This window comes from Salmo trutta, chromosome 15, assembly GCF_901001165.1.
Source record: "Salmo trutta chromosome 15, fSalTru1.1, whole genome shotgun sequence".
In the NCBI taxonomy this organism is placed as follows: domain Eukaryota; kingdom Metazoa; phylum Chordata; class Actinopteri; order Salmoniformes; family Salmonidae; genus Salmo; species Salmo trutta.
The window spans coordinates 12,284,481-12,356,341 of NC_042971.1; the positions used below are offsets into that span (position 1 = coordinate 12,284,481).

Here is a 71,861-nt window from a genome sequence, read left to right on the forward strand (position 1 = left end):
AGATCAGCTCTGAAAAAGATTTTGTGTAAAAATCTGATGTGACTGGTCAAAAGACCAATTTGTGGGAAAATATCAAAATTGGGCTGCCTGTGTAGGCTACCACAATGCAGCCTTTAAGGCTACCACAAGAGACAAAATCTACACAAAACTACCAAGTAGAACAATAAACATCTGCATATAAAAAGAACCAGAGCCAGCTAGGCGGCCAAACAGCAAAAAGTCTGACCTAATCAATTCAGTTAAAATAGCTCAATCAAATATCATACCAGTGTATTTTACTGGAGAAAATCTCACGCCTGTGTATTTTACCGGAGAAAATCTCACGCCTGTGTATTTTACCGGAGAAAATCTCACGCCTGTGTATTTTACCGGAGAAAATCTCACGCCTGTGTATTTTACTGGAGAAGAGACGGCAGAGAGGGTTCTGATTCTGAATCGTCTATGATTATTCTTTACATAGGCCTAGACATCAAGCTTGAGGGGAGGTATAATGACCAAGGTTAAATTGGACATTTCTTTACCCTTTAGGCCAATATTTAGTATCATTTTTTCCTGACACTCGACCCATGCTAGCACAACCTGGCCGGGTGGGCACCACAGAGAAAAAAAAGACATCTTGGCAAAAAACTGACGGGTCAGATTTGTTTTTTTTAAGGAACCCGACATGCGGTAATGGCAGCGAGTAGTGAGGATGCTGCGATGGAGGATATGGAGAGAAGGTTGGAGAAGCAACAGCTGTGCTGGAATGCAAACAATATGGATGATAGTTGTGATGATATGGAGCAGGAGTATGAGAGTCAAGGACCTGAACGGTCTGTAGTGGAAAGTAATAGGAAAAAGAGAGACCATGCTACAGAAAGCAGTGGCGCTTCTAGTACAGAGAGTGTGAAGAGGGCGAAGGTAGGGAACAAGAGTAAAAATGTGTTGGAGAGGGAAGTTATGATAGTATTTAATGTGACCACAGGGCCGCATCTACATACTATCCAATTAACCAATGACGTAAAGAAAGAGATAGGTGAGGAAAAACTAGCCCTGTTCATTGGAATGGTAGACTGCTTATATTCTGTACTAGCCATGCTCAGCAGGGGAAGGTTCTTCAAATGTAAACCCTCAATTTGAATACGATCAAAAGCCATGTTCCTGGTGCTAAGTTGAGGGGAGTCATTTCTGGGATCCCCCTATCTATGTCCATAGATGATATTAAAGAAAATGTGAAGGGAGGCAGTGATTGAGGGAAAAGGTTGATCAGTAGGAAAGAGGGTGAAATAAATGAGGTTTTTAGAAATGTTTGCAAATGTATTCAAAATAAAAAAACTGAAATATTAAATTTACATAAGTATTCAGACCCTTTACTCAGTAATTTGTTGAAGTACCTTTGGCAGCGATGAGTGCCTCGAGTCTTCTTGGGTATGACACTACAAGCTTGGAAAACCTGTATTTGGGGAGTTTCTCAATTTCTTCTCTGTAGATCCTCTCAAGCTCTGTCAGCTTGGATGGGGAGCGACGCTGCACAGCTATTTTCAGGTCTCTCCAGAGATGTTCGATTGGGTTCAAGTCCGGGCTCTGGCTGGGCCACTCAACGACATTCAGAGACATACCTCCAAAGCCACTCCTGTGTTGTCTCGGCTGTGTGCTTAGGGTCGTTGTCCTGTTGGAAGGTGAACCTTCACCCCAGCCTGAGGTCCTGAGTGCTCTGGAGCAGGTTTTCATCAAGGATCTCTCTGTACTTTGCTCCGTTCATCTTTACCTTGATCCTGACTAGTCTCCCAGTCCCTGCCGCTGAAAAACATCCCCACAGCATGATGCTGCCACCACCATGCTTCACCGTAGGGATGGTGCCAGGTTTCCTCCAGATGTGCCGCTCGGCATTCAGGCCAAAGAGTTCAATCTTGGTTTCATCAGAACAGAGAATCTTGTTTCTCATGGTCTGAGTCAACTCCAAGCGAGCTGCCACGCGCCTTTTACTGAGGAGTGGCTTCCCTCTGACCACTCTACCATAAAGGCCTGATTGATGGAGTGTTGCAGAGATGGTTGTCTTTCTGGAAGGTTCTCCCATCTCCACAGTGGAACTCTGGAGCTCTGTCAGAGTGACCATCGGGTTCTTGGTCACCTCCCTGACCAAGGCCCTTCTCCCCCAATTGCTCAGTTTGGCCGGACGGACAGCTCTAGGAAGAGTCTTGGTGGTTCTAAACTTATTCCATTTAAGAATGAAAGAGGCCACTGTGTTCTTGGGGACTTTCAATGCTGCAGACGTTTTTGGCACCTTTCCACAGATCTGTGCCTGGACACAATCCTGTCTCGGAGCTCTACGGACAATTCCTTCGACCTCATGGCTTGGTTTTGCTCTGACATGCACTGTCAACTGTGGGACCTTATATAGACAGGTGTGTGCCTTTCCAAATCAAGTCCATTAAATTGAATCTACCGTCTCAAGGATGATCAATGGAAACAGGATGCACCTGAGTTCAATTTTCTAGCTGCTCAGTGTAAAGAAAGAAAAGATGTGCCAATTGTGGAGGGGAACATGGTTACGATGACTGTAGGCACAATTTGAAGGCTAAGTGTTCTAATTGTGGGGAAAACACAGTGCAGCATTTGGTGGATGCCAGGTGCAGAGAGAGGCAAGAGAGGCCCAGAGATACATAATCAAATCAAATCGAATTCTATTTGTCACATGCTTTGCAAACAACAGGTGTAGACTAACAGTGAAATTTACGGGCCCTTCTCAACAATGCAGAGAAGAAAAAAAAGAAAAAAAAGAAAAATAATAAATAAATGCACAATGAGTAACGATAATTTGGCTATATACACGGGGTACCAGTACCGAGTCGATGTGCAGGGGTACGAGGTAATTGAGGTCGATACTGTATGTACATATAGGTAGGGATAAAGTGACTAGGTAACAGGATAGGTAATAAACAGTAATAGCAGCATATGTGATGAGTCAAAAAAGAATCAATGCAGATTGTCCGGGTAGCTATTAGTTAACTATTTAACTAACTATTTAGCCGTCTTATCAATTAGATGTAGAAGCTGTTCAGGGTCCTGTTGGTTCCAGACTTTGTGCATTGGTACCACTTGCCATGCGGTAGCAGAGAGAACAGTCTATGACTTGGGTGGCTGGAGTCTTTGACAATTTTTAGGCCCTTCCTCTGACACCGCCTGGTATAGAGGCCCTGGATGGCAGGGAGCTCGGGCACCTGTGATGTACTGGGTCGTACACACTACCCTCTGTAGTGTCTTGCGGTCGGATGCCAAGCAGTTGCCATACCAAGCGGTGATGCAGCCAGTCAAGATGCTCTCAATGGTGCTGCTGTATAACTTTTTGAGGATCTGAGGGCCCATGATGAATATTTTCAGCCTCCTGAGGGGTAAGAGGCGTTGTCGTGCCCTCTTCACGACTGTGTTGGTGTGTGTGGACCATGATAATTCTTTAGTGATGTGGACACCAAGGAACTTGAAGCTCTTCACCTGTTCCACAACAGCCCCGTCTATGTGAATGGGAACGTGCTCGGCCCTACGTTTCCACAATCAACTCCTTTGTCTTGCTGACGTTGAGGGAGAGGTTGTTGTCCTGGCACCACACTGCCAGGTCTCTGACCTCCTCCCTGTAGGCTGTCTCATAATTGTCAGTGATCAGGCCTATCACCATTGTGTCATCTGCAAACTTAATAATGGGGGGCAGTGCAGCATTTGGTGGATGCCAGGTGCAGAAAGAGGTTAGAGAGGCCCAAAGATATAAAATCACTCATAATGTATCTTATTAGTCAGAATGATGGAGATAATAGGGTCAGTCCTGGAATAAGTGGACCTACTGTAGGAAATGTTGCTTACTGTATGTTGGTCCAGACAAGGATACCAGATAGTTATAGACCAATAGCACTGACCTCGAACTTGTGTAAACTAATGGAAAAGATGATAATCAACAGATTGTCATATTCCCTGGAACATAGAGGTTTATTGAGTCAATGTCAAAGTGGATTCCGTAGAGGTAGATCTACTTTGGATGCATTAGGTAAGGTGAGTAATGAAGTTGAAAAAACTCTTCATGAAAAAAGTAATGGCTACTGTCTTTTTTGACATTGAAAAGGCTTATGACACTATGTGGAGAGAATGCCTACTGATTAAGATGGAAAGACGTGGTATTGGTGGGAGATTATATAACTGGGGTTTGGCCTTCTTATTTAATCACTCTTTCGAGTTAACATAGGATCCATTTTATCTGATGCCTATGGAGTTGACAATGGTATTCCTCAAGGCAGTGTTATCAGTCCTATTTTGTTCAACATTAGGATTAACGATGTGTTTTTCAAATGTAGGTAGGGGTATTGGGACTACCCTATATGCCGATCATTGAGCTATTTTGAAGAGGGGAAGGAATGTCTCTTGTGATCAAATTTATTCAAAAAGCTATAGTGGATGTTCAAAGATGGTGGTGATGTCTTGTATGTTCTTGATAATAATTGCTGATAATATACAGTTGTTTCTGTATGGACAGCCTATGGGGAGACTTTCTAAGTACAAATATTTGGGTCTATGGCTCAATGAGCGATATACATGGAAAGATCATGTCAGAAATGTTGAAACAAAGTGTAAGAAGGTGGTGCATCTTATGCGCTCGGTCTCTGGTTATGAATCTAGTGCTGACTGACAATCGTTGATGGATATTTATAGAGCTCTGATCAGGACGACAATTGATTACGGGTGTATAGTTTATGGAACAGCGGCGAAGACTTGGCTTCAGAAGTTGGACAGAATCCAGTATATAGCTTTAAGGATATGTATTGGTGAATTTAAATCAACATCTATATGTGCCTTACTAGTGGAAGCAGGTGAGATGCCTTTGGATATACGGTGTAAAAAAATGTCATTAGCTTATTGGGTTAGGTTGAAAGGCTGTGAGGTTGAGCATTCCACTGCTACTGTTCTAGATAACTGTTGGGAATATACTGGTAATATAGTGGTTTTGGTTGGACAGTAGGAAAGCTTCCTGATGAGGGTGGTTTGAGGGAGTTGGAGGTTGGCCCTTCTGTGGTGATAGGGGATGTTCCTCCATGGTTACTCCCAGATCCTGTTGTTGATCTAACCTTGGTAGAGAAAAGGAAAGATTGGTCAGAAGTCAGTGATATAGGGAAACTGGTTGACAATTATATTGGTAGAAGTTTTTCTGTTTTGTTTTTAACCGCTTTTCACAGATGGATCCAAAGACGCAGATAGTGGGTGCACAGGAGCAGGCTTTTATGTTCCTGAATTTGATGTACAGATATGTAGAAGACTAACAGCTGAACTGTCAGTATACTCAGTTGAACTGTTGGCGATAGTAGTTACCCTCCAGTGGGTGGAGGACGTACAACCTGTTAGAATTATAATATGCTCAGATTCTCTGTCTGTATTGAATAACTTTTCATCTGGTAAATCTAATAGCAGTGACTTAATATTGGAGGTATTAATGTTATTATAGAGGTTTCAGAGACTGGGTGTAGTAGTGAGATTCTTCTGGGTCCCAGCACATTCGGGTGTGGAAGGGAATGAAATCGTTAGACCAGTTAGCTAAAAGAGCTTTTAAACAAGATATCGTTTATATTGGGTAGAGGTGAGGCCAAATGTAAGATTAGAGCCCTTTTGACAGATGTGTGGCATTAGAGATGGGACTCTGAGCCGAAGGGCCGGCATTTATATGCCCTCCAAAGAAATTCAAAGGTCACATTAGGAAGGAAGAGGTGGTGTTTGCTCGATTGCGCTTAGGACATTGTACATTGAACTCGTTATTGCATCTGGTTGGCAAGCATGTGAATAGCTTGTGTCTGTAGTGTATGGTCAATGAAACTGTGGAGCATGTGTTGTTATATTGTTGTAAGTATGTTGAAGAGAGGGAAAGATTGAAGTGTAGGGTGATTGAGGTTGAACAGGGTTGGGGGGGGGATTTTGGGGATGGGGGAGGGTCTGTTCGAAGTTAGTATGGCTCTTTTTTATTTTCTCAGAAGTACTGAGTTAGGTTGGATGATTTAGAAATGTTGTAAAACGTGATTGACCATACACTCCAACACAGGAGGTGGCGGCATGCACCTTTAACGTTTGTTTGCGGACCGCCATTTTATCATAGAAGAAGAACAAGCTCGCCGCGCTCCCGAGAGTGGTAACTTGCGCGGCCCGTTTGCCGCTAACGGAGCAGGCTAGCTGAAGGGACTCGGAATTCTGTTGTCGGTGACACAAATCCAAGTCCATCTGTGGTTGTAAACAGACTGGACGACGCATTATTGAGGCGGCGAGCCCTTGGTCGAGAGTCTACATGCTAAATATGTGGAAGGTCCGAGAACTGGTGGATAAAGCGTGAGTATTCTTGCAGTTATCGTGTTGACGTTTTGTTACAAGGCCCGTTTATGTTAAGGACAAGGGAATCACTGATCCCGTGACGTCACGCTGTTTTCTCAGGTGACGGCTCACGTTACTGTTTCAGCCGTGTGTACAACATGAAATGAACATTAAATCATGTATTCTCCCCTGATCTTTTTGCTAATGTCCATTCTAAACATACATGCAAAGTAACATCCCCACCCCCCTCTTTCAGGCTGCTAACTCAGGAAAGTAACGTTAGCATTAACCATACAGCATCACCTAACGCGTTAGTCTCATTCCATGTCTCTGAAGCGGATCACTTTGATGTCCACTATCATCCATTTCCTGTTAGCAATATTTGCTTAACATGGCTAGATGATTTCTTACTAAATTATAATGCGAGGCCCTCGTTCACTGCCACCTAACATTAGCCAGTTCGAAATCTTACAAAACGGGCAAATTTAGCGTAACATGAGCTAATTAGCTAGCATAGCTAAGCTAGCCCCAATGACTGTCAAGACCGTTTCATTGTGTCCATAACATTACCCACTATGGAAGTTGAACTTCGTGACCATTCTATTGTTTTATAGTTAAAACGTTTTTATACGACCACAATTGCTAGTTAGTTAACTAACTAGCTAACTATCTAAGCCAGCAGCAGCTAACATGTATTTGTCTGTGCACTAACCTACTGTTAGTTAGCTGCCGGTTAGCTTCAGGAGGACTTTGCAGCAGAGCCATAAAGCTGTGTGTCGACTAGGGTAAACAGGCTCTTCATGCCTCTCATCAAACACTTTGAATGACAGTGACTGAAAGTGCTTAGCTAACGTCTCACTGGGGGGCATTTTCTTCATAGCTAGTTAACATGAGCTAAATTAGACTAGTATTCTACCAGCAGCACAAACGATGTCACGTTTATATGGTAATGTGGAAACCATAAACAAAAGCCAGCATTGCAAAAGGTATTGCATTTTAATCAATGGTTACTTTTATTGTGCCAACAAGAAAATACAGGAAGTAATTTATGAAAACAAATATAAAAAGTATGGTTTTAAAAACATTTTTTCAGACCAATAATGGAAAAGTTGTGTTGACACTGGTATGTTGAGAATATTGGGCTGTAGAGAGAAACTAACTATTCTACCTGTTTTAGCTAAAGTGGGGCATGAAATACTCAGTAGGGTCTCCACACACCAAACATGGTTCATTTTTGTGTTGCATGGCCTGCTAGTGGCTTTTCACTCCGCTCCTTCCATAGCCCCCAATGCAATACACTGTAATAGGCTGTACATGGGATACATAGTGGCTTGTAGAGAGAACTTTTCTACCTGTGTTGAATATCAGTTGGAGATGCAAGACACCTTACCAGGTTTTTGGGGGGTGCTGAGGAGTATTTCTGTCTGTAATAAAGCTCTTTTCTGCTGGAAAAACTCGTTCTGATTGGCTGGGCCAGGCTCCCCAGTGGGTGGGCCTATGCCCACCCATGGTTTGCCCAGTAATGTGAATTCCCTAGATTAGGGCCTAATGAATTTCTTTCAATTGACTGATTTCTTTATATGAACTGTAACTCAGTGAAATCTTTGAAATTGTTGCATTTATAGTTTTGTTCAATATATATTAGATTTTCGTTTTGATAAAAAAAAAAGTTTGACTTTCATGCTATTTTTTTATTTTGTCTGTGTTGATTTCAGGACCATGGATAGTACCAGGTCATTTAAAGCTGTGTTACTGGATATGTACGACACACAGTCCCCCTCCAAAATTACAGATATTTTGTTAGTAGAGACCTAGCTCCGTTGCAAACCAGGTTTCCCTAAAACAGGAAGCCTGGGAAAGTTCCATAGCAGAAATCAGCTAAAGATGGGTCGGAACCTGGTGAAATCACTGACGCCTCGCAACACGTCAAACCAATCAAATTCCCTGCTTGGGCAGAGTTTCAAAGGTGCTCACCAGATTAGTGTCATAGGAGCTACAGTGCATGAGGACAACAACAGTTCAACAAAAGAAGCACTGGTGACGAAACATTTTACCAGCATGCTGGTTTTCACAACATTTCTCTGTTATTTGGAGATTAGCTAAAGCTGCAGCAAGATGGGAGAAATGGTCTACAATTTTGTCCATATTAATAATTGTAATGTTGTTTCTGAAGTGATATTTGGTTGTAAAGGCTTGCATGAGGGACAATAAGTAGCAAGACACAACGAGGCTAGTTATGAGAAAAGTTAGCTAACCTTGTAAGCTACCTAGGTTTAACTAACTTGCTAGTAGTGCTGAGCGATTAGTGCTTTTTGAGGTTCGCTATGTTTTGGTTTGATTATAAAAATACATGGATTTCGGTTTTCGATTATTTGTGGTGAATGCTGTAACACAGAATAAAACCGTTAAGAGGTCACGTGATGGTAGTGACTGTACATTACTGCTTATCACGTAATTTATTCACATTACTTTAATCAAATATTTCAGTTGTTGTGTATATTACATTTTGTCACTTGATGACTTTATTATTTCATTCCAAGTCATCATCTCATCTCTATAGAGCTGCTGCCTATGCTCTCTGACAAATCACAATTTTGTTGTTTTTCAAGGTAAATAAGGCATACTTTTATGACTACTGAATATCAACTATAAGTCACTTAGATCATGTGCTTTCAGGTAGAGAAAGCCCCGCAATGCAATTGCTTTCAATCCCTCTCGCGAGTTCTCTCTTCGTCTCCGTCAACAAGGACTCTGCGTCTGCTCCACACAGACTAAGACCGGACAAGTAAGCGGGCGCTCAATAGATTATGATCATTGTAGTTAATTACCACATTTTCTGTGCTAAACTGTATAGAATATTAGCCTGTTGGAAACTACAACTCCCAACTACATCACACAATTCGGGCTTGATCTCGATAGAAACTGAGCATCGATCTCACAGAAATAAACAAACTAAATGGAATTCAAATAATTGAACCGACGTTGGTCAATTAGTTGTTTAAAAAACAAAAAATAATATAATTTGCAGTTAATCACTCAGAACAAGTTATTTTTCAAGGCACTGTATCCCATGTACAGTGTATTGCATTGGGGGCTATAGAGTGGAGAACGAAGTGCTGCTGGATATGTACGGCAGTCCCCTTCCAAATCTAACCATATTTGGTTAGTAAAGACCCTATTGAGTATTTTCCACCCGACAACTTCTCTACAACCAGTAAGTATCCCCCATACAGTGTATTGTATCGCAGTGAATAGTGTGGGTAGAGTAAGGAGTCATCAGCACTCTGTATTAAACCTGTTGCCCATCACAAGTTAATAAAAACAAGAGACCATTTCAATTTTGCAGACTATTGAGTAATTCCAATAACATAACTGTATTTTATAAAAAAAAATGTATTTCTTTAAATATAACCTACACAATAGCTTTCAACATACCAGTATCTGTGTAAACTTTCAAAAGAAATGCTGCTATAAATAATACAATGTAAAAAATAAAATGCATCAGATTCTTTTTATTTTTTTAGGTAGTTGCAATTAGGGTTGGGTGGTATATAGATTTCATATTGGCATACTGTCCTTCTCATCAGGGGATTTACAGTATTACCATCTTAGTACACAAGGGGGTGCTAAAATGCAACAAAAAAGCTAATTGGGTGTCTTATCAGAAAGAATTTGCACAAACTATTCGTGAATTTCAATAGAGGCTGCTAGCTAAATATGCTAATGAGCGCAAATGAAAATAAACTAATTGCAAAGAGAGGGAGGAGCAGACGGGCGAGAATGGAGAGGAGAAAAAATAAACGCACTTAAATCAAGAACTCATCCAAAACGCTTTGACTTCTCAAACACGACAGAAAGCCCGGTCTTTTTATTAATTCAGCCACTTGCATAGATAACTAGCAAGTTAAGCCAAATACACAGCTGGACTCACCAGCTCCCGCTTTCTCCTGTTGTGCTATTTACAAACAAACATGTAACTCGCTCAACTTTTCTGGGAACTTAGCTTGATATTGTGACAGGTAAAATGAAGAACGCAATCTGCTTTTATCTCCTAACTTATTGCACAAGTTGACTGCAGGTATTTAACTTAAATTCGCTACATTTATTGAAAAACTTCAAATAAATAGTTTTGATGTTATTGAAAACCATCCCCTTGCTTTTTCCAAGTACCTCGGTATACGGTATACCGCCCAAGCCTAGTTGCAATGCTGTGAAAAAAAAATAATCCCAACGTTTAGCTTGTCTTTGCAGGGGCGCTATTATTCTGAAATGTGCTGCCAGCATAATATCCTGATGCTTGGAGAACAGGAATCTAAATTAATGTGTTGCACATGATCTCATATGTGTTGGCTATGGACATTTGTACTGCATGGTGTTTACCAGACATTATTTCAATTAATCGCTAGAGGGGTTTGAAGTTTGTATACCCTGGCAACACTTATTTAATCATTCATGCGTCAGTATTGGAGAAGTTCAATTTTCTTAGTGCAACCCTTTATGTCAACACAGCTAGCTATGATCATGAGAAAAGCCTCTGTGGCACCAATATCTTGCATTGCAAGCCCTGCAGCTTAGTGCTTCAAGGTTGTGCACGATTTCATAAGTGTAGCTAAGTAACCACAAAGTATAAAATAGAAAGACATTTTGTCCTGAGGCATAGCCTACTTCTCATAGGAAAGAGTGTGTTTGACCTCTGGGTTGAAATGTGCAGTCACTGTGGTCATTTGACTAATACAGTTTTGAAACCAAGTGGTGTGTTTCTAGCACTTCTTCCTATGCCAGCATAAAGTCATGAATCATGGCAGTTCTTGTATCAACCCTGCATGCAACCACTTTCTGCAGGATTACCTTTCTCATGCTTTTAAGTTAGGCTTAATATAGGGAGGGACTTGTAAATACCATCGCTGGTCTAGCCATTCAGGACATATTGAAAATAGCCTATTTATAATCTGCTGTGTTTTGATTTGAATCAAAAAGTTTATTTGCATGCAGAGTAGTTTCAAATAATGCATACACTTGAGTCATAAAGAATGCATGAAATGAGAATGCTGATGAGCAGTAGAAAGAGGTGAAGGATATGAATGACTTATTCTGATGCAAAAGTTCGCAAGCCTCCCCAATGAATGACGCTCTGATGTCACTGTGACCTCTGATCTTCAATTGCGTGCTTGTTGAGATGAAGGTTTGTAAGGTGCAAAGCCAGGCTAGACTCCATGTAGGTAGACAAGATACTGCCTCCATTGTCTGACTGAATGCACTCATCCTTGATTCCAAACTGAAGGTTTGTAAAGGAAGAGGTTTCTTTCATTGTGCAAACAGACAAACGAGCCCAGTAATTGAAAAGGGTCCTTTCTTTGCTTCTTGTCTCCTCATTTTGAAAGGAACTCCATGGTTTTATGAAGGACTGTAAACATCAATTTACCAGAAATGATTCCCTATAGACTTCAATGGTTTTAAACAAGCATTGGGCCAGTAACCGAAAGGCGGCTAGGTGAAAAATCTGTCTGTGCCCTTGAGCAAGGCGCTGAACCATAATTGCTCCTATAAGTCGCTCTGGACAGGAGCGTCTGCTAAATGACTAAAATGTAACATTTAATGGAGGAAATGCTAGGTAGCTACATACATTTCAGCTGTCCTGGTAAAGGCTAGGCAGAGCCCCTATTTTTATTTTTAAATTTGTTCTAAATGTATAGCCAGCAAGCTAGCTCCTAATTGCAGTGTTGGATAGATAGCTAACATGTTCCATCTATGAAAATAGCAACAATTATCTCACTTTATTTCAACTTATCCAATCTTTACCTGGCACTGTGCATCTGTAGCTAGCCCATCTGTAGCCCCCCCCCTAGCTAGCTCAGTTCTGTTTATTGTTTCATTATTTTACATATTTTTTGAACACCAAATGGTCACAAGCTGCCTGACAGTGGGTGGAAGCTAGCTAACTAGATAGCCAATGCTATTGCTGAGGCAGGGATATCTTGCCAGCACGCATTGGGTGAATGCAGCAGTCCTATAACGTTAGCAAGCAAGACAAGCCGTGTTTTCAATGAATAAGCCGGCTTGGTAGCACACATTTCCTTAATTGATTCCGAAGATGGCTCCATAGCCTGCAATAAGCTAGCTGACTCAACTCAATGATGAAGGAAGTTCATCAGAAACTTTCTTCACCATAGAGTTGTGTTTTAGCGAGTTGCTGAGCTGGGGCTATAGGGTTATCATAAATTGTACTAGCTAGCTAGCTTCTTCTCTGTTCTGGCATAAACCATAGCCTACATGTCGACACGTAATCACTGCAATTTCAGAGTTGTTTTCAACTGCTAGCCAGGTTTGGACTAGTTGCCTGCTTGCTAGCTAGTAGCTAATGTTATACACAGAAAATAACAAACTCTCTTTAAAGGATGATATTATTACTTGGCTGTGATCTGATATCGTTCTGCACTGAGTGTACAGAACATGCTCTTTCCATGACATAGACTGACAAGGTGAATCCAAGTAAATGCTATGATCCCTTATTGATGTCACTTGTTAAATCCACTTCAATCAGTGTAGATGAAGGGGAGGAGATGGGTTAAAGAATGCTTTTTAAACCTTGAGACAATTGAGACATGGACTGTGTATGTGTGCCATTCAGAGGGTAAATGGGCAAGGAAAAAAGTACCCTGTTCAAAAAGTGCCTTTGAACAGGGTATGGTAGTAGGTACCAGGCGCACCGGTTTGTGTAGAACTGCAACGCTGCTGGGTTTTTCACTCTCAACAGTTTCCCATATGTATCAAGTAGAGGTCGACCAATTATGATTTTTCAACGCCGATACCGATTATTGGAGGACCAAAAAAAGCTGATACCGATTAATCGGCCACATTTTTTATTTATTTTCATATATGTGTGTGTGTGTGTGTGTGTGTGTGTGTGTGTGTGTGTGTGTGTGTGTGTGTGTGTGTGTGTAATAATGACAATTACAACAATACTGAATAAACACTTATTTTAACTTAATATAATACAAACACAGTGTTGATAAAGAACGTAAAAGTGCAATATGTGCCATGTAAAAAAAGCTAACGTTTAAGTTCCTTGCTCAAAACATGAGAACATATGGCTGGTGGTTCCTTTTAACATGAGTCTTCAATATTCCCAGTTAAGAAGTTTTAGGTTGTAGTTATTCTAATCAAATTTTATTGGTCACATAGTCATGGCCAAAAGTTTTGAGAATGACACAAATATACATTTTCACAAAGTCTGCTGCCTCAGTTTGTATGATGGCAATTTGCATATATTCCAGAATGTTTTGAAGAGTGAATTGAATTGAAGAGTGAATTGCAAAGTCCCTCTTTGCCATGCAAATGAACTGAATCCCCAAAAAACATTTCCACTGCATTTCAGCCCTGCACAAAAGGACCAGCTGACATCATGTCAGTGATTCTCTCGTTGACACAGGTGTGAGTGTTGACGTGGACAAGGCTGGAGATCACTCTGTCATGCTGATTTGAGTTTGAGTAACAGACTGGAAGCTTCAAAAGGAGGGTGGTGCTTGGAATCATTGTTCTTCCTCTGTCAAATATGGTTACCTACAAGAAAACACGTGCAGTCATCATTGCTTTGCACAAAAAGGGCTTCACAGGCAAGGATATTGCTGCCAGTAAGATTGCACCTAAATCAACCATTTATCGGATCATCAAGAACTTCAAGGAGAGCGGTTCAATTGTTCTGAAGAAGGCTTCAGGGTGCCCAATAAAGTCCAGGAAGCGCTAGGACCATCTCCTAAAGATGATTCAGCTGCGGGATCGGGGCACCACCAGTACAGAGTTTGCTCAGGAATGGCAGCAGGCAGGTGTGAGTGCATCTGCACGCAGAGTGAGGCGAAAACGTTTGGAGGATGGCCTGGTGTCAAGAAGGTTAGCAAAGAAGCCAGCCACTTATTTCCAGGAAAAACATCAGGGATAGATTGATATTCTGCAAAAGGTACAGGGGTTGGACTGCTGAGGACTGGGGTAAAGTCATTTTCTCTGATGAATCCCCTTTCCGATTGTTTGGGGCATCCGGAAAAAAGCTTGTCCGGAGAAGACAAGGTGAGCGCTACCATCAGTCCTGTGTCATGCCAACAGTAAAGCATCCTGAGACCATTCATGTGTGGGGTTGCTTCTCAGCCAAGGGAGTGGGCTCACTCACAATTTTGCCTAAGAACACAGCCATGAATAAAGAATGGCACCAACACATCCTCCGAGAGCAACTTCTCCCAACCATCCAGGAACAGTTTGGTGACGAACAATGCATTTTCCAGCATGATGGAGCACCTTGCCATAAGGAAAAAGTGATAACTAAGTGGCACGGGGAACAAAACATCAATATTTTGGGTCCATGGCCAGGAAACTCCCCATTGAGAACTTGTGGTCAATCCTCAAGAGGCGGGTGGACAAACAAAAACCCACAAATTCCAAGCATTGATTATGCAAGGATGGGCTGCCATCAGTCAGGATGTGGCCCAGAAGCTAATTGACAACATGCCAGGGCGGATTGCAGAGGTCTTGAAAAAGAAGGGTCAACACTGCAAATATTGACTTTGCATCAACTTCATGTAATTGTCAATAAAAGCCTTTGACACTTATGAAATGCTTGTAATTATACTTCAGTATTCCATAGTAACATCTGACAAAAATATCTAAAGACACTGAGGCAGCAGACTTTGACACGAATATTAATTTTCACATTCTCTAAACTTTTGGCCACGACTACACATGGTTAGCAGATGTTAATGCGAGTGTAGCAAAATGCTTGTGCTTCTAGTTCCGACCGTGCAGTAATATGTAACAAGTAATGTAACAATTTCACAACTACCTCATACACACAAGTGTGAAGGAATGAATAAGAATATGTACATGCATATGGATGAGCGATGGCCGTGCGGCATAGGCAAGATGCAGTAGATGGTATGGAGTACAGTATATGAGATGAGTAATGTAGGTGTAATGCATCTGTAAAATTTCTTTAGCCTCCTGGCGCCTTCTTCACCACGCTGTCGGTGTGGGTGGACCATTTCAGTTTGTCCGTGACGTGTACACCGAGGAACTTAAAACTTTCCACCTTCTACACTACTGTCCCGTCAATGTGGATAGGGGGGTGTCCCTCTGCTGTTTCCTGAAGTCGACGATCATCTCCTTTTTTTTGTTTACATTGAGTGTGAGGTTATTTTCCTAACACCACACTCCGGGGGCCCTCACCTCCTCCCTGTAGGCTGTCTCGTCATTGTTGGTAATCAAGCCTACCACTGTAGTGTCGTCTGCAAACTTGATGATTGAATTGGAGGCATGCATGGCCACGCAGTCATGGGTGTACAGGAGAGGGCTGAGAACGCACCCTTGTGGGGCCCCAAAGTTGAGGATCAGCGGGGTGGAGATGTTATTTCCTACCCTCACCACCTGGGGTGGCCTGTCAGAAAGTCCAGGACCCAGTTGCAGAGGGCGGGGTTGAGACCCGGGGTCTCGAGCTTAATGACGAGTTTGGAGGGTATTATGGTGTTAAATGCTGAGCTGTAATCAATGAACAGTGTTCTTACATAGGTATTCCTCTTGTCCAGATGGGTTCGGGCAGTGTGATTGCGATTGCGTCGTCTGTGGACCTATTGGGGCGGTAAGCAAATTTGGAATGGGTCTAGGGTGTCAGGTAGGGTGGAGGTGATATGATCCTTGACTAGTCTCTCAAAGCACTTCATGATGACGGACATGAGTGCTACGGGGCTATAGTCATTTAGCTCAGTTACCTTAGCTTTCTTGGGAACAGGAACAATGGTGGCCCTCTTGAAGCATGTTGGAACAGCAGACTGGAATAGGGATTGATTTGAATATGTCCGTAAACACACCAGCCAGCTGGTCTGCACATGCTCTGAGGACGCGGCTAGGGATGCCGTCTGGGCCGGCAGCCTTGCGAGGGTTAACACTTTTGAATGTTTTACTCACGTTGGCTGCGGTGAAGGAGAGCCCGCGGGTTTTGGTAGCGGGCCGTGTCAGTGGCACTATTGTCCTCAAAGCGAGCAAAGAAGTTGTTTAGTTTGTCTGGGAGCAAGACGTCGGTGTCCGCGACGGAGCTGGTTTTCTTTTTGTAATCCGTGATTGACTGTAGACTCTGCCACATACGTCTCATGTCTGAGCCGTTGAATTGCGAGTCTACTTTGTCTCTATACTGACGCTTAGCTTGTTTGATTGCTTTGCGGAGGGAATAGCTACACTCTTTGTATTCATGTTTCCGGTCGCCTTGCCATGATTAAAAGCAGTGGTTTGTGCTTTCAGTTTTGCACAAATGCTGCCATCAATGCACGGTTTCTGGTTGGGGATGGTTTTAATGGTCACAATGGGTACAACATCACCGATGCACTTGCTAATAAACTCGCTCACCGAATCAGCATATAGATCAATGTTGTTGTCTGAGGCTATCCGGAACATATCCCAGTCCACGTGATCGAAGCAATCTTGAAGCGTGGAATCAGATTGGTCGGACCAGCGTTGAACAGACCAGAGAATGGGTGTTTCCTGTTTTAGTTTCTGTCTATATGCTGGGAGCAACAAAATGTAGTTGTGGTCAGATTTGCCGAAAGGAGGGTGAGGGAGGGCTTTGTATGCGTCGCGGAAGTTAGAGTAGCAATGATCCAGAATGCTGCCAGCCCGGGTCGCGCATTCGATATGCTGATAAAATTTAGGGAGCATTGTTTTCAGATTAGCTTTGTTAAAATTCCCAGCAACAATAAATGCAGCCTCAGGATATGTGGTTTCCAGTTTACATAGAGTCCAATGAAGCTCTTTCAGGGCCATCGAGGTGTCTGCTTGGGGGGGATATACACGGCTGTGATTATAATCGAAGTGAATTCTCTTGGTAAATAATGCGGTCGGCATTTGATTGTAAGGAATTCTAGGTCAGGTGAACAAAAGGACTTGAGTTCCTGTATGTTGTTATGATCACACCATAACTCGTTAATCATAAGGTATACACCCCCGTCCTTCTTCTTACCAGAGCGATGTTTGTTTCTGCTGGCGCGCGATGCGTGAGGAAACCGGGTGGCTGTACCAACTCTGATAACGTATCCCAAGTGAGCCATGTTTCCATGAAACAGAGAATGTTACAATCTCTGATGTCTCTCTGGAGGGCAACCCTTGCTCGAATTTTGTCTACCTTGTTCTCAAGAGACTGGACATTGGTGTGTAGTATATTCGGGAGCGGTGAGCGATGTGCCCGTCTACGGAGCCTGACCAGAAGACCGCCCCTTCTGCCGCGCCGTTGTTTTGGGTCACCAACAGGGATCTGATCCATTGTCCTGGTTAGAGGTCCAAACAGAGGATCCGCTTCGGGAAAGTCGTATTCCTGGTCGTAATGTTGGTAAGTTGACGTTGCTCTTATATCCAATAGTTCTTCCCGGCTGTATGTAATAAGACTTAAGATTTCCCGGGGTAACAGTGTAAGAAATAATACATAAAAAAAACAAAATACTGCATAGTTTCCTATGAACGCGAAGCGACCATCTCTGTCGACGCCATGTTGCAACTGGGGCTCGTAAGTATAAGGAATTATAGGACTATTTCACTGTGTACCATTTTGTATTTCATATACCTTTGACTATTGGATGTTCTTATTTGCACTATAGCCTAATCTCGGGAGTTGATATGCTTGAAGTCATAAACAGCGCTGTGCTTCAAGCATTACGAAGAGCTGCTGGCAAACACAGGAAAGTGCTGTTTGAATGAATGCTTACGAGCCTGCTGCTGCCTACCACCGCTCAGTCAGACTGCTCTATCAAATACCAAATCATAGACTTAATTATAATATAATAAATACACAGAAATACGAGACTTGGTTTCCGGATTTTACCATACTAATGACCTATCATTTCGAAAACAAAACGCTTATTCTTTTAGTGAAATACGGAACCGTTCCGTATTTTATCGAACGGGTGGCATCCATAAGTCTAAATATTGCTGTTACATTGAACAACCATCAATGTTATGTCATAATTATGTAAAATTCTGGCATATTAATTACGATCTTTGTAAGGAAGAAACACAGTTCGCAACGAGCCAGGCGACCAAAACTGTTGCATATCCAGTACATTGACTCTGCTTGCACTGAACACAAGAGAAGTGACAATTTCCTTAGTTAATATTGCTTGCTAACATGCATTTATTTTAACTAAATATGCGAGGTGAGATCTTGCATGGAGCCCCAGGCCGAGGGATATTGACAGTTCTTCTGTGTTTCTTCCATTTGCGAATAATCGCACCAAATGTTGTCACCTTCTCACCAAGCTGCTTGGCGATGGTCTTGTAGCCCATTCCAGCCTTGTGTAGGTCTACAATCTTGTCCCTGACATCCTTGGAGAGCTCTTTGGTCTTGGCCATGGTGGAGAGTATGGAATCTGATTGATTGCTTTTGTGGACAGGTGTCTTTTTTACAGGTAACAAGCTGCGGTTAGGATCACTCCCTTTAAGAGTGTGCTCCTAATCTCAGCTCGTTACCTGTATAAAAGACACCTGGGAGCCAGAAATCTTTCTGATTGGGGGGGGGGGGGGGGGGGTCAAATACGTATTTCCCTCATTAAAATGCAAATCAATTAATAACATTTTTGGCATGCGTTTTTCTGGATATTTTTGTTGTTATTCTGTCTCTCACTGTTCAAATAAACCTACCATTAAAATTATAGACTGATCCTTTCTTTATCAGTGGGCAAAAACGTACAAAATCAGCAGGGGATCAAATACTTTTTTCCCCCACTGTATATGAAAGCTGGTGGTTCAATATTCCCAGTTCTTCAATATTCCCAGTTCAGAAGTTGTAGTTATTATAGGAATTATGATGTGTAGACTATTTCTCCCTATACCATTTTGTATGTCATATCCAGTTGAAGTCGGAAGTTTACATACACCTTAGCCAAATACATTTAAACTCAGTTTTTCACAATTCCTGACATTTAATCCTAGTAAAAATTCCCTGTCTTAGGTCAGTTAGGATCACCACTTTATTTTAAGAATGTGAAATGTCAGAATAATAGTAGAGAATACTTTTTTTCAGGTTTTATTTCTTTCATCACATTCCCAGTGGGTCAGAAGTTTACATACACTCAATTAGTATTTTGGTAGCATTGCCTTTCAATTGTCTAACTTGGGTCAAACGTTTCGGGTAGCCTTCCACAAGCTTCCCACAATAAGTTGGGTGAATTTTGTCCCGTTCCTCCTGAGAGAGCTGGTGTAACTGAGTCAGGTTTGTATGCCTCCTTGCTTGCACACGCTTTTTCAGTTCTGCCCACAAATGTTCTATAGGTTTGAGGTCAGGGCTTTGTTATGGCCACTCCAATACCCTGACTTTGTTGTCCTTAAGCCATTTTGCAACAATTTTGGAAGTATGCTTGGGGTCATTGTCCATTTGTAAGACCCATTTGTGACCAAGCTTTAACTTCCTGACTGATGTCTTGAGATGTTACTTCAATATATCCCCATAATTTTCCTCCCTCATGATGCCATCTATTTTGTGAAGTGCACCAGACCCTCCTGCAGCAAAGCACCCCCACAACTTTTCTGCTGTTCTAGGATTGATTTGCACTTTACGCACCAAAGTACGTTCATCTCTAGGAGACAGAATGCGTCTCCTTCCTGAGCGGTATGACGGCTGCGTGGTTTCATGGTGTTTATACTTGCGTACGATTGTTTGTACTGATGAACATGGTACCTTCAGGCGTTAGGAAATTGCTCCCAAGGATGAAACAGACTTTGCTGATTTCTTTAGATTTTCCCATGATGTCAAGCAGAGAGGCACTGAGTTTGAAGGTAGGCCTTGAAATACATCCACAGGTACACCTCCTATTGACTCAAATTATGTAAATTAGCCTATCGGAAGCTTCTAAAGCCATGACATCATTTTCTGGAATTTTCCAAGCTGTTTAAAGGCACAGTCAACTTGGTGTATGTAAACTTCTGACCCACTGGAGTTGTGATACAGTGAATTATAAGTGAAATAATCTGTCTGTAAACAATTGTTGGAAAAACAACGTGTGTCATGCACAAAGTAGATGTCCTAACCGACTTGCCAAAACTATAGTTTGTTAACAAGAAATTTGTGGAGTGGTTGAAAAAACAGTTTTAATGACTCCAACCTAAGTGTATGTAAACTTCTGACTTCAACTGTAACTTTTACTATTGGATGTTCTTATAGGCACTTTACTATTGCCAGCCTAATCTCGGGAGTTGATTAAGCTTGAATTCATAAACAGCGCTGTGCTTCAAGCATTGCTGATCGCAAACACAGTAAAGTGCTGTTTGAATGAATGCTTACGAGCCTGCTGCTGCCTACCACCGCTCAATCAGCCTGTTCTATCAAATGTTAATTATAAAGAACACACAGAAATACGAGCCTTTGGTCATTAATACGGTCAAATCCGGAAACTATCATTTCGAAAACAAAATGTTTATTCTTTCAGTGAAATACGGAACCATTCTGTATTTTGTCGAACGGGTGGCATCCATAAGTCTAAATATTGCTGTTACATTGCACAACCTTCAATATTATGTCATAATTATGTAAAATTCGGGAAAATGAATTACGGTCTTTGTTAGGAAGAAACACAGTTCGCAACGAGCCAGGCGACCAAAACTCTTGCATATCCAGTACCTTGACTCTGCTTGCGCTGAACACAAGAGAAGTGACAATTTCCTTAGTTAATATTGCCTGCTAACATGCATTTATTTTAACTAAATATGCAGGTTTAAAAAACTATATACTTCTGTGTATTGATTTTAAGAAAGGCATTGATGTTTATGGTTTGGTACATTTGTGCATCGAATGTCCTTTTTTGCGAATGCGCTTTTGTTAAATCATCACCCGTTTGGTGAAGTTGAATTAGGCTGTGATTCGATGCTAAATTATCATGCACCGCATTGATTATATGCAACGCAGGACAAGCTAGTTAACCTAGTAATATCATCAACCATGTGTAGTTAACTAGTGATTATGTTAAGATTGATTTTTTATAAGATAAGTTTAATGCTAGCTAGCAACTTACCTTGGCTCATTGCAGCCACAAGGTCCTTTTGACGCTGCACTCGCGTAACAGGTGGTCAGCCTGCCACGCAGTTTCCTCATGGATTGCAATGTCATCGTCCAAAAAGGCCTATTTACCGATTGTTATGAAAACTTGAAATCGGCCATAATTAATCGGCCATGCTGATTAATCGGTCGTACTCTAGTATCAAGAATGGTCCACGTTTCAAAGGACGACCTCTAGACGCAAGTTTTGAGAGAGCGTGCAATTGGCATGCTAACTGCAGGAATGCCCACCAGAGCTGTTGTTAATTTCTCTACCATAAGCCGCCTCCGTCGTTTTAGAGAAGTTGGCAGTACTTCCAACCGGCCTCACAACCGCAGACCACGTGTAACCACGCCAGCCCAGGACCTCCACATCCGGCTTCTTCACTTGCGGGATCGGGAGGGGGGGTGCGGAGGATTATTTCTCTCTGTAATAAAGCCCTTTTGTGTGTCTCAACTCATTCTGATTTGCTGGGCTTGGCTCCCCAGTGGGTTGGCCTGGCTGCCAAGTGGGTGGGTCTATGCCCTCCAGGCCCAACTGTGGCTGAACCCCTGCCCAGTCATGTGAAATCTATAGATTAGGGCCTAATGAATGTATTTCAATTGACTGATTTTCTTACATGAACTGTAATTCAGTAAAATCTTTGAAATTGTTGCATGTTGAGTTTATATTTTTGTTCAGTATACATTATGCGATTACTGATTTGTAAATACTGAACATAACCATGCAGAGAACCATGCACATAACTTTCTCCAACCAGGAAAAAAATGTACTTGCTATTGTTACATAATGGTAATTTGTTCTATAGCAGACAGAGGCTCCAGTCGAGTGCCTGTTTTATGGACAGAGCTTGCAGACAGGCGACAGTAATGGATGCTGCCTGAGATGCCATCATCTGATTTCAGCTGAATAGGGCTTGAAACAATAGGCCTAGAGGGAGAGGGCCTTCTCCTGCTACCCTGGCCCCAGAGAGCTCCCTGCAGATGCTAAGCTGTTTGAGAACAGACTATCCACCGCCACACCTTGTCGGTGCATTTTTTAAATTCTCATACATCTGTTTGGAATGGGATCCCAGCACAGGGGGGCACGTCGCTTCAGTGTGTTGGCCAGTTGAATGGTATTTCTGGTGAGGACTGACATTCTTCACAGATGTCTTGCAGAATATGCATTTTAGGCTAGTCGATGGGTCATTGGGCCATATAGCCTATACCTATAGGTCATTCTGAGTACAAATGATGCTTTTAGGTTACAGTAATGAACAGAACTTCAGTCCATCAGCCAACCTGCAAATCCATTTTTATCAGTAAATGATCTTCCTAGGCATGGCTCCCAGCAGTACAGTATTCTATATCCTCCCAGCACACTGCAGTGTGATCAGCGCCACTTCTGTGTGAGTAGCTTCAGGAATAGACCTACTCCAAATCAACCGAGCTGCAGGCTGCATCCCCCAGGGACTTTTCTCCCTGGCAAATGTCCTTGTCCGTTCAGTGCCTCTTGCTTCTAATGAGCGTCAGTGAGCTGAGCGCTCTCAACCTCCCTCCCTCGCTGCTGTGGTCCCCTGTGTCCCCTTCATTACTATCACCACTATCTCCATTTGAAACCTGACCTCTAGAACCACTGTTCCTCAGAAGCAGCAGGTGATGTTTATCTTCTAGTGTAGGAGGAGGGAGAGAGGAGAGTGAGGACTGGAGCAACTAGATGTTGTTTCATGTGCAGGGCTTTGGCTTTTCAGCAGTGGCCCGCTAGGCTGTGTTCTCCACTGCATGTGTAAATAAGCAGGCACATCCTGAGCAGAACAGACGCGGCAACGGCGGGCCTACTGAACAAAGAGGCCCAGGATGCAGAGGGTTGGAAGGGAAGCCTGGGCTCTGTCTGTTTCCTTTTCCCTTTCAGTCAGAGCCACTGCTCACCTTCTTTTGTCTCATCTTCAGCTGAATATTTTTCACACAGCGGGCCCTTCTGTCTGTGTGTGTGTGTGTGTGTGTGTGTGTGTGTGTGTGTGTGTGTGTGTGTGTGTGTGTGTGTGTATTCTAGGCTGTTTGAAATGTAAGCACATCGCCAGTACGCTTGCCGTTCAGGCCATCTGCTTTTATAAACCGCTGTCATTCATTATTCAGTGGACTAGGATTTCCCTCATCTTGGAGCAGCTTTGCTGTGGAGAAGCTCTCTCGCTCTCTGTCACTCATGCTGCTGCACGGACACTGACTGTATAAATTCTCTCAGCGTTTGTTAATCCATCCACCATGAAACACACATGCTTCATACACCTAAAGAAGTGTATTTCGTTTCATTGAATGTCCAGTTCTACCCAATGTTCGGTTTGGAACAAACCGGTTTGTGCTGTGGCCATTTGTTGATCTGGAGCAGGATGGGCAACTGGCGGCCCCCCTTTTTTTTGTAGGCCTGCGAATCAATCCCCCCCCAAATGATAAATAAATAAACTTCATCAGGGTCTCTACTTGTTGAGAGTTAGAATAGTAGAATACACAAGGTGACATTTCAAAATTTGCTTGTGCATCAGCAGTTTTGTCAGTCACTGACACACACATTTTTTTAGATTGGTAAATTACAGTAGTCTAGCCAGCCATATAAACTTGTAGTGATCATGGTCGAATTACTGACCAGAAGCCCCTATTGATTTTTCACTCAGATATATTAAAAACTGCAAACATTTCTCTCCACCTTATGGCAAAATATGTAGAATTCCAGCAAACTTGCTTTAAAACTGCAACATTTTCTCTATGCCCATGGCAAAGTGTAGAATTGCACTCAAATTGAACTCAAAAGCTAAAATGTTCCGCAACAAAATGCACTTAGAGCCCCCAAAAGGCTAGGGCCAGCTCTAACTGCATGTGTGGGTATGGATGTCGGTACACATACCCGCGAGTCACTGCGGCTCCACATGAGTTCAGATGTTTTGTGGCCCCCACCCCGTCAAAGTTGGACATCCCTGATCTAGAGTCTCTGTGTAGCCTATGGGTGATCAGTTGGCCGTTATCTCAGACTTCAAGTTTGTTTATTCGTCATATACATTTGAGCGCAGTGCAATGAAATGCTTACTTGCAGACTTGATATAATTGGCTTGTTCATTAGTCTCTCGTCTCGTCATTCTTTCCCCAGCTCTATTCCATTGTCCTCCCATCTGTCACTGAGCACTTTACCCTTGACCTCCTAAGGATCTGTGCACCCGTCTTTGGCAAAGCCCTGGCTAAACCCAGCCAGCAGCCAACTTTTGACTAGCCTAATCAGACCCGTGGTCAGCTAGCCGAACCGAAGGAGGGTGCTCGCATACTCCCTTGAAAGACCTTTGCTGAAAATTTAAAAAAAAATCTTCAATAGAGCTGATTGTCCATTTTGAGACACCGTAACCAGTATTCACTTCCTCAAGTCTGAATTTATCTAAGATAATTTAAGAAATCTGTCATTACTTTTGATGTTTTTGCCAAAGAGATCTTAGTCCTGCAATTTTAAATCGATCTAAGATGTTTGGTTCAGTATTTTTCTATTAAAAAATGTGCATGAAAACGGGTAATGTCTTGTTGAATGGCTACAGAATTTATTGAAGAATCCCTACTGTTGACCAATCACTGACGAAGCGTCTTAGACTTTGGCTCCGAACTTTGGCTTGCCTCCAGAAAATATATTGTGTGCCCGAACAGCCCCAAAAAAAACTCCCCGAAGTCCAAAACAAACAGAAACTTCACAAAATGTCATCATAATATATGCACAAACTCATGCAGATTCCTTTACGGCCACCTCCACTACCCTAGACCCCCGTTAGGTTACTGTGTGCAAACAAATGTAGGCAAATAGACTGAGTGTGAAATAGGTTCAATAGGGAGGAGAATTGTAAATATGCTTTTCCATGTAGTGTTGTGGATTGTCCGATCTCTTCGCTAGGCTGATATTAGGGTCAGGAATTAAGTCAATCTCCCTTCCTATCGATAGGGCTCTAGAGCCATAAAATTGGATCATATTTATTTCTTTTTTGCCATCAGCAACATGTGGAAGAGCTTGGCATGTGTCGTAAAACTGAACTAATCTGTGAACCTGCGTTTCTGGATTTAATAAACCCTCTTGGATGTAATTAGTTTATTCTAAACCAGAGTAAATTGATCCATCCCAAGTCCTCTGCCAAATCCAGGGATCCATTCCAAAAGCTGGTTTAATCACAGATTTCCTTCTGCTGCGAGTTGCAGAAAGAAACATGTCGGCTTAGCTTATGCTTAGGGTTTTGCACAGTGCACATGTAGGCTTAGATTGTCCCCAGTAGATGGATGCATAGACTAAGTAGTCGAAGGAGCTGCATTTCCTGCCCTGTGAGAACAGGTGTTCAAACGTCAATCTCTCAGACCTGACCAAGTTTCTGTTCCTCTAACTCTTCCATCATTCATGTCCCAATCTGTGGTAATGGCTTCCGGTGCTGCATGCCTGGCTCTCCACGCAACCTGCTCCCTCCCTGTGCAGGTGTGTCTTTGGAATTTATTGAGAGTGGAAGTGAAGGAAGTGTCTGTTTTCTGTCTGAATGACAGCAGGGGTGATTAGTAAAAGTGCTGGCAGCTGCAGGGGAAGGAAGAGTCTGTTGGGCCATGGGGAGAATCTCAATTGCATACTCCTTGCCTCCTCAAAACCCCTTGGATGAGAAAGCCAGAGATCCCTCCCATCTGACCACCTCCTCCAATGGGTTTTGAATCTCAATAGCATAGTGCTCGCATCCTCTCGACTTGCCTCCTACTCAAGTCGAGAGGATGCGAGCACTATGCTATTGAGATTCTCCAGAGTCTTGACTCCTCCTTGGTCCTCTTCACACATCTGCCTGGTCAGGGATGACCGAGGAAGGGTTAGCGCAGCGTGTCCCAAACTAGGGGTGGGTGGAGAACCTCATGTTGGGTTGCCGGATTTGAAAATGGGGTCGTGAAAAACTGAAATAAAATAAATAAAATCATGCTTGGTACATAGACCCGGGTTTACGTCAGTAACCGTTGTAATAAACAGTGGTTTTGTTTCTACAAGTGAGGCTCTTTTTGATGCGTTTAAGCTACAAAATATTATGACCCCTTTCACTGAAAGATAAGTCGGTCTCCCTCTACAATGCCCATAAACGGAGCAGGACTCATTAGAACAGAGTGGACAAGACCAGGCACTAAATCAGACTAGGGGGGGGGGGACATCATCATCAATGATGTTCTTTTCTACACAGATCATCCAAAATTATTGCCTGATGTTCTTCTATACTTCCAAATACCTTTCTGATGCATTTCAGTCACTTCAAACTATGCTTCCTTCAGATTGAAGTAATGTCAGACTCATTTATAAGACTGTCATAGCCCCAATTGGGGGGAAAAAGTTATCATTGGCTTTTGATTGCATCACTTTTTCCACAAAAATTGATATCAGAAGGGGGTTGCGGGCCAAACTTTTTGGGAACCCCTGGGTTAGCCTAATCATCCACAGTCATGTTTGGTCCCTTCTTACTATGGCTGAACAGTCCCTACAGGGATCACAATCGGAATCACCTTTATTCACCAAGTACATTTACATGCATCCGGAATTTGACCTGGTGAAATGGTGCTGACGCCAATAGACAAAATATAGGCCTTAGGCGTACAATACCCATTTAATCCTGCAGTTTTCACGTGGGAATGTCCCTTGGCTATCTAAAATTAGGTAATGCCACGAGTGAATTCTTTCATTATTGAATAGTTGACCTGCCTTGTTGTTTCAGCTAACGTGTTGTCCCTCCATTGCAAGCCGACGTTACCGTGTTTACCTCGTTTTTTTAAAGATGTAGAGCATCGCGGTGCTGTGTCCCTTCACCCTCACCTTCCATTAGTTGCGTCAGGTGGGCCCCCTACTCACTCCCTCTCACATCTGTCCCAGCTGAACTGTGGCAGGGGGTTAGAAGGGCTGGTCCCTAGGTGTGATCTCAGTCACTAAAATAACATTGCGTCACGTTTTATCACTCTCACGGATCTTCCATCAGCTGATGGAATGTCATCATACACTGGGCGTACAAAACATTAGGAACACCTGCTCTTTCCATGACAGGCTGACCAGGTGAACGCTATGATCCTTTATTGATGTCACTTGTTAAATCCACTTCAAACAGTATAGATGAAGGGGAGGAGACAGGTTAAAGGAGGGTTTTTGACGAGAGACAAGGAGACAATTGAGACGCAGATTGCGATTGTGTGTCATTCAGAGGGTGAATGGGCAAGACAAAATATTAAAGTGCCTTTGAAAGGGGTATGGTGGTAGGTGCCAGGTGCACCGATTTGAGTGCATCAAGAACTGCAACGCTGCTGGGTTTTTCACACTCAACAGTTCCCTGTGTATCAAGAATGGTCCACCTCCCAAAGGACATCTGGGCAACTTGATAGAACTGTGGAAAGCATTGGAGTCAACATAAACCAGTCCAATCCCTGTGGAATGCTTTCGACACCTTGTAGAGTCCATGAATGAGTTCTGTTGTCAGCTGGTACATATTTCATTAACCTGAGTGGTTATGGGTGTCTATTTGAGTTGTCATAATAATCCGGTCAAGCTGCTTCTCGAATCAGGATAGATCTTGAGAACCCTTTTTCCTCATCAGTCAATTTAATTGCTGTCTTTATACCCTGGAGTGGCCTACTCTGCCACAACTTCTGATAATTTAGAGGAGAAAGTTGTGTAGAGCCCAGCTGTTTCCTGGCACTCTGATTGATTGCTCTGCTCTGTGATTTGGCAGGTATGGTGATGGGAGTGAATTGAGACCTGACAGGAAATGGCTGATTTTGTTCTATATGGTCCACACTGAGTCATGTTGATCTTTATGGACATCTGGAGCCCTCCCAAGCTGCTCTCAGAACAGGCCCAGTCTGAACAGAGGAGTTAAGCCTTTGCTGGACATGATAGGCTAAATCAGAAGTCTGTTAAGACCAGCCTTACCCCTACCTATCCTAACACCACCCTAATACTCAAAACACACCATGTACTGTTATGCCAAGTACAAGACATTCTTCATGCAGAATATGAAATAGATCATGCTCCACAATGTACAGTTCAAGTCGGGAGTTTACATACACTTATGTTGGAGTCATTAAAACTAGTTTTTCAACCACTCCACACATTTCTTGTTAACAAACTATAGTTTTGGCAAGTCTACTTTGTGCATGACACAAGCCATTTTTCCAACAGTTGTTTACAGGCAGATTATTTCACTTATAATTCACTGTAACACAATTCCAGTGGGTCAGAAGTTCACATACACCAAGTTGACTGTGCCTTTAAACAGCTTGGAATATTCCAGAAAATGATGTCATGGCTTTAGAAACTTCTGATAAGCGAATTGACATCATTTGAGTCAATTGGAGGTGTACCTGTGGATGTATTTCAAGGCCTACCTTCAAACTCAATGCCTCTTTGCTTGACATCATGGGAAAATCAAAAGAAATCAGCCAAGGCCTCAGAAAAAGAATTGTAGACCTCCACAAGTCTGGTTCATCCTTGGGAGCAATTTCCAAATGCCTGAAGGTACCACGTTCATCCGTACAAACAATAGTACGCAAGAATAAACACCATGGGACCACACAGCTGTCATTCCGCTCAGGAAGGAGACGTGTTCTGTCTCCTAAAGATGAACGTACTTTGGTGTGAAAAGTGCAAATCAATCCCAGAACAACAGCAAAAGACCTTGTGAAGATGCTGGAGGAAACAGGTACAAAAGTATCTACATCCACATTTAAAACAAGTCCTATATTGACATAACCTGAAAGGCTGCTCATCAAGGAGGAAGCCACTGCTTCAAAACCGCCATAAAAAAGGCAGACTACGGTTTGCTGCACACGGGGGACAAAGATCGTACTTTTTGGAGAAATGTCCTCTGGTCTGATGAAACAAAAATAGAACTGTTTGGTCATAGTGACCATTGTTATGTTTGGTGGAAAAAGGGGGACGCTTGCAAGCCGAAGAGCACCATCCCAACTGTGAAGCAAGGGGGTTGGCAGCATCATGATGTGGGGGTGCTTTGCTGCAGGAGGGTCTGGTGCACTTCACAAAATAGATGGCGTCATGAGGAAGGAAAATTATGTGGCTATATTGAAGCAACATCTCTAGACATCAGTCAGGAAGTTAAAGCTTGGTTGCAAATGGGTCTTCCAAATGGACAATGACCCCAAGCATACTTCCAATTTTGTGGCAAAATGGCTTAAGGACAACAATTTCAAGGTATTGGAGTGGCCATCACAAAGCCCTGACCTCAATCCTATAGAACATTTTTGGGCAGAACTGAAAAAGTGTGTGCGAGCAAGAAGGCCTACAAACCTGACTCAGTTACACCAGCTCTGTCAGGAGGAATGGGCCAAAATTCACCCAACTTATTGTGGGAAGCTTGTGGAAGGCTACCCGAAACGTTTGACCCAAGTTAAACAATTTAAAGGCAATGCTACCAAATACTAATTGAGTGCATGTAAACTTCTGACCCACTGGGAATGTGATGAAAGAAATAAAAGCTGAAATAAATCATTCTCTCTACTATTTTTCTGACATTTCACATTCTTATAATAAAGTGGTGATCCTAACTGACCTAAGACAGGGAATTTTTACTAGGGTTAAATGTCAGGAATTGTGAAAAAAGGAGTTTTAATGTATTTGGCTAAGGTGTATGTAAACTTCTTCAACTGTATATGATATATCCACCAGTGTCTTTCAGTGTGTGTTTTTTTTATTGATATGATTCTTATATTAGCCTAATGTTTCATGTCTCTTGCAGCACTAACGTGGTGATGAACTACTCTGAGATCGAGTCCAAGGTGCGAGAGGCCACCAACGATGACTCCTGGGGTCCCTCTGGACAGCTCATGGGAGAGATCGCCAAGTAAGGGACAACACTGTCCTATCACATTTACAACAACTAGGCCGGTAGTTGTGCCTAGGGCTGGGCCATATATGTATGTTTTAGAGCCATGTTTCAAAGACCTGTTATCGCAAGAATCACATTTTTGTTTCATTTTGAGTCTTTTTTGGTCTCGTTATCCTTTGCTCCTTCTGTTCTGTGTGCACTGTGCACCTTGCCACTCGCACAAACACCAAGACCTTCCCCATGCCGCTCACACAGACACCAAGACCTTCCCCCTGCCACTCACACAGACACCAAGACCTTCCCCCTGCCACTCACACAGACACCAAGACCTTCCCCCTGCCACTCACACAGACACCAAGACTTTCCCCCTGCCACTCACAACAACAAAGACACGGAAGATCACTTCTTCCTCTCTGACAATAAGCAGTTTCAACTCGCTATTTGCGTTTGAGGTTTGGTCAGACATATAATCGTTTTATATGGGCACCGAAACACATTGACACATTATTTTACTGTAATAGAAAATAACTTAACCTTTGTAACGATCCCCTTTTTATGTCTCAACTCCCAACTTTTTTTAACAGAGCAGACCCTACCAAGACTGGAGTATCAATGAACATGATTGTGGGAAATGAATCCTCAGTTTCTGTCGCACGCGGCATTGCGCTACCACGTCGCACCTAGAATCATTTTAGCCACAGACTGTTATGCGCTAGCTGTTTAGTCATTGTTTTATAAACATGCAATGAACATAAAAATATGCATTTGTTTAAGGAATTTGCAATTCGTTCTCATTCTGAGAAATTAACATCTTATCCAGGTAGGCAACATCTAAACAAAGTGAACAGGCTATGTTGTTCAAACAGTTGGAGACAGACAGGAGGGTGTATTCATAACGGTTCAACTGTTCTACCTCGTTAGCAAGCAAATAGATCCATGTTGTCTAGACTTTAAATATAAAGATTAGCTGGCTACTCACTAGCAGTGTGCTTGCGATTGTTTATGTGACCTGTGTTCATGTTCAATAGTGCCTGCTACCAGAAGTTAGTCGTTATTAGTGGATGTGTATGGTTCTGGTTACTTGGAACATTTGTAACAAATTTTGTTATTTGTAACAAAAATGTAATTTTCCTAGACTGTAGTAATTTTATGTCAAAATGCATATCAAATGAGATTTTGTTTTACTACAATGTAAAAACAATTTAAACTGAGCCATGTTGGTTTAAAAAGCTGAATCTTCCAAACGAAAAATTGATCACTGATTATTGATCAGTGATTATTGCAAAAAAGCAGGTAAAACTATTTATTCCAGACTGTTTTTGAAATGCGGCGTCTTTGACTTTACATTGTACACCAAAGCTTATTTAGAGAGGTTTAAAAAAATAAAAATAGAGTTGTGAATCGCCCATAAGTTTGAAAATTATATGATGATTTTTTTTTTAGGCAATATCGCCCAGCCCTAGTTGTGCATTTACCACTAATCCCATCCGTATTTCTTGATCTGCCTCTCAGATCCACGTTCATGTACGAGCAGTTCCCCGAGGTCATGAACATGCTGTGGACCAGAATGCTGAAAGACAACAAGAAGAACTGGAGGAGAGTTTACAAGGTGTGAAGAGTCTCCATTCCGCTGCTCATGTATCATTCATACGATCATGTTGATTGCGGTGAGGAAGCCTAGCGCCGTGTTGTTTCTAACTGTTTTGCACCTCTTCCCCCAGGCCTTACTACTACTTGCATACCTCATCAGGAACGGATCGGAGCGAGTTGTCACCAGTGCGAGGGAACACATCTACGACCTTCGCTCCTTGGAAAACTACCATTTTGTCGGTAAGGAAATCTTTGGGGCTGGCGCAGCACAGAACGATGAAGAAAAGTGTGAAGCCTAATCCTAGGTGTTTATTAATTCCATAACCATCCCACACTTCTCTTCTAAACCAGTCAGGATGTCCTCAGTGGTGAGACTGTTGGTTCTCAGATGGAAAACCCAGGAGAATTCATTAGTGAGGAGGAAGTCTCCAGTGCTGGAGTACTAAGGAGTCAGTTCCATCATGTTCTGGTTTTAAATTGGTATATGAACAGTATTTAAATCTTCAAGTTGAGTTTCTCTTTGGATACCAACTGTACCCATTTGTGATTTGCTATGACAGAGGTAAAAGCCTTTGATGGGTTCTGTGCATGTTTTGTTTGCTAGGCCTAGCCTGAATAGCTCGCCTTGTGTTTTCAGTGGCACAACAACGCATGCTTTGGAGGCTAATGTCGTCAAGAGTATGTGAGAAACTCTGAACGTGTGCATTCCAAACATGGCTTGCTGTCAAATAGAGACCTTGTAGCTGTCGTAAGAACAGAGATTCAGCAGGAGACATACATACATACAGTACCAGTCAAGTTTAGACACATTCAGTTTACTCATTCAAGGGTTTTTCTTTATTTTTACTGTTTTCTACATTGTAGAATAGTAGTGAAGACATCACAACTATGAAATAACACATATGGAATCATGTAGGAACCAAAAAAGTGTTCAACAAATCAAAAGATATTTTAGATTTGAGATTCTTCAAAGTAGCCACCCTTTGCCTTAATGACAGCTTTGCACACTCTTGGCATTCTCTCAACCAACTTCATGAGGTAGTCACCTGGAATGCATTTCAATTAACAGGTGTGCCTTGTTAAAAGTTAATTTGTGGAATTTCTTTCCTTCTTGATGCATTTGAGCCAATCAGTTGTGTTGTGACAAGGTGGGGGGATATACAGAATATATCCCTATTTGGTAAAAGACCAAGTCCATATTATGGCAAAAACAGCTCAAATAAGCAAAGAGAAACGACAGTCCATCATTACTTCAAGACGTGAAGATCAGTTAATCCGGAAAATTTCAAGAACTTTGAAAGGTTCTTCAAGTGCAGTCGCAAAAATCAAGCGCTACGATAAAACTGGCTCTCGTGAGGACCACCACAGGGATGGAAGACCCAGAGTTATCTCTGCTGCAGAGGATAAGTTCCTTAGAGTTACCTGCACCTCAGAAATTGCAGCCCAAATAAATGCTTCACAGAGTTCAAGTAACAGACACATCTCAACATCAACTGTTCAGAGTACACTGCGTGAATCAGGCCTTCATGGTCAAATTGCTGCAAAGAAACCACTACTAAAGGACACCAATAAGAGGAAGAGACTTGATTGGGCCAAGGAACACAAGCAATGGACATTAGACTGGTGGAAATCTGTCCTTTGGTCTGATGAGTCCAAATTTGAGATTTTTGGTTCCAACCGCTGTGTCTTTGTGAGACGCAGAGTAGGAGAACTTATGATCTCCGCATGTGTGGTTCCCGTTGTGAAGCATGGAGGAGGAGGTGTGATGGTGTGGTGGTGCTTTGCTGGTGACACCTTTTTTTATTTTTTTATTTTTTTTCTCCCCCCCCCCCAAGGCACACTTAACCAGCATGGCTACCACAGCATTCTGCAGTGATACGCCATCCCATCTGGTTTGGGCTTAGGACTATCATTTGTTTTTCAACAGGACAATGACCCATCACCTCCAGGATGTGTAAGGGCTCTTTGACCAAGAAGGAGAGTGATGGAGTGCTGCATCAGATGACCTGGCCTCCGCAATCACCCGACCTCAACCCAATTGAGATGGTTTGGGATGAGTTGGACCGCGGAGTGAAGGAAAAGCAGCCAACAAGTGCTCCGCATTTGTGGGAACTCCTTTAAGACTGTTGGTTGTGATGTCTTATATTTGTGATGCCTTCACTATTATTCTACAATGTAGAAAATAGTGAAAATAAAGAAAAACCCTTGAATGAGTAGGTGTCCAAACTTTTGACTGGTACTGTACATACATACATACAATCTTCTGACTATAAATGTCAGCATTCCAAAAGAAATGCCTCTCATCAGGCAAAATCGGTCTTAACCAATAAAGCACAGGTGTTGTCTACCAGTCTCAGATACAACATGAATGTAATAATATACATGAATGAAATACCAGACATGACCGGTACCACACATTCTAGGTTACTTGGTGATCTAAATAAATAAGACAAAATAAATATTTGCGTTATAGCTGGGAATTAATAAAGATTTACAAACTATTGACAATTATTTATTTTTTTTAAATCAGTGGCAACACATTGGCAGGAGTCGTGCGCATCTTCCCCACAATCCCTTTTATTGTTGGCGGTTATGAAAAACCGAGGAATGACATTGCATCACTACTTTTAATATGCTCAGGGGAAGTAATGTTTTGGAGGCACAATTCTGGTTCCAGTTACATCTAGCAGTTAGAAGTGGCTCAGAACTTTTGTTTCCAGAGCTGAACTACATCCAGCGGTTTGCTTTAAACTTCATTTCAGTCTACACAAATGAACCTAGAGCCAAGCGACTCACCCTCAGAGACCTCTTATGTTCGTAGTTTCAGTGAGTGACTGAATGACTCAATGTACATGATGTGATTAGACCAGTTAACCAGTAATGCTAATTTAGGACTCTGGGTCAATCTATAGGCTAAACAAGCCTGTCTAGAGATGCACACAGACCTTTTGTTCAGATAATGTTTAGGTACATTGAAGCCTAAATCTCATTACATTCAACAAGGTCCCTTAAGGATAGGTAGCTATAAATGTGGGTTCTCTCTCTAGAAGTTCAGTTTATCTTGAGAAATTCACAACTCTGGTAAAGTTGCCTCTGTATTATAATCATTGGATATTGTGTTTTGTGCTACACTTAATCCAATAACAAATGTATTTGGGTGACGGCATCCATTTAAATAGGGAGGCCAACATATTTACTGTAGGGCTATTTTAAGTTGCGCTAATCTTTTTTCATGCTTCCCTCTCACGAATTAGCATTTGGTGCATGGCATTAGTACAGCTAGGTTCCGTACATAAAGTCCTCGCTGAGACAAATACTGTCCCCAGGACAGGCCTGCTGTGGCAGTGAAACAATGGTGCCTGGAATGTTGGCACGAATGTGTGAAGCCAAAAGTGAAATGTTTTTAGACTTTTTTTAATTCGGTGAATGCTAATATACTAAGGTTCCTATCATGTTGTATCTTGTGTTCCCCCTTACCGTCGCCAGAGGAGAGTGGGAAGGACCAGGGCATCAACGTGCGTCAGAAGGTGAAGGAGATGGTGGAGTTTGTCCAGGATGACGACCGGCTCCGGGAGGAGAGGAAGAAAGCCAAGAAGAACAAGGACAAGTACATCGGCGTGTCCTCAGACAGCACTGGAGGAGGATTCGGCAAGACCGGCTGTAAGTTTCACCACGCAGGGAGAGAGGGCACGTAATCTGGGATGCTCTGTTAAAAGGTGTGGAAGAGAATGTGGTATTGTCGTCAGCTCCGTGCTCTCACAAGATGACGTGATGCTGTCACAACGTTCCTAAGGGACGTTCCCCTCAGTCAGCGGGGGCATTTTCCCTGGAAGCAGACATACAAGGTGCAAGTAAGTAAGTAAACACACTGACTGATTTTACCTCGAGTCACTGCGAGTCGCTCTCTCGGCAGGCCTCAGTCTACAGACTCGGAAGTCTTCCAGAATATCACACCTCATTCCCCTCCTCTATTCCCCACAGACCTCTCCCTCCCTCGTCTCACTCCTCCTCCTCCTCATTGATCTTTTGATTAGAGCTGTTTTTACTCCTTGGCCAATCACGTCTTATCTCCTCTCACATCTTCATCTGTGAGATTTCTGATCATGTTTGTACGAGAGAAACCTCACCATTCATGTAACGGAACAGATCTTCCACATCCTTTTATGATTTGTTGCTTTCTGATCTGCTATTCCGATATCTAATCAAGGGGGCTGGCGGGTCCCTTGCCATTTCATTAGGATTGGGTTGGAGACGACTCACTAGAGTTTGCACTTTATTTCCATGCGCCGTTCATTGATTCCTCCCTTTGATTCCCGATATCTTTGATTTGCTGCTGTGATTTCCCACTTCATTAGTCAAACGAGAGTTCCCATTTGTCAATTAATGATGTGGTAGGGAAGGGAATTATTTTTGTCACACAGGATCAAAATACCACAGCGATGGGAGACATTCATCTAGGATGTTCATCTAGGATACTCGCTCTGTTTCAGCAGACATACTGTAGCTGTGCAATGTTTGTGTTGGCAATGGGGCCCATTTTCAATGCGCAATAAACAATTATCTGTTGCAAATCATAATTGGCATTCCAGATAGATGCAGAGCATTTCCACAATGCCTCTCATGTTAGTGAAGTGAGGCTCACTCAGCATAGCTACAACACATGCTAATGGTACCAAAACACACTTGATTTTTCAGCACATGTAAACCCTGTTTCCCCCCCTCTGCCCTCAGCGGGAGAAATGTTTGACTCAGAGCCCAAAGGGAAGTGGGATGAGGACTGGGACAAGAGCAAAGGAGCCTTCCCCTTCAGCGAGAAGCTGGGAGAGATCAGCGACAAGATCGGCAGCACCATCGACGACACCATTAACAAGTTCCGCAAGAAAGAGAGGGATGACTCGCCCGACAGAATCAGGTACCGCCGAGTGTATTTAAGCACAATGGCCAACATGCTGATTAAGTCAATACAAATCCGCTTAATGACGGATCATTTCTTCTTGAAAGACACGTACAAGATAATCTTCACTCCTTTTTAATGTGTTTCTATTTCTGGTGGGGCTTTTCTTTCTCCCCCCCCCCAGTGACAACGAGGAGGACAGGGTGTCGCGGAACGGCCGGCCGTTGTCGGGGTCAGGGAATCTGTCGGCGGTAGAGTTCAAAGACGTGGAGGAGACTGTTACGACCAAGAGCATCCAAATCACCCAGGCGACAGAGACCACCACCACCACACGCAAACGGGGCGGCGTCCCGTCCAAAACCGTGGACCTGGGGGCCGCCGCACACTACACAGGCGACAGGAGCAGTCTGGACGCAGACGACGCAAAGGTACCACTCTGACCACTGACCTAGGCCGCTGCTGTACGTCAGCGTAGGCCTATAGCAGGGATGGACTCCACGCAGCACCTGCTTTTGAAGGCTATAGAGAACACTGTTGAATTGTCTGCAGCATCTATTTTCATCAGTGTGTTTTTTTATTGAGACTGAAGCACAAGATGGTGATCATTTCCAGTGGGACAGAAGGCAAGCCGTGTTGCATCTCTTCTGACTGTCTAATGAGATGATAGAAGTGGATGGCAGCAGGAATAGTGAACAGCAGGAGCTCCTGGGCTGCCTATTCCTGACTGTTTCTAGACTAGTGCTACCCTCTTGTGGCAGCTTTAGGAAGGGTCGCCCCCCGTTTTATTCCAACTCCATTTAAAAGTGAACAGCTTGTGTAAGAGCCATTCTATTTCTCTTCTCTTCAGACGTCGGTCAGCCAGACTTCAAGCAGTGGCCTTGCAGACCTTCTGATGGTGGACTCTGGGTCCAGTCAGGCGGCACCAGCAGGTAAGACCCATCACTTATCTAATGAGTCACAGTGGTATAGACAATAAGAAGAGCTTGGTATTCAAAGTGATGGCACTCTAAAGCAAGATGGCTCAAAGCCATCGATGTATAGAATTGCCCTGAACCGCTCCTCCAGAATCGTCTGTGAGTAGAGCAGGGTGCAGGAGGCGGGCAGGCCTAAGAGGCCCAGATGTCAGGCCAGTGTGTCAGGCAGCTTAGCTAGAGGAGAGAAGTGTGGTAGCAGAGTATGACCAGCTGTCTGAGGCTGAGCCAGTCTCTGGTGGGAAGGGAGTGCTGCATGCACACACACACACACACACACACACACACACACAGATGCTGCTGTCCCTGTTCATCGTGTCCTTGCCGCCTCCAACCAAACAGCTGGGGCCTGTCTCTCACACTCAGCCATACACTCTGGTAGGGAGGAAGACGAAGACATCTTCATCACCTCCACTGTCACACTTTGTTCTCACTCTTTCACTGTGTGTGTGTGTGCGCGCCAACCAGGTGGAAGTTCAGACCTCATCGGTGGCTTTGCTGACTTCTCCTCCCCAGCTGCCTCAGCCAGTCTCCCTTCATCAGCCGGTACGTCTCACCGCTTTCTCTCTCCGTTGTCTGAACAGTATCCTCTTTCTGTATCACAGCTCCGACCATTCATCTTAGGCAGGCCGCTCCCACCTCCCAATGACCTAGTAGTCAGGTTAAATCCAGCAGAAATGTTTTCATAAACCTAGGAGCAGAAGAGGTGAATACCTTAGTACAGAAGCACCCATGACAGAGATATTTAGAGGATCCAGAGGGCCCCCCCCCCCTCCCGTTCCTGCTGAGGGGTTTGTGGTTGCGGCCCACGTGTTGTCCTGTCCTGTGGAAGTGAAGGTCTTGAAATATTGATGAGTCACTACCTCCTGAGCCTTATTCGGACAGACACCTGTCAGCTCCCATTTGACACAGCTTATCTCCCCATCCTCCACCCTCTGCTCTGCTCTGGATGGATGGATGGATGGATGGATAAAAAGAGAGAGGGATACAGGGAAGACGAGAGGGCCCCAGCAGCAAGTCTTTGGCAGTTTATCTGCTATCTAGATTGGATTTACACTGGACAAAACTCTTTCCGTGACGTAGACATCGGTGAATCCAGGTGAAAGCTATGATCCCTTATTGATGTGACTTGTTAAATCCACTTCAATCAGTGTAGATGAAGGGGGGGAGACAGGTTAAATAAGGATTTTTAAGCCTTGAGACATGGATTGTGTATGTGTGCCATTCAGAGGGTTACTGGGAAAGACCCAGTAAGTGCCTTTGAACGGGGTATGGTAGAAGGTGCCAGGCGCACCGGTTTGAGTGTATCAAGAACGGCAACGCTGCAGGGTTTTTTCACGCTCAACAGTTTCCTGTGTGTATCAAGAATGGTCCACCACCCAAAGGACACCCAGCCAACTTAACAACTTGTAGAGTCCATGGCTTGACGAATTGAAGATGTTCTGACGGCAGAAAGGGGTGCAACTCGATATTAGGAAAGTGTTCCTAATGTTTTGTGCACTCTGTGTATACTAATTAGTCATTGTCAGAGTCCTCCCTGGATTTGTGTGTGTGTGTGTGTGTGTGTGTGCCTGCTCGCTCAAGCAGTACCCTCTGGGCCAGGTGTGTGTGGTGTGTGTTCCCATGCAGTACCCTCTGGCCCTAGTGTTAGCACACACTCTGTCCTGTGTCAGGTCCCATCAGCACTGGGCTGTGTGTGCTGGTACTCCCCTCGGGGCGATATCTGTTACCTTCACTGTTCACCCGCCCTGCCTGACAGGGCGCACATCGCCCTTTCAGAAGAAATGGGACATGTATGCCTTATTCATTTCTCTTCAAGTTGACTTGGAAAAACCAAACTGAACACTGTGGATAATAAAATCTTTACTTATTTGGGGAAAAAAGATTTTAAGATAAGCACAGCAACTCATTTATTTTTTCAAAGAAATAACACATAGTTTTATTTAAAGTCGTTGGTATAAATGTGGTTAGAGATTCATCGATATGAATCTGGTGAATTCTTTCATTTTCTAAATGATCCTCTATTCTCTCCGTAGAGCCAGGGTCCAATGGGAACGGTGAGTTTGGGGACTGGAATGCTTTCTCCAGTCCTCCGGCCACCACTCCTCCGTCTCAGCCAATCACAGACCTGTTTGGTAGCATCCAGCCTCCCCCAGCCTTGGCCCCCACCCCGCCATCAGCTGAGCTCTTTGACCTAATGGGCTCCAATCGCACCTCCCTCAGCGCCTCCCAAAGCATGACCTTCTCCATGTGTGGTAGCCAGAGTGTGGGCGCCGCCAACACCGGCCTGCCCATCTCCAGATCACAGGTACGGGTGGCTCAAAGGCCTCCATCTCACTCCACCAGTCAATGTTACAGATGGAGGTGCCTCATTATCACTGAAGATGTCTACGTTGTGAATACAAAGAAGGATGTATGTTGTGTGGTTGTAGGATAGACGAATGTCTTGTCTCTTCTTTGGGCTGTTGTAGAACTTTGGGCCAATGCAGGGGGGCTTATTGCCGCAGCACATGGGACTCCAGAAGCCCTCCCTCCCCCCCACCTGGTCGGACCCCAGCGTCAACATCAGCCTGGACTTCCTGTCTCCTGGTATGCAGTCGGCCAACTGTAAGCCAAGCCTCAATATGTTACAGCAAGGTCTGTTATTAACTCAAGCTCTCTACTTTTGTCTTTGTTGGGTGTCAACTCACTGCAGGGAGATTGAAATGACAGTAATAGCACCTAATTTTTTCATTTCAGATCCCCTGCTTCCAGGAGTCCAGTCACCCATCAACCTGGCTCAGAGTTTTGGAGGCCTGAATATGAACATCCAGCCCACAGCCACACCCATCAGACCTCCGACCAACCCCATGATGCCCGCCAGGGCCATAGGCCTGGGCATGCCTCCCACCATGGCAACGGGTACCATGGGGATGGGAGGAATGCCTGTCAATCAGGGAATCATGGGAATGAACATGGGCGTGGCCCCCGCAGGCATGGGCCTGCAAGGCACCCTGGGTATGCCAGGAATGGGCATGGGGCAGCCCATGGTCAACCCTGCCATGGTGCAACCCAAACAAGATGCCTTCGCAAACTTCGTCAACTTCGGGAAATGAGAGCGCTGAAGGATTTGTGTGGAAGAGTATTTCAGAATACACCATTTTGAAGGAAAAGCTCATACTTGAAAAATATCTGATGGTGTTACCCTTCAATCCCTACTCTTAATATATACAGGTAACTGCCAAAATAATGGAAACACTTAAAGTAAATAGTAAATATTGAAAGCAGGTGTGGTTCCTGATTTTAATTAAGCAATTAACATCCCATCATGCTTAGGGTCATGTATACAAATGCTGGGAAAGCCATTATTTTGGCTACCATGGCTATGCACCCATAGAATGACAATACCCTCATCCACAGGGCATGAGTGGTCACTGAATGGTTTGCTGAGCATAAAAACGATGTGAACTATATGCTATTGCCGAGTCACCAGATCTCAACCCAATGTAACACTTATGGGAGATTCTGGAGCGGCGCCTGAGACTGTTTTCCATCAACAAAATACCAAATGATGGAATTTCTTGTGTTAGAATGGTGTCACATCCCTCCAAAGTGTTCCAGACACTTGTAGAATCTATGCCATGGTACATTGAAGCTGTTGTGGCTCTTGGTGGCCCAATGCCCTATTAAGACACTTTATTAAGGTGTTTCCTTTATTTTGCCAGTTACCTATGTATACTGAACAAAAATATAAACACAACATGCAACCATTTAATTGATTTTACTGAGTTATAGTTCATATGAGGAAATCAGTCAATTGAAATAAATTCATTAGGCCCTAGCTCACACATGACTGGAAATAATATGTTGGTCACATGCCACACAATGGGCCTCAGGATCTTGCCACGGTATTTTCAAATTGTCATCCATAAAATGCAGTTGTGCTTGTTGTCCGTAGTTTATGACTGCCCATACCATAACCCCACCGCCACCATTGGGCACTCTGTTCACAACGTTGACATCCGCAAACCGCTCGCCCACACAACGCCATACCTGTGGTCTGCGGTTGTGAGGCCGGTTAGACGTACTACCAAATTCTCTAAAACGATGTTGCAGGTCAGCTTATGGTACCGAAATTAACATTTAAATTATCTGGCAACAGCTCAGGTAGACAGTCCTGCAGTCAGCATGCCAATTTGCACTTTCCCTCAAAACTTGAGACATCTGTGGCATTATGTTGTGTGACAAAACTGCAGATTATAGAGTGGTCTTTTATTGTGCCCAGCACAAGGTGCACCTGTGTAATGATCATGCTGTTTAATCAGCTTCTTGATATGCCACACCTGTCAGGTGGATGGATTATCTTGGCAAAGGAGAAATGCTCACTAACAGGGATGTAAACAAATTTGTGCACACCATTTGAGCTAAATACGTTTTTTTGTGCGTATCAGAACATTTATGGGATCTTTAATTTCCGTTCATGAAAAATGGGACCAACACTTTACATGTTGCATTTATATTTTTGTTCAGTGTATGTACTGTATAAATCAAGAGTTTGAATTTGTTTTGGGGGTAGGGGAGGGGGCTGTGGCTTATCTAATGTGAAATTTTGTAAATGGTTGAAGGCATATACAGTATACTTTCGAAAGGAGGAGAAAGGTGTCTCTCCTACACCAGATAAAAACATGGTAGGCGTGTTACTTTGTCCCTTTTCTACTTTCATGTTGTCATCTCTCTGTTTCAAACCTGTCATAAGGATGTTCAGGAATTACCTCACATTTACCATAATTCATTGACCATATGTAAATATATTTTCGGTGTGCAAAAAAATACATTTTTGCGTTATTGATGAAGTATTGGACCGTATGACGTGGAGAGCAAGCCTAAAGGACAAAGAAGTACCCCAAGTCCTTAAATTCTTAATTTTTTTGTTGTGTTTTGAAGTCTGATTTACATTTGAATATCTGAAACCTACAGTCTGTTACTGGTGCATGTTTTAAGCTGAACTTTCAATGCCCTCGGTTCTATTGCCTGTTCTACCATCTTAAGAGGTTAACCATTAGAATCAGCATTAAGCAAAGCTGTTAACCACAAGCACCAGCTTCTGTTGTGTCCCAAATGGCACCCTGTTCCCAACACACTGAATGTACAAGACCCCCCCCCCTTTTGCCCTCAGAACAGCCTCAATTCGTTGGGGCATAGACTCTACAAGGTGTCAAAAGTGTTCCACAGGGATGCTGGCCCATGTTGACTCCAATGCTTCCCACAGTTGTGTCAAGTTGGCTGGATGTCCTTTGGTTGGTGAACCATTCTTGATACACACGGGAAAATGTTGAGCGTGAAAAACCCAGCAGTGTTGCAGTTCTTGACACTCAAACCGGTGCGCCTGGCACCTACTACCATAACCTGTTCAAGTGCACTTCAAAATGTTCTTGCCCATTCACCCTCTCAATGGCACACATACACAATCCATGTCTCAATTGTCTTAAAAATCCTCCTTTAACCTGTCTCCTCCCCTTCATCTACACTGATTTGAAGTGGATTTAACAAGTGTCATCAATAAGGGATCGTAGCTTTCACCTGGTCACTCTGTCATGGATAGAGCAGGTGTCCTTAATGTTTTGTACACTCAGTGTCTAGTGCACTATAAAGGGATTAGAGTGCCATTTGGGATTCATATGCTTTTCCATCCCAATGTGATCATGTACAGTGGCATCGGTAGTGTTACCCAGACAGAGGCTGTCCTCTCCTTCCTGCTATATGGTGCCTCACAGTGAAACCCATGCCTTGTCTGTCATGAGTATGGTCACAGAGGCTGACACAAGAATAAATCACTATTTGATTGAGATCCTTGATCGTTCGAGTCCTTTTAAGTATATTCATGGATATTAAGCCCATATATGCCACAGCTTGGTATGAAGTGTGTGTTGTGGGGAGGTGTATGACTGTGTGGCCGGCAGGAGTGGCCTGGTGGTGACGGGGAGACAAGGATTTAATGGGACTGTGGAGAAGGGGGGGACTATTGACTTTGAGTGAAACTGTCTGCATCCCTGCCTAGCACTCTAACGGGAGAGTTGGGACAGACAGAGAGAGAGATGAGGCCTGGGCTGAGTCCCTCTGACCTGCCCAGTGGTACCCCTCATCACTCTCCCTTCCACTGAAGGCTGAAAGCGGTGTTTCTTGCATCTCTCTCCCAATGTGAAGGTTATTTCAAAGGGTGTGTGTGTGTGTGTGTGTGTGTGTGTGTGAGAGATTTCTCTCCATTTGCTGCTGTGCACACAGACGCAAAATAACACACCTTCCTGTCATAGTCCGAGGCATTGTTTCAAATACCAAATGTTTATTTTATTACTCAAGATTATTCCATAGTGTTTGTATAATATTACATATTCAAATATGAAACTGACTGTAATATGTTAATTTACATGATGTTGAATGAATGGGAGAGTTACTAAAACCATTATTAGTTTATGCAAATATGAAAAATAGAAGGATAAAGCGGCTCTTTCATAAGCTAGTTTCTTTACTTTTCAGTACATATTGTTTTGATTGTACTCAACAATATTTATGTATTTCAATAAACTGTTCATTAAAACATGATTAAAATGCCATTTATTTATCACGCAAAGCTTCTATTTTAAGTTATCTTCATTTTTTGTTGTTGCTTAAAGTGATACTCCTTGACAAACCAAATGGCAACGTCAACAGTCACTTTGCTTGTATAGTATCATTTTCATTGAATATTCCTTAGCTGAACCAGAGAGTGAAGGAGGGGATAGCTGAACCAGAGAGTGAAGGAGTGGATAGCTGAACCAGAGAGTGAAGGAGGGGATAGCTGAACCAGAGAGTGAAGGAGGGGATAGCTGAACCAGAGAGTGAAGGAGGGGATAGCTGAACCAGAGAGTGAAGGAGGGGATAGCTGAACCAGAGAGTGAAGGAGGGGATAGCTGAACCAGAGTGAAGGAGGGGATAGCTGAACCAGAGAGTGAAGGAGGGGATAGCAGGACATTAAAGTGATTCATTAGTAACACGATGGGTATAATTAAAGCATGTACAGTGCTTCAGAAATAATTCACACCTTGCACATTTTGTTGTTACCGCCTGAATTTAAAATTGATTCAATTGAGATTTTGTGACAATGGCCTACACACAATACCCAATAATGTAAAAGTGGAATTATGTTTTTAGACTTTTTTGCAAATTAAATAAAAATTACTGAAACTGAAATGTTTTGAGCCAATGCGTATTCAACTCCCTTGTTATGGCAAGCCTAAATAAGTTCAGGAGTAAAACTTTGTTTAGCAAGTCCAGTTTGTGTATGTGACCAATAAAATTGGATTTGATTAGTTGCATGGACTCAATAATAGTGTTTCACATGATTTGTATCCCACACACAATTCTTTGTAAGGTCCCTCAGTCGAGCAGTGATTTTCAGACACAGATTCAAATCAAATTTTATTGGTCACATACACATGGTTAGCAGATGTTAATGCGAGTGTAACGAAATGCTTGTACTTCTAGTTCCAGCAGTGCAGTAATATCTAACAAGTAATCTAACAATTCCACCACAAAGACCAGGGAGGTTTTTCTATGCCTCGCAAAGAAGGGCTCCTAGTGGTAGATGGGTAAACATTTTTAAAGCAGACATTGAATGTCCCTTTGAAGCATGGTGAAGTTATTCATTACACTTTGAATGGTGTATCAATACACCTAGTCACTACAAAGTTACAGGGGTTCTTCACAACTCGGTTGCTGGAGAGGAAGGAAACCATTCAGGGATTTCACCATGATGCCAATGGTGACTTTAAAACAGTTACTGAGTTTATCCTGTTTGCAATATATCCTGTTTGCAATAACACACTAAAGTACAAATGCAAAAGATGTGGAAAGAAATGAACTTTTTGTCCTGAATGCAAGCATTATGTTTGGGGCAAATCCAACATATCACTGAGTACCACTCTTCATATTTTCAAGCATTGTGGTGGCTGCGTCATGCTATGTGTATGCTTGTCATCGGCAAGGACTAGGGAGTTTTATTTTGCATAAAAAGAAATGGAAGAGAGCTAACCACAGGCAAAATCCTAGAGGAAAACTGGTTCAGTCTGCTTTCCAACAGACATTGGGAGACAAATTCACCTTTCAGCAAGATAATATCCTAAAACATAAGGCCAAGTATACAATGGAGTTACTTACCAAGACGACGTTGAATGTTCCTGATTGGCCTAGTTACAGTTTTGACTTAAATCGACTTGAAAGTCTATAGCAAGACTTGAAAATGGCTGTCTAGCAAGGATCAACAACCAACGTGACAGAGCTTGAATAATTATTTTAAGAATAATGTGCTAATATTGTACAATCCAGGTGTGTGCAAAGCTCTTGGATACTTACCCAGAAAGACTAGCAGCTGTAATCGCTGCCAAAGGTGATTCTAACGTGATTGACTCAGGGGTGTGAATACTAATATAAATGCAATATTTCTGTATTTAATTTTTAATACAGTACATTTGCAACATTTTCTAAAAGCATGTTTTCACTTTGTTATTATGGGGTATTGTGTGTAGATGGGTGAAATGTATTATTTTTTAATCCAGTTTGAATTCAGGTTGTAACACAAAATGTGGAATAAGTCAAGGAGTATGAATACTTTCTGAAGGCAGTGTATGTTGATTTCTCAGTAATTTTGATTGGTTTCTTAGTAATTTCAAAGGTCCTGGCGCTGAGAGAACCTGGTCTCAGAGCATTTGGTTTTATTCTGTAGTTAATCCGAGACACTCCATTTACTATGATATGTTACGTTTCGTATGGTATGTATAAATTTGTAGATGTCCAGCATCCATTTCGTAAGGTATGCTACGAATTAGACTTTGTATGATACAGTATGTTACCAATAGCAATTCATACAATATGTTACGAAATCACAACACGTACAATATGTTACGAATTTGCAAAACATATGATATGTTACAACTTTGATGTGGCTAACGTTGGCTAGGTGGCTAATATTAGCTAGCTGGCTAACGTTAGCTGGGATAGGGTTAAGGTTAGGAGTTAGGTTAACTCTTAGGGGAAGTGTTAGATAGCATGCTAAGTAGTTGCAAAGTAGCTAAAAAGTAGTAAGTAGTTGCAAAGCGTTAATTAGCTAAAAAGTTGTCCATGATGCGATTCGAACACACAACCTGACAGATGTATAAAATCGAGCACACCGCCATGCAATCTCTATAGACAAACATTGGCAGCAGAATGGCATTACTGACGAGCTCAGTGACTTTCAATGTGGCACCGTCATAGGATGCCACCTTTCCAACAAGTCAGTTCATCACATTTCTGCCCTGCTAGAGCTGCCCCGGTCAACTGTAAGTGCTGTTATTGTGAAGTGGAAAGGTCTAGGAGCAAAAACAGCTCAGCTCACAGAAAGAGGCCGCAAAGTGCTGAAGCACATAACGTGTAAAAATGGTCTGTCCTCGGTTACAACACTCACTACCAATTTCAAAACTACTTCTCGAAGCAACGTTAGCACAAGAACTGTTCGTTGAGAGCTTCATGGAATGGGTTTCCATGGTCGAGCAGCCACACACAAGCCTAAGATCACCATGGAGCAGTGAAAACGCATTCTCTGGAGTGATGAATCATCTTCACCATCTGGCAGTCCGACGGACAAATCTGGCTTTTGCAGATGCCAGGAAAACATTACCTGCCCCAATGCATAGTGTCAACTGTGAAGTTTGGTGGAGGAGGAATAATGGTCTGGTGCTGTTTTCATAGTTTGGTCTAGGCCCCTTAGTTCCAGTAAAGGGAAATCAAAAACGCTACTGCATAAAATGACATTCTAGGTGATCTGTGCTTCCAACTTTCAAATCAAATCAAATGTATTTATAAAGCCTTTCTTACATCAGCTGATATCTCAAAGTGCTGTACAGAACCCAGCCTAAAACCCCAAACAGCAAGCAATGCAGGTGTAGAATCACAGTGGCTAGGAAAAACTCCCTAGAAAGGAAAGAACCTAGGAAGAAACCTACAGAGGAACCAGGCTATGAGGGGTGGCCAGTCCTCTTCTGGCTGTGCCGGGTGGAGATTATAACAGAACATGGCCAAGATGTTCAAATGTTCATAGATGACCAGCAGGGTCAAATAATAATAATTACAGTGGTTGTCGAGGGTGCAACAGGTCAGCACCTCAGGAGTAAATGTCAGTTGGCTTTTCATAGCCGATCATTCAAAGTATCTCTACCGCTCCTGCTGTCTCTAGAGATTTGAAAACAGCAGGTCTGGGACAGGTAGCACGTCCGGTGAACAGGTCAGTGTTCCATAGCCGCAGGCAGAACAGTTGAAACTGGAGCAGCAGCACGGCCAGGTGGACTGGGGACAGCAAGGAGTCATGAGGCCAGGTAGTCCTGAGGTATGGTCCTAGTGCTCAGGTCCTCCGAGAGAGAGAAAGAAAGAAAGAATTAGAGAGAGCATACTTAAACTCACACAGGACAACAGGTATAAAACAGGAGAAATACTCCAGATATAACAGACTGACCCAAGCCCCCCAACACATAAACTACTGCAGCATAAATACTTGAGGTTGAGACAGGAGGGGTCGGGAGACACTGTGGCCCCATCCGACAATACCCCCGAACAGGGCCAAACAGGCAGGATATAACCCCACCCACTTTGCCAAAGCACAGCCCCACACCACTAGAGGGATATCTTCAACCACTAACTTACCATCCTGAGACAAGGCCTAGTATAGCCCCGAGTATAGCCCAACTTTGTGGCAACAGTTTGGGGAAGGCGTTTTCGGTTTCAGCATGACAATGCCCCTGTGCACAAAGCGAGGTCCATACAGAAATGGTTTGTAGAGATCGGTGTGGAACAACTTGAATGGCCTGCACAGAGCCCTGACCTCAACCCCATTGAACACCTTTGGAATGAATTGGAACGCCGACTGCGAGCCAGGCCTAATCGCCCAACATCAGTGCCAGACTTCACTAATGCTTTTGTGGCTGAGTGGAAGGAAGTCCACGCAGCAATGTTCCAACATCTAGTGGAAAGCCTTCCCAGAAGAGTGGAGGCTCTTATAGCAGCAAAGAGGGGACCAACTCCATATTAATGCCCATGATTTTGGAATGAGATGTTCGACAAGCAGGTGTCCAAATACTTTTGGTCATGTAGTGTACTGTACAGTATCATACTAATTTGAGTGACCCTGATTTACTTTTACTATGTTATGTTAAGTCTATGAGACCAGGCTGGTTCACAGGATATCCAATGTACCTTGACTGGGTGGACAATACTGGCATCTGTTCAATCAGAGAGGAGACTAGGAGGGGGTTGTAATCAGCACCACACAGTCTCACCTGTACTTGTCCTTCCTAAACAACACCAACAATTTAAACCGGGTTACTAAAATCATTCCAATCCCGATTAAAAGGTACATGCAGTTTAGAGGTATAAATGGGCTGGCTTCATGACAAAACCGACCACTCAGAGCAGACGGGAAGGCAATTTGCCCGGCTGGCTGGCTTTAGGGCAAGAGCATTAACGCAGCTACACTGAATAGCGCAACTCTTCCCTCAAAACAGTGTAGCGGTGTAAGATGGCTGTAGTAGATGGCATGGCTAGGAAACTGCTTTTTGACTTTACATGAAATAAAACTAGAGTTTTTAATTCCGGTGCTGAACTGTGTTTGTAGCAGCCAAGGTAATAATGAATGAAGTATATTTTATGTGTTTCTGCTGTTCTCCAAATTGCTTTTTAAAGTTTTTAAATTGTGTAGAAATGCAGTAAATGAGCTTCAATTTTGTTAAAGTAAAAAATATACATTTATGGCCTACATTAAAGCTAAATACATTTTTATGAAAAATATGTATTTCTTGGTGTGCCAGTTAAAGGGTTAAACAAGGTCACTGCAGTAGAATTGCCACCTAATTTGGACAGATCTTATTAGTTTTCATTATCGTACTACTTGAAATAACATATCTTATCTCTCAAACAACAAAGTAGAAAAGAGTGACTTTGCTGTGGGCACTGGGAAGAGGAGGCTGGGGCCTTACCTGAACATGAGAGTGCCCATAGAAGTTGTTAGAAGAGAGGCTTTCACAAGAGGAAGGGGGACTTTGCACAGTTGGAGCACCTTTGCAGATGTTTGTCTTGAAAATAAATCTCCAAGCCTGTTGTGTGTTTAAGGACGTGACCGTATTCTAATGAGCCCTGCTCTGCTCTGTGGAGCTCTTGAAGTGTGTCAGTGAAGCTGGGGAACAGATGTCCCCTGGGACTCATCTACCGCCACCCCCCTGAGCCGCCAGCAACACAAGGAAGGGGCTCCACTTTCTTCTCCATGGTGGGCAATTCTATTGTATACAGCCCTCAAATATTATTGCACTTGTGCATCCTTTTACCTTTTTGAATTGCAGACAGTATTTTGCATAATTACAGACAGATAAAGTCTGATCTTGCAAGGTTGCCATCGAAACACAACTCATTGTCAGATTTGAATCCATGCAGCCCAGTTTGATATTGGGGTTGTTCCACAAAATAAGTGCCTTTTGTGTCCCTTTGATATTTTAAGTAGAACTTTTGCACCAATATTGCATTTTAAAAGCATGTTATATTCAATTAAGTGCCCTTTAATATAGACCACAGGGAGAATACAATAAATCAGATTTTGTATATGAATAAAGACTTGCTAAAGTGCCAAAAGTCAGCATTTTGACATGTCCCTCCTTGCACCCTCTGTGACTTAAACGCAAAATGTTCTCACCATAAATGTAAAGCCCTAGTTATTTTGTTGCTTGGCAAAGTCATTTCTTAAACTTATTATTTATTTCATGTGATTAGTGATTCATTTACGTCTGTCCCTCATTTTAAAGTCAACCCTGTTATGTGAACTGAACTCTCATTTTAGTACGGTGAAAACAATCCTTTCGAAATATTTTTTTAGAAAGAAACATTGAACATCTAATAGGGAAATCATATTGTTAAAAAGTGAGCTGGTTCGACCCTTTTTGGCAATTCTCTGGTGTTTTGTGGTGGAAAACTGAGCAGGTCCAGCATAACAGGTGAACTCTGTTACCCATAGATAGGCATGGTACAATGTTTTAACAATAAAAAACACGAGCACTTCCTGCGTAAAGCTGAAGTTGTAATGAGTCTGCAGCAATTTTAATGGTGTCTGCATCGCTCAGAGGAGGCTTGGCAGAAAATGCTCTGTTGTCATTTATATGAAATGGGGACAAATATGTACTGTCACTAAATATGATCATATTTATTTTACAGTTATAAGAAAGGTGAAATCTTATGGTAAGATGTTTCTAATTTGATTGTTGCTATATTTAGAGAGCATTTCAGTCATTTCAAGCCCTATTCCCCCACTTTTGCTGAATAGGAAGAAAAAAAAATATCAATGACTTTTTATACTTTCATATTTTCATAATATTTGTACTGTACTTGAGCTTGTGTCCTCACAAGTGAGTACACCTGCATTGCTTGCTGTTTGGGGTTTTAGGCTGGGTTTCTGTACAGCGCTTTGAGATATCCGCTGATGTAAGAAGGGCTATATAAATATATTTGATTTGATTTGATACACCTCAGGAATGTATAACTTTTTTTTACCAGAAAGGTGAGTTCCAGATCTTTCTAGAACTACGCAGTAGTTTATGGGCATCTCATGAAAAATATTTACTTTTGGGTATGTCTATTTAGGCAGAAATCTACATTTTGCATTATCATTCAATAAGTTTTAATAGCCACTTACTATAGTTTTTATTTTTTTTACCTCTTGAGATGGGAAAACATGTTTTTTGTCATGTTTTTTTTTTTACATGTGCTCTTTGACAGAATGTTCAAATTAGGTGAAATCAAACTAAGTTACACATCTCAAAAGGCAGCGAATTGGTGGAACGACCCAACGATGTTTACCTCAGCCAATTTGTCTTTTCACTCTTCCACCATAATGAAGGTTTAAGTGCCTATACCCTATACATTGAGAATGCTTTTGAGTGCATAAGAGTGTTGTCTGTCCTATCAATTAAGGCACGTTTAAGGGAGGGGGGTAGTCTTTGAATTCCGTGAGATAGACAGAGTTATGTAGCTAGTGTGTTTAGGGATAATGTGCGCATTAAAATGTAATCCCAATCAGAAATGTGAAAAGAAAGAAACAATGGCATCTGGACGCTATTTACAGTTCAGGAGCTTAATAATTAATGTTGACCGTATGAAATGTATTTGACAAGCAGATAAAAGTGATAAAAGATGGCATGTTCACTGTAATTTCCATCTCACTAAATGTATTATTAGTCTAATGTCGCCATCTAGTGGTTAATTTTAGTACAGTGGCTGGTAGGCCTAACTGATATATTTATGATTGGATTCATGAAAATGTTTGTGGTAATGGGAAACTACACATTGGCTTGTTTTGTTGACCCGTTTTTTCATTGTCCTTTGAGGGTGTATCATTGTGACAAGTTACATAGTTGCGTTCCTTTCCTTGCCATACAAACTTCAATTATGACAGGTCCCACGTGATTATTGTGGTTTGCAACAAAGCTCCTCGCGCAACAATTTAAAATCGTTCTCAAGCATTCCATGACAGTTTCTTTCTCGTAACAACGGACAAGACTTTCGGTTATTTTGTTGGTTGTTCTCCGCCACAATAAGGGTTTCTCTTAAGTTTAGCTAGCTAACGTGATAATATTGGCAACAATGGACAGGCATCCCAAGCGAAGAGCGCAAATGACATTCAAGAAAAGTGAACAAAGTAAAAACGAAGACGACAGTGTACCTAGTAAGAAACATGCAAATGAAAGCGAGGGACCTGCATCTTCAACTGAGTGGCATCGAGGTGATGGAGAACAGAAAAGACCAGTGGGTAGGCCTAAAGGCAGTGGACGTTCTGGAAATAGTGTTAGTGGAGATGTTCAGGTTAGGCCTAAAGTTATTTTTAAAGCTGATAGTAAATGTGGTGGTGATGGAGAGCTAATGCCCACAAGTTCAACACACCTCAAAGGAACCGTTCAAGGTCGACCAGTTACATTTGAAAAGGAGAGCGCATCATCATTAGCCAGTAAACAGAGTAAAGCCACATTTGATTATCCCGCATCTCAAGTGCTGGTCATCAAGGAGGAGATCGTCACAACTGCTCCAGGTCAGGCCAAGGTCAAAGTTGTCCAAGAACCTGCAACAACGCATCGTCAAGGATGTCCACCTGTGGCTCCCACTATAGACTTCTCCAAACCGATCCATGTTGTCCACGAAAATGGGATGACCTTCACAGTTTTGGATGGTAAAGCCATAACGCTCAGCAAAGTTCCATACCCACCACTTGTTCATGTGAATGTTCCGCCACCCCCAGTAAAGGTGAAGACTAGAGGGATGAATCTCACCATGCCACCATCAGAAGCAGGTATGACTAAGAGCTTACCTACATTTTACATACGGATTGAACGTTTTTAATACTTTTCAACACATCATTGTCAGGTATTGAGTTCATGCAGTCCAAAACTTTATGTGAAACATTTCCTTCTAGAAAATCTTGAAGTACCACAGAGCATAGACAGGAATGGCTACGTCAAGAGGCCTATGAATGCGTTCATGGTCTGGGCGAGAATCCACAGGCCTGCCCTGTCCAAGGCCAACCCAACGGCCAATAACGCAGACATCAGTGTGCAGCTAGGAATAGAGTGGAGCAAGCTCACTGAGGAAGAGAAGAGGCCCTACTATGTTGAAGCACGTAAACTCAAAGACAAGCACAGACAGGAGTTCCCAGGTAAGCAAAGAGCAGGCTGTCTACTCACTCGCATCATTTAAGTCCATTTAAACATGTACAGTATAATTATCGGCTCATATTTATCATATTTCAAAACTCATAGCTCTGACACTTATGACCTTTACTTGCTTTTCAAGTGTTTGTTCACAATCTTCACCCATAATCATCACAGGTTGGATCTATCAGCCCAGACCTGGAAAAAGAAAGTGCTACCCTTCTGTGATGTCCTTTGCTCCTGAACCATCCTGCTGCTCTGCAGGGACAAGTGGTCCTGCGGCTGAGTCTTATCCCGTGACCATGATGACTATGGCCAATACTACCACCAGCTCCTGTGTTCCATACACACAGGCCACAGGTAAAGCAATAGCTCGCTATCAGGGTGGCTGGTGGATGCCCAAATTTTACCAGCCACTCACATTTTTTACCAGACACATTTTTTTCTGGATATAAATAATGAAGACCTATCACAGTAAAGACATGCACATGTTTTATAATGGCAAAACAACAATTATTGAATAGTTTTCACCACTGTAGCATTAAGATTCTCTCTTCCAGAGCTTATACACAGTTGAAGTCGGAAGTTTACATACACTTTGGCTGGTGTCATTAAAACTCGTTTTTCAACCATGACACAAATGTCGTGTTAACAAACTATGGTTTTGGCATGTCGGTTAGGATGTTTACATCCTTAAATAATTATGAATAGATCCACCATTGAGCACAAAAACAACACTTGTTACAGAATATTTTACATAGAAATAACATCTGTCAGGCAAACCATGCCAAACCACAAGTCATTTTTCCAACCATTGTTTACAGACAGATTATTTCACTTATAATTCACTGTATCACAATTCCAGTGGGTCAGAAGTTTACATACACTAAGTTGACTGTGCCTTTAAACAGCTTGGAAAATTCCAGAAAATGATGCCATGGCTTTAGAAGCTGATAAGCTAATTGACATCATTTGAGTCAATCGGAGGTGTACCTGTGGATGTATTTCAAGGCCTACCTTCAAACTCAGTGGGAAAATCAAAAGAAATCAGCTAAGACCTCAGAAAAAAAATTGTAGACCTCCACAAGTCTGGTTCATCCTTGGGAGCAATTTCCAAACGCCTGAAGGTACCACGTTCATCTGTACAAACAATAGTACGCAAGTATAAACACCATGGGACCACGCAGCCGTCATACCGCTCAGGAAGGAGACGCGTTCTTTCTCCTAGAGATGAACGTACTTTGGTGTGAAAAGTACAAATCAATCCCAGAACAACAGCATAAGACCTTGTGAAGATGCTGGAGGGAACAGGTACAAAAGTATATACAGTTGAAGTCGGAAGTTTACATACACCTTAGCCAAATACATTTAAACTCAGTTCTTCACAATTCCTGACATTTAATCGTGCACAAATTGGTTTGTCAGTTAGGACATCTACTTTGTGCTTGACACAAGTAATTTTTCGAACAATTGTTTACAGACAGATTATTTCACTTGTAATTCACTGTATCACAATTCCAGTGGGTCAGAAGTTTACATACACTAAGTTGACTGCCTTTAAACAGCTTTGAAAATATTTTCTACAGTAAAACGAGTCCTATATCAACATAAACTGAAAGTCCGCTCAGCAAGAAGAAGCCACTGCTCCAAAACCGCCATAAAAAAGCCAGACTACGGTTTGCAACTGCACATGGGGACACAGATCGTACATTTTGGAGAAATGTCCTCTGGTCTGATAAAACAAAAATTTAACTATTTGGCCATAATGACCATCGTTATGTTTGGAGAAAAAAGGGGGAGGATTGCAAGCCGAAGAACACCATCCCAACCGTGAAGCACTGGGGTGGCAGCATCATGTTGTGGGGGTGCTTTGCTGCAGGAGGGACTGGTACACTTCACAAAGTAGATGACATCACAAGGGAGGAAAATTATGTGGCTATATTGAAGCAACATCTCAAGACATCAGTCAGGAAGTTAAAGCTTGGTCGTGAATGGGTCTTCCAAATGGACAATGATCCCAAGCATGCTTCCAAAGTTGTGGCAAAATGGCTTAAGACAACAAAGTCAAGGTATTGGAGTGGCCATCACAAAGCCCTGACCTCTATCCTATAGAAATGTTGTGGGCAGAACTGAAAAAGCGTGTCCGAGCAAGGAGGCCTACAAACGTAACTCAGTTACACCAGCTCTGTCAGGACGAATAGGCCAAAACTTATTGTGGCAAGCTTGTGGAAGGCTAACCGACCCATTTGACCCAAGTTAAACAATTTGAAGCCAATGCTACCAAATACTAATTGAGTGTATATAAACTTCTGACCCACTGGGAATGTGATGAAAGAAATAAAAGCTGAAATAAGTCATTGTCTCTACTGCTATTCTGACATTTCACATTCTTAAAATAAAGTGGTGATCCTAACTGACCTAAGACAGGGAATTTATTTTTACTAGGATTAAATGTCAGGAATTGTGAAAAACTGAGTTTAAATGTATTTGGCTAAGGTGTATGTAAACTTCTGATTTCAACTGTATATATTAGTACGAGTCAAAAGTTTGGACACCTACTCATTCAAGGGTTTTTCTTTATTTATACTATTTTTTACATTGTAGAATAATAGTGAAGACATCGAAACTATGAAATAACACATATGGAATCATGTAGTAACCAAAAAAGTGTTAAACAAATCAAAATATATTTTTGATTTTAGATTCTTCAAAGTAGCCACCCTTTGCCTTAATGACAGCTTTGCACACTCTTGGAATTTTCTCAACCAGCTTCATGAGGTAGTCACCTAGAATGCATTTCAATTAACAGATGCGCCTTGCTAAAAGTTAATTTGTGGAATGTCTTTCCTTAATGCGTTTGAGCCGTTCAGTTGTGTTGTGACAAGGTAGGGGTGGTATACAGAAGATAGCCCTATTTCGTAAAAGACCAAGTCCATATTATGGCAAGAACAGCTCAAATAAGCTAAGAGAAATGACAGTCCATCATTACTTTAAGACATGAAGGTCAGTCAATCTGGAAAATTTCAAGAACTTTGAAAGTTTCTTCAAGTGCAGTCGCAAAGAAACCATCAAGCGCTATGATGAAACTGGCTCTCATGAGGACCGCCACAGGAAAGGAAGACCCAGAGTTACCTCTGCTGCAGAGGATAAGTTCATTAGATTTACCAGCCTCAGAAATTGCAGCCGAAATAAATTGTCCACCAAGTTCAAGTAATAGACACATCTCAACATCAGCTGTTCAGAGGAGACTGCCTGAATTGCTGCAAAGAAACCACTACTAAAAGACACCAATAAGAAGAGACTTGCTTGGGCCAAGAAACACGAGCAATGGACATTAGACCCGTAGAAATCTGTACTTTGGTCTGATGAGTCCAAATTTGAGATTGTTGGTTCCAACAGCAGTGTCTATGTGAGACGCAGAGTAGGTGAACGGAGGATCTCCACATGTGTGGTTCCCACCGTGAAGCATGGAGGAGGTGTGTTGGTGTGCTTTGCTGGTGACACCGTTTGTGATTTATTTGGAATTCAAGGTCCACTTAACCAGCATGGCTACCACAGCATTCTGGAGCAATACGCCATCCCGTCTGATTTGGGCTTAGTAGGACTATCATTTGTTTTTCAACAGGACAATGACCAAACACACCTCCAGGCTGTGTAAGTGCTATTTGACAAAGAAGGAGCGGGATGGAGTGCTGCATCAGATGACCTGGCCTCCACAATCGCCCGACTTCAATCCAATTGAGATGGTTTGGGATGAGTTGAACTGCAGAGTGAAGGGAAAGCAGCCAACAAATGCTCAGCATATGTGGGAACTCCTTCAAGACTGCTGGAAAAGCATTCCAGGTGAAGCTGGTTGAGAATGCCAAGAGTGTACAAAGGTTGCCTACTTTGAAGAATCTCAAATATAAAATGTTTTGATTTGTTTAACACTTGGTTTCTACATGATTCCATAATGTGTTATTTTATAGTTATCTTCACTATTATTCTACAATGTAGAAAATAGTAAAAATTAAGAAAAACTCTTGAATGAGTAGCTGTGTCCAAACTTTTGACTGGTACTGCATGTGTATTTCTTTACATTTACATGTGGGCTTTGGCTAAATAAAAACAATTATCCAAAATGGTGTTAATTATCCCACTCTGCTGGCTATCCATCACCACACACACATACTCATTTAGTGCACAAGTTTCTCCATACAACTAACATAGACTACGAAAACATACTTCCATTTTGATTTCACCTAATTAACATTCTGTCATAAAGAGCACATGTTCAACTACATAAGAAGTGGTCCTGTGTGGCTCAGTCGGTAGAGGATTGCTCTTGCAACGCCAAGGGTTGTGGGTTTGATTAATGCTGGGGCCACCCATTTGTAAATTGTATTCACGCATGACTGTAAGTCGCTTTGGATAAAAGTTTTTGCTAAATGGCATGTATTATTTATAAATATATATTTTCCCATCTTGAGGTTAAATAAACTAAGTGCCAAATAAAGTAACAGGGTTGACAATTTTATCTTAAATCAGCCATAAATCCCATTGTGAGAATGGAAGCTTGTTCTGTGCAACACGAATTGAATGTAAGCTTCACAAATTCATTGTTAACATTTCTAGCCTCTCCACCTATGGGTAACAGGGTTGAGGTGTTAGTGTTTTAAAAAATATATATATATTTCACCTTTATTTAACCAGGTAGGCCAGTTGAGAACATTTTCTCATTTACAACTGTGACCTGGCCAAGATAGAGCAAAGCAGTGCGACGCAAACAACACAGAGTTACACATGGGAAAAACAAACGTACAGTCAATAACACAATAGAAAAGTCTATATACAGTGTGTGCAAATGTGGTAAGATTAGGGAGGTGAGGCAATACATAGGCCACAGTGGCAAAATAATTACAATTTGGCAATTAAACACTGGAGTGATAGATGTGCAAGTAGCGATGCTGGTGTGCAAAGGAGCAAAATAAATAAATAACAACATGGGGATGAAGTAGTTGGGTGGGCTATTTACAGATGGGCTATATACAGGTGCAATGATCGGTAAGCTGCTCTGACAGCTGATGCTTGAAGTTAGTGAGGGAGATATAAGTCTCCAGCTTCAGTGATTTTATTTTTTATTTTTTTGCAATTCGTTCCAGTCATTGGCAGCAGAGAACTGGAAGGAAAGGTGGCCAAAGGAGGAGTTGGCTTTGGGGATGACCAGTGAAATATACCTGCTGGAGCGCGTGCTACGGGTGGGTGCTGCTATGGTGACCAGTGAGCTGAGATAAGGCGGGGCTTTACCTAGCAAAGACTCATAGATGACCTGCAGCCAGTGGGTTTGGCAATGAATATGAAGTGAGGGCCAGCCAACGAGAGCATACAGGTCGCAGTGGTGGGTAGTATATGGGGCTTTGGTGACAAAACGGATGGCACTGTGATAGACTACATCCAATTTGCTGAGTAGTGTGTTGGAGGCTATTTTGTAAATGACATAGCCGAAGTCAAGGATCAGTAGGATAGTCAGTTTTACGAGTATGTTTGGCAGTATGAGTGAAGGATGCTTTGTTGCGAAATAGGAAGCCGATTCTAGATTGAATTTTGGATTGGAGATGCTTAATGTGAGCCTGGAAGGAGAGTTTACAGTCTAACGAGACACCTAGGTATTTGTAGTTGTCCACATATAGTCAGAACTGTCCAGAGTAGTGATGCTAGATGGGCGGGCGGGTGCGAGCAGCGATCGGTTGAAGAGCTTGCATTTAAGAGCAGTTGGATGCCACGGAAGGAGTGTTGTATGGCATTGAAGCTCGTCTGGAGGTGTGTTAACACAGTGTCCAAAGATAGTCCAGAAGTATACAGAATGGTGTCGTCCGCGTAGAGGTGGATCAGAGAACACCAGCAGCAAGAGCGACATCATTGATGTATACAGAGAAAAGAGTCGGCCCGAGAATTGAACCCTGTGGCACCCCCATAGACTGCCAGAGGTCCGGACAACAGGCCCTCTGATTTGACACACTGAACTCTGAGAAGTAGTTGGTGAACCAGGCGAGGCAGTCATTTGAAAAACCAAGGCTGTTGAGTCTGCCGATAAGAATGCGGTGATTGACAGAGTCGAAACCCTTGGCCAGGTCGATGAATACGTCTGCACAGTATTGTCTTTTATCGATGGCGGTTATGATATTGTTTAGGACCTTGAGCGTGGCTGAGGTACACCCATGACCAGCTCGGAAACCAGATTGCATAGCGGAGAAGGTACGGTGGGATTCTAAATGGTCTGTGATCTGTTTGTTTACCTGGCTTTCGAAGACTTTAGAAAGGCAGGGTAGGATAGATATAGGTCTGTACCAGTTTGGGTCTAGAGTGTCACCCCCTTTGAAGAGGGGGATGACCGCGGCAGCTTTCCAATCTTTAGGGATCTCAGACGATACGAAAGAGGTTGAACAGGCTAGTAATAGGGGTTGCAACAATTTCGGCAGATTATTTTAGAAAGAGGGTCCAGATTGTCTAGCCCAGTTGATTTGTAGGGTTCCAGATTTTGCTGATTTTTCAGAAAATGTCAGAACATTGAAATGATTGATTATCGTAGATTTATCGGTGGTGAGTGTTTCCTAGCCTCAGTGCAGTGGGCAGCTGGGAGGAGGTGCTCTTATTCTCCATTGACTTTAGTGTTCCAGACAGTTTTGGAGTTTGTGCTACAGGATGCACATTTTTGTTAGGAAAGCAAAGGCTAGTTTTTCCAAACTGCCTGTGTATATTGGTTCCGAACTTCCCTGAAAAGTTGCATATCGCGGGGGCTATTCGATGCTAATGCAGTACACCACAGGATGTTTTTGTGCTGGTCAAGGGCTGTCAGGTCTAGATTGAACCAAGGGCTATATCTGTTCTTAGTTATACATTTTTTGAATGGGGCATGCTTATTTAAGATGGTGAGAAAAGCATTTTTAAAGAATAACCAGGCATCCTCTACTGACGGAATGAGGTAAATATCCTTCCAGGATATCCGGGCCAGGTCGATTTAGAAAGGCCTGCTCACTGAAGTGTTTTAGGGAGCGTTTGACAGTGATGAGGGGTGGTCGTTGACCGCGGACGCAGGCAATGAGGCAGTGATCGCTGAGATCCTGGTTGAAGACAGCAGAGGTGTATTTAGAGGGCAGGTTGGTCAAGATGATATCTATGAGGGTGCCCGTGTTTACGGATTTGGGGTTGTACCTGGTGGGTTCCTTGATAATTTGTGTGAGATTGAGGGCATCTAGCTTAGATTGTAGGACGGACGGGGTGTTAAGCATATCCCAGTTTAGGTCACCTAACAGTACAAACTCTGAAGATAAATGGGGGGCAATTAATTCACATATGGTGTCCAGGGCACAGCTGGGGGCTAAGGGGGGTCTATAACAAGCGGCAACAGTGAGAGAATTATTTCTGGAAAGGTGGATTTTTAAAAGTAGAAGCTCGAACTGTTTGGGCACAGACCTGGATTGCATGACAGAACTCTGCAGGCTATGTCTGCAGTAGATTGCAACTCCACCCCCTTTGACAGTTCTATCTTGGCAGAAAATGTAGTTGGGGATGGAAATTTCAGAATTTTTGGTGGCCTTCCTAAGCTGGGATTCAGACACGGCTTGGGTTGGCAGAGTGTTTTATTCACTGCTTTAGCACAAACTTAGGGAGGAGGCTTCTGATGTTAACATGCATGAAACCAATGATAGCACCTGGGGAATAGGAGTGGAACTAGGGGCTACAGGGCCTGGGTTAACCTCTACATCACCAGAGGAACAGAGGAGGGAGAATATCTCTGGTGGTAAACTGGATACGTTGTAGTATCGTCGTTGAATGTTTGACTGGCCCACGTTTCCTAGCCCACGTTTACAGCGGTCGCTGCTAACTCACTGGCTAGGAGGTATCACTTCTGTAGTGAATAAGAGTTCAAAGTTCATACCATTCGCAACCAAAGCTCACGCTGAGGTTGGCTTAGTTCTGTAGTTGACATGTTAGTCCTTTTAACGTGGAACCGTCGTCCTCATGTCGTCGGAACAGCTAATTATCTGAATCCTTCTGACATCGGACCGTCACCCTAATGTACCCGGAGCAGAAAGTTAGATTTTCGTGGAGGGAGAGAAGGGTGTGTTTCATAGTTTATAACCAATGTCTCTTCACAGGGGCGGGCCACTGATTGAGCAGAGCTCTAAACTTACGAAAACCCAATTCTCTCATTTGGAAGCTAAAATTCCCTTTCATCTTTTCACAAATAGTTTCATATTTAGACATTTAAATTGCACAACAATTCCATGTGAATCTGATAAATATAACGTGTAGACTTTCCAGGACACAGTTTGTCATCCTATCATTAATAAGAATGTCTCAGATGACAACCGAACTGACATCATATTCATTAAATACCAACGCATATTTTCAACTGTTTGGATTACCGAAATATGGTTCCTTTCCCACCCACTGTTTGATGTTCCCAGACTCTCTATGTTTAACAAAGGCTATTCAAGAGTCCTTCTGTAGAGTCAATAGAGAGAGGGAAGGGAGAAAGGTATTTATGGGGGGTCATAAGCCTACCCACAGGCCAATGTCATGACAAAATATCAAAGGGATGCAAAAGTCACACTTCTTGTGGAATGATCCGGTTGCTGTAATAGTAAGAATAATACATCGTAGTATGAAGCTCAATACTGTAATTATTATGGTTTTGTCTTCCCCAGGCTCTAATGACCATGGTGTCCAGGTGGCTATAACGGCCGCTCCAAATGCCTCTCAGACCACCAGCCCAGTCTCCATATTCTTCCAGACTACTGCCTGCCCACATCCCCACCCAACAGCCCCAACCTCTGGTGGTAAGCCTGCAGAACGCAAGCATGAAGCCACTCACTCTGCCAGCAATCCTGAAGAAGCTTCCAAACCCAGGAAAATCAGCAGGCAACAGGCCTACTACAATTCTGCCAGTGAGATGCCCTCAACAAGCATGGCATCCAGCTCCAGAGGTCTCCAAATGCCACTCCCTAACATGGCTCACCCTCACATGTATCCTCCATCTCCCTTGCCACATCCAGTGGGCCTCTTCCCCACCCCTCGCTTCCCCTTTGCTCCGCCCTACTTCATGCCTGGACCCAATTTTTATCCACCAGGGTGAGCAATGAATGCTGTTTCATCTTGAATACCAATTAAGTTCTACTTATGTATGTTGTTTGATGTTTTATAATTGTAAAGGTTAGTGGTGAAAATATAACTATGGTCATTTGAAATGCCATCATCCTTGGATTGTTGTATTTTTTTCAGATCATACCCTTACCTACACAGCCCATACTCCTACCCAGTTATCCAACCCCAGGATTTCTCAAACCCCATGGCTACTCCCATGGCTACTCCGGGCTACCCCTATGATGACAACTACGATCAGCATGAGTCCACATTTTCCCTTCTCAACAGAGACTACCCGTTTCGGCAGAGTGGAGAGGGCGGGCAGAGATGTCAAGGGCAGGCCCCCACTGCCTCTGAGCTCCTAGGTTTGGTCCCACCACTGGACGTACGTGCCCTGGAGAACGTCTTCACCAACTCTGCCAGTGTCCAGGAGGTCCAAGTCACCAATGAGGAGGACAAGGAAGAAGTGCGCGTGATGAGAATTCTCTAGGATCAAACCTAAGAGACATCCTTTAGCAAAATCCCTGATGGACTATTTGTTGATTCAGTGAATCAATACTTTGTGTTGTACATACAAAATAAATGAATTGTTACTGTTATTCTGAAATGTATTTTTAACGATTAAAACTCTTTTATGCGATTGACCTCTGCTCTGCACAAAATTAAATGTATTTTAAAGTGTTTGATAGGGGTTCTATTTATGCCTTTTTTGTTCTACAAATACCTGGTTTGTAAGGAGAAAAGGGTGCTTTGCTGATTTTATGCAGACTGAGACTCCAGCTGATTTTTGTATAGAAATCCAATAAATTACAGTGCACCAATAATACATTGCAGAGTGGTCATTTAATCATGAGTTATACTTTTTACACAACTATAGCAAATACTTTACCCACAATATTGATAATATATTACATGAATACATATACTGTTTATACATATTGCATGCAACGTCTTTTTCTCAAATGTAAATTAGGTTATGGTACAGTTGCCTGTTTGGCCATCTGTTATGAAATTGTTACATATCAATAGTTAGGAAAGTCCTAACTGAACAAAACATCAGTGGCTAGACGCAGAGCCCTCTGCCCAGACGATGTTGACTATTTTGGCATCCAATCAGATGTTATTAACGACTGGCCCCCTACTATGATTGACAGGCCATTTGACCAATGCTGTGTACAAGTTTGTGTCAAGAGGTGTTTCCAGGAAGAATCGTTTGATTTCCCTGTAATGGCGGACCACGGAGACGGTGAAAGTATTGGGTTTAACGACAACAGGTGAGGCGATAGCGAATAAACCCAAGTGATCGATATTTGTGATAAATAATGTTTTCTGCGGTTGTTAACTTGACATTATTGTGAAACGGAACTCCCAATGATTTTTTCCATGCGCTCGCGAGTGCATTCGTTGCTGCCGCTGACTGTTCAATGTGGCCGCGCCAGTTAGTTGCTAACATTAGCCTCGTAACGTTAGCTAGACAACCTGACTCATCGTATATTTTGCTAAAATGTGATGCTATTCGTCGAGTTAAGCAAAGCAGTTTCAACATAAACTACTTAATAGCTAGTTAGACACGGACGATTGTTTCTGAAATGGTCCGTTAGCTGGGCGTGCAGACTGCGCGTCGATTTGAATGGCATAACATTAGCCAACGTTAATTAGCCTAGAGTAGCTACGTTAGCTAACTAGTCAGCATACACATTCACTAGTTACTGTTCATTGGCCTCCGGATTACCAGTGAAACTGTCAAATTTAGCTACAGTCACTGCGTCGTTTGATGCCATCAAGCGATGAATAGCTAGCTTGACCGCGCAATGTAAGTGATAGGCTAGCTTGATAACATTAGTGAATATTTTGAGACACTAGCCTGTTGCTGCAAACAATAACCTGAACATGGGTAGGAAAGCTAGCGAGTAAAATGTGTTGATTTTGATTTGGTTCATGAGCCAGGTCCATTTGGTTTGTTTCTAGGATGACGCAGCAGACGTTGCGTTTCCGCGGCCCTACTCCTCCTCCAACCCCAGTGATGCGTGGTCCACCCCCACTTCTCAGACCCCCGCCTCCCCCTTTTGGTATGATGAGAGGGCCTCCACCAAGGGGGCCACCATTCGGGCGTCCACCGTTTGACCCCAGCATGCCACCCATCCCCCCACCAGGAGGCATGCCCCCGCCTCTCGGACCCCCTCACCTACAGGTACACCTGCCAGTGATGCAAGGATATTTTTTAAATTTATATTCCAAAGTATGACTGCTCCACTTTTGGTCTGTCAGAGCTCTGAATGCATTGAGAGCCAGAACATCAGACTGCATAGTTAGTATAAAAGGCTTGACATTTGAATGCATTTGTTTTTGTTTTTCAGAGACCTCCTTTCATGCCCCCTCCGATGGGCAGCATGCCCCCACCCCCAGGGATGCTATTCCCCCCTGGAATGCCCCCAGTTCCAGGAGCTGGAGCCCCTACTCTGCCCCCTGCTGAGGAGATCTGGGTAGAGAACAAAACACCGGAGGGAAAGGTAAAGAATGGGCTGTTACATAGTTCTCTAATATTTCAACCTACCGGAATTAATATTTTCCTGTGTTTCCCTCATAAGTTATATATGGGTTGGTTGTTTAGCAACACAACTGATGCATGCACAACTATGGGGTAAAACAGACAGGGTTGGCTTAGATTGTTGACATATAAACTATATTTCTTCAGTGTTTATTGAAAAGATAAATACATTTTCATTTCTCTCAAATACATTGTGACAGTTGTTGATTAGCTTGTGAATTTTAGCCATATTAGCTTACACGTGACATCAGTCAAAACGCCTCCAAGCAAGGCATGGTATCAAGAACAAGATAACACTAGCTGAAATGAGCCACCTACGATTCCCCACATGGCAGCTTCTTGTCATTGTTGCTAGCGGTCTGGCCATCCCAGAATCAAAACGCCACACAGACTTCTGCCCCATTGAAGCGTGAGCATTGTTTTCGTGATGTTGTAAACTAACCCATCTATCTTCCCCCTACCCTTCCCCCTAGGCGTACTACTACAATGCCAGGACTCGAGAGTCAGCCTGGAGCAAACCTGAGGGGGTGAAGGTGATCCAGCAGTCAGAGCTCAACCCTGTTATGGTGACCCCGGCGGGGACAGGAGCCTCCTCCAGTAGCATCACATCAGTCAGCACTGCAGCTGCTATACCCTCCCCAGTGTCCACACAGGCCCCCTCCCTGTCCAGCACCATGACCACCAGTCCAGACACAAACACCACCACCACCACCTCTGTGTCCCAGACCATTGCTAGTGAGTACATACAGTGCCTTGCAGAAGTATTCATCCACCTTGGTGTTTTTCATACTTTTTTTGCATTACAACCTTTCATTTAAATAGATTTTTATTTGGATGTCATGTAATAGACATATACAAAATAGTCCAAACTAGTGAAGTGAAATGAAAATAATAACTTGTTTTAAAAAATAAAAATAAAAAAAGTGGTGCGTGCATATGTATTTACCCCCTTTGCTATGAAGCACCTAAATAAGATCTGGTGCAACCAATTACCTTCAGAAGTCGTGTAATTAGTTAAAGTCCACCTATGTGCAATCTAAGTGTCACATGATCTGTCACATGATCTCAGTATGTATATGCACGCACGTTCTGAAAGGCCCCAGAGTCTGCAGCACCACAAAGACCAAGGAGCTCTCCAAACAGGTCAGGGACAAAGTTGTGGAGAAGTACAGATCAGGGTTGGGTTATAAAAAACACATCAGAAACTTTGAACAGCCTACGGAGCACCATTAAATCCATTATTACCCTCTCTGGTATCATTGGGACGCTAGCGTCCCACCTCGACAACAGCCAGTGAAATTGCAGGGCGCCAAAATCGAACAGAAATCCCATAATTAAAATTCCTCAAACATACAAGTATTATACACCATTTTAAAGATAAACTTCTTGTTAATCCAACCACAGTGTCCGATTTCAAAAAGGCTTTACGGCGAAAGCACACCATGCGATTGTTAGGTGCAATCGCGGTGTCTGATTTTAAAATTGCTTTTCGGCGAAAGCACATTTTGCAATATTCTGAGTAGATAGCTCGGCCATCACAGGCTAGCTATTTTGACACCCACCAAGTTTGGCCCTCACCAAACTCAAAATTACTATAAAAAATTGGATTACCTTTGCTGTTCTTTGTCAGAATGCACTCCCAGGACTTCTACTTCAACAACAAATGTTGTTTTGGTTCCAAATAATCCATAGTTATATTCAAATAGCTCCGTTTGTTTTATTTTTTTTTTAATTTTGTATTTTTTTCCTTCCGTGCGTTCAGGTCACAATCCGAAGGGTTGCGCGAGCGCATTTCGTGACAAAAAAATTCAAAATATTCCATTACCGTACTTCGAAGCATGTCAAACGCTGTTTAAAATCAATTTTTATGCTATTTTTCTCGTAAAATAGTGATAATATTCCAACCGGGCGACGTTGTATTCATTCAAAGGCTGAAAGAAAAAAAAGGCGTAGTCTCGTGAACGCTCATCTCCAGTGTCACTGTTCCCAGCCTGGCCACTCTCAAAATCTCCTGCTGTTTTTTGCCCAGAGACTGCAGACACCCCATTACACTTTCTGGCGCCTTCTGTGAGCCAATGGAAGCCTTAGAAAATGTCACATTACAGCACAGATGCTGTATTTTCGATAGAGATGCTACAGAAGGACAAGAAATTGTCAGACAGGGCACTTCCTGTATGGAATCTTCTTAGGTTTTGGCCTGCCATATGAGTTCTGTTATACTCACAGACACCATTCAAACAGTTTTAGAAACTTTAGGCTGTTTTCTATCCAAATCTACTAATTATATGCATATTCTAGTTTCTGGGCAGGAGAAGTAACCAGATTATATCGGGTACGTTTTTTATCCGGCCGTGAAAATACTGCCCCCATCCCAAACAGGTTAAAGATTGCTGTACAGCAGCAGAACCCATCCAACTTGAAGGAGCTGGAGCAGTTTTGCCTTGAAGAATGGGCAAAAATCCCAGTGGCTAGATGTGCCAAGCTTATAGAGACATACCCCAAGAGACTTGCAGCTGTAATTGCTGCAAAAGGTGGCTCTACAAAGTATTGACTTTGGGGGGTGAATAGTTATGCACACTCAAGTTCAGTTTTTATATGATATTTCTTGTTTGTTTCACACACACATATTTTGCATCTTCAAAGTTGTAGGCATGTTGTGAAAAATCAAATGATACAACCCCCCCCCAAAATACATTTTAATTCCAGGTTGTAAGGCAACAAAATAGAAAAATGCCAAGGAGGGGGGGGGTGAATACTTTCACAAGCCACTGTAAATGGGAGAGGGAGATCTGGGTCCCATCAACGTTTTTGGCATGTCTGACCTTTTGTATGGTGAGAAATCCTGATTTGGTGAAGTTCACAAAGTTGGTAATGGGTTGTTTTCTGCTTGTTTATGGTTGGTTTTACTATATGACCAGACTGTGTGTTGTAACTGTCTGCTGGTCTTTGTCCAGCTTCTGCTGCTACAGATCTGCAGCCTGTGGCCTCCGTCCCCTCCAGTGTTGCAGTGACCATCAGTGTAGCCACCGTGCCAGCCTCAGTGACACCAGTCCAGACCATGTCCCTGCTGCCCCAGAGTCTCCCGACTGGCCTGCCACACCACGCCATGTCCCAGCCTCACACGCCCACTATCCCAGGCTTCCCCCCAGGGGTCATGCACCCCTTCAGAGTGCCTCTACCAGGCATGCACATCCCACTGCCCGGTAAGACATAAGCTCCCTCATCCCAAACCCTCCCCTCTACCCCTTTTTAACAGTACTGCCTCTCCACCTCTTTCTGTACTCTGTCATGTGTCATCTCTTCATTTGTTTGTCATAATGTTAGGTCTCTTATTTTCATTTTCTGTAAAATCAGTAGGTTAAACAATTATTGTAGAATGGTCCTGGTCAAGGCTGGAGTAAATAATTGGGCAAACCAATTGAACTTGTTTCTATTTTTTTATGATTCTTAAAACGTTTCCACTGGCACTTAAAATTAGGGCCAAATTCGAGCTGGTTCGAATGGAATTCTCAAATTCAAGATGGGTTGAGGGAAACCCAGGCCAGTGCAGCCCAGTTTCACAACTGGTGCCAGCTCGATTAGAGTTCTGGCTGGTAATTATGTTAATGTGCAGCCACCAAGCTGATCACTGCTTGCTGCTGATACATTTAGCTAGCTTGTCTGGGCTCATTGCTCTTAGCTAGGACATTGACTACTGCAGAACTACTTGTCTGACATTACACGAATTTCCACCATAGCTGGATCCTTCATTCATTTTTGCACTACACAAACTTTTCAACAGTCTGCCCTCAAAAGCTAGCTACCTAACGTTAGCCAGTAAATCAGTTGAAACAAGCTAGCTAACGTGTGCTAGCAGCAATTTTAGCTGGTCAGGTCATTTTGAAAGCTAGAAAGCTACATCATATCAAACATGTCATCTGGTTTGCTTGGCTAGCTAGCTAGCAAATCGTCAATGCCATGATAAGCAATGTAGGAATTAAGCTAGCTCGCCTGTTATGCTAGCAACGACGCTAACCGTTTAGCTAGCTAACTTACGTCAGTCTGGCTGGTACTGACAGGAGTAAGGGGTAACGTTAGTTACGGCATGGTGAGGGTGAATTAAATTCTTCAACATCTTGCTAGTTAGCAACATTGGCAAAGCCAGTTGTAGTCACATTGGCTACCTAACAACATGACATTTCTAATTTCTGGAGGCAGTAGATATGCAATTTCAGCTAGCCCAACAAAGCCAGCCCAACCTGGGTTGACTTCAAAGTGCCAATGAAAATAGTTTTATTCCACAATACTTCACATTCAACTCTTAGCATTTTACACTGAATAGAAATACGAACGCAACATGTAAAGTGTTGGTCCCATGTTTCATGAGCTGAAATAAAAGATCCCAGTAATGTTCCATATGCACAAAAGGCTTTTTTTTCTGCTCAAATTTGTTTGCATCCCTGTTTAGTGAGCACTTAACCGCTGTCACAATAATCATCCACCTGACAGGTGAAGCTGATTTTAAACAGCATGATCATTACACAGGTGCACTGTGTGCTGGGTACAATAAAAGGCCACTAAAATGTGCAGTTTTGTCACATAACACAATGCCACAGATATCTCAAGTTGAGGGAGCGTGCAATTGTCATGCTGACTGCAGGAATGTCCACCGGCGCTGTAGCCAGAGAATGTAATGTTAGTTTCTCTACCATAAGCCATCTCCAATGTTTTAGAGAATTTGGCAGTGCCTCACAACCGCAGACCACGTATGGTGTCGTGTGGGCGAGCGGTTTGCTTATGTCAACGTTGTGAACAGAGTGCCCCATGGTGGAGGTGGGGTTATGGTATGGACAGGCATAAGCTATAGACAACAAACACAATTGCATTTTATCAATAGCAATTTGAATGCACGGAGATACCGGGACAAGATCCTGGGGCCCATTGTCGTGCCATTCATACGCAGCCATCACCTCATGTCTCAACATAACGCACAGCCCCATGTCGCAAGGATCTGTACACAATTCCTGAAAGCTGATAATGTCCCAGTTCTTATTTGGCCTGCATACTCACAAGATATTTCACCCATTTAGCATGTTTGGGATGCTCTGGTTTGACGTGTACGTCAGCGTGTTCCAGTTCCCTCCAATATCCAATAACTTTGCACGCCATTCAAGAGTGGGACAACATTCCACAGTCAACAGCCTGATGAAGTCTATGTGAAGGAGATGTCTCATGCCACATGAGACATATGGTGGTCACACCAGATACTGACTGGTTTTGTGATCCTTTAAAAAAAAATATATATATATATAAGGTATCTATGACCAACTGATGCATATCTGTATTCAGTCATGTGAAATCCAAAGATTAGGGCAGATTGAGTTTATTTCAATTGACTGGTTTCCTTATATGAACTGTAATTCAGTAAAATCTTTGAAATTGTTGCAGGTCCCGTTTTTTTTTTTCTTCGTTCAGTTTTTTTCTTGCACTGTAATTATTGCAGAAACAAGTCGCTTTCATTCCTGTAAATGTCAGCATTGCCCAAGTTCCGCAAGCCGTCTAGAGATAACAAAAGCAAATTCGAAGGCTTTTAACATACTGCCTTATAAGGAAAGGGGGCGTTAATTTTTGATGACTTATTCTACATTTCTTAATTTAAAAAATGTTTTAACAAAAAAAATGCTCAATACTCCATTTACATGACCAAATTATTCATTCATCTGGTTGTTGCCAGGGAGAGAATACTAACGTGGCTTTATCAAAGTGATATTATAGTTGTGGGCCTAGTTTTGTATATGTATTGTGTCAATAGCTGTCTGCCTTGCCCTGGCAGCTGGCACCTCTTCTCCTGTGTCCCAACAACATGCTTGCTTGTCCGTTCTTGCAGGTGTAGCAATGATGCAGATAGTAGGCGCTCCCTATATAAAGACAGTCTCCCCCAACAATAACGGTAATTCTTTCAAACGTCTCCAGTCAGTATTTTGTTAGATGGCATGTTAGTGGTGTGTTGTGAAATTATGCTTATTATTTTTTGCCACTTAGGCACTGCCAAACAATGTGAAGTATTGCTGTCGGAACTTTTTCCTTTATATTTCCTCAACATTAGTGAGTTAGACATTTTAGGACATTCTTTCTTGTTTAAATTATACAGTTCTGATGCTTTTTTTTTCAGCGAGGAGATTACGAACAGAGACATCTCTGCCCTTGTAGTTATGATAAACAACCAATTGATATTTGGCATCAGTGTGAAGTCTTGTTGGACGTAACTGCATTGTAGACTTGCATCAGTAATGTCACTGTTATACTGTTGGTGTTAGCTAGGCTACTTTAGCAGGGTAACATTTTTAAGAGCGGAGTGGTCATTTATTTTGTAGACAGTGACAAAGGAGTATTGGACCTTGTTTTGACAGGCAGCACCCTTATTTTCCATTCAGTAGAGGATATTCACAATGTTGTATGGTCATTTGATAATCATTTTCTACTTGTGGCATGCCTTTGTGTTTTTGTTAACATCTCAGCGGCTCACTTTAGATGTTACCTGTGTGACTAACCAGGGAAGGCCCATTTCTTTCCAGTTTTGGGAATTAGGTGTAAATGTTTGACCTAAGACCTTTCTATATTTCAGGTGAATTCTTATGTACACAACCGGTCAAAAGTTTTAGAATACCTACTTATTCAATGGTTTTTCTTTATTTGTACTATTTTCTACGTTGTAGAATAATGGTGAAAACATCAACTATGAAATATCACATATGGAATCATGTAGTAACCAAAAAAGTGTTAAACAAATCTAAAATCTGTTTTTTTGAGATTCTTCAAATAGCCACCCT

The 71,861-nt window shown here is 42.7% G+C and overlaps 3 protein-coding genes across 8 annotated transcripts in view; all 3 read left to right on the forward strand.

The window, feature by feature from the left end:
* Positions 1 to 6,118: 6,118 nt before the first annotated feature.
* LOC115148495 (clathrin interactor 1) lies at positions 6,119 to 40,882 on the forward strand. 3 transcript variants are annotated; one of them, XM_029690423.1, is made up of 12 exons: positions 6,119 to 6,330; positions 30,112 to 30,216; positions 31,714 to 31,810; positions 31,923 to 32,031; positions 35,278 to 35,451; positions 36,523 to 36,703; positions 36,870 to 37,113; positions 37,533 to 37,614; positions 38,125 to 38,202; positions 39,693 to 39,964; positions 40,128 to 40,293; positions 40,396 to 40,882. In XM_029690423.1, exons 1-12 carry the CDS (start codon positions 6,290 to 6,292, stop codon positions 40,749 to 40,751), a joined length of 1,905 nt encoding a protein of 634 aa, XP_029546283.1. In that variant the 5' UTR covers positions 6,119 to 6,289; the 3' UTR covers positions 40,752 to 40,882. The 3 variants fall into 3 exon arrangements, with proteins under 3 accessions (XP_029546283.1, XP_029546284.1, XP_029546285.1); XM_029690424.1 differs by having other exon boundaries at positions 40,128 to 40,263; XM_029690425.1 differs by lacking the exon at positions 38,125 to 38,202.
* A 10,658-nt stretch (positions 40,883 to 51,540) lies between these two features.
* LOC115148496 (transcription factor SOX-30) lies at positions 51,541 to 63,328 on the forward strand. The gene is made up of 5 exons (XM_029690426.1): positions 51,541 to 53,020; positions 53,144 to 53,383; positions 53,556 to 53,738; positions 62,069 to 62,492; positions 62,643 to 63,328. Exons 1-5 carry the CDS (start codon positions 52,321 to 52,323, stop codon positions 62,992 to 62,994), a joined length of 1,899 nt encoding a protein of 632 aa, XP_029546286.1. The 5' UTR covers positions 51,541 to 52,320; the 3' UTR covers positions 62,995 to 63,328.
* A 350-nt stretch (positions 63,329 to 63,678) lies between these two features.
* The window catches only part of tcerg1b (transcription elongation regulator 1b (CA150)), a 22,928-nt gene continuing 14,745 nt past the window's right edge, over positions 63,679 to 71,861 (forward strand). For 2 of the 4 annotated variants that reach the window (XM_029690427.1, XM_029690428.1), the window contains exons 1-6: positions 63,679 to 63,778; positions 64,473 to 64,695; positions 64,862 to 65,014; positions 65,526 to 65,787; positions 68,007 to 68,255; positions 70,919 to 70,981. In XM_029690427.1, coding sequence (XP_029546287.1) covers positions 63,732 to 63,778; positions 64,473 to 64,695; positions 64,862 to 65,014; positions 65,526 to 65,787; positions 68,007 to 68,255; positions 70,919 to 70,981 — 997 coding nt within the window. In that variant the 5' untranslated portion in view covers positions 63,679 to 63,731. The remainder of the gene's footprint in view (positions 63,779 to 64,472; positions 64,696 to 64,861; positions 65,015 to 65,525; positions 65,788 to 68,006; positions 68,256 to 70,918; positions 70,982 to 71,861) is intronic. The other 2 variants (XM_029690429.1, XM_029690430.1) reach the window with 2 other exon arrangements.

Excerpts from the sequence above, each read along its gene's own strand:
- LOC115148495 (XM_029690423.1), top strand. The coding sequence starts at position 6,290 with ATGCTAAATATGTGGAAGGTCCGAGAACTGGTGGATAAAGC. Across the intron at positions 32,032-35,277 it reads GGAAAACTACCATTTTGTCG|AGGAGAGTGGGAAGGACCAG; the intron begins GTAAGGAAATCT and ends TACCGTCGCCAG. Across the intron at positions 40,294-40,395 it reads CCTCAATATGTTACAGCAAG|ATCCCCTGCTTCCAGGAGTC; the intron begins GTCTGTTATTAA and ends TTTTCATTTCAG.
- LOC115148496 (XM_029690426.1), top strand. The coding sequence starts at position 52,321 with ATGGACAGGCATCCCAAGCGAAGAGCGCAAATGACATTCAAGAAAAGT. Across the intron at positions 53,384-53,555 it reads GCACAGACAGGAGTTCCCAG|GTTGGATCTATCAGCCCAGA; the intron begins GTAAGCAAAGAG and ends TAATCATCACAG. Across the intron at positions 62,493-62,642 it reads CCCAATTTTTATCCACCAGG|ATCATACCCTTACCTACACA; the intron begins GTGAGCAATGAA and ends TATTTTTTTCAG.